Source organism: Seriola aureovittata, chromosome 12, assembly GCF_021018895.1.
Source record: "Seriola aureovittata isolate HTS-2021-v1 ecotype China chromosome 12, ASM2101889v1, whole genome shotgun sequence".
Lineage (NCBI taxonomy): Eukaryota > Metazoa > Chordata > Actinopteri > Carangiformes > Carangidae > Seriola > Seriola aureovittata.
Genome location: NC_079375.1, coordinates 1,681,794 through 1,753,882, shown reverse-complemented (window position 1 = coordinate 1,753,882; position 72,089 = coordinate 1,681,794). Strand labels below are relative to the sequence as shown.

At 41.0% G+C, this 72,089-nt stretch overlaps 2 protein-coding genes across 2 annotated transcripts; both read left to right on the top strand.

The window, feature by feature from the left end:
- Window positions 1-5,217: 5,217 nt before the first annotated feature.
- LOC130178324 (proenkephalin-A-like) lies at window positions 5,218-10,058 on the top strand. Its single transcript, XM_056390438.1, has 3 exons — window positions 5,218-5,500; window positions 6,235-6,381; window positions 9,179-10,058. The coding sequence occupies exons 2-3, from the start codon at window positions 6,238-6,240 to the stop codon at window positions 9,779-9,781; spliced, it is 747 nt and encodes a 248-aa protein (XP_056246413.1). The 5' UTR covers window positions 5,218-5,500; window positions 6,235-6,237; the 3' UTR covers window positions 9,782-10,058.
- Window positions 10,059-31,797: 21,739 nt separating this feature from the next.
- LOC130179244 (epidermal retinol dehydrogenase 2-like) lies at window positions 31,798-66,750 on the top strand. The gene is made up of 7 exons (XM_056392097.1): window positions 31,798-31,942; window positions 35,342-35,669; window positions 38,616-38,747; window positions 39,097-39,196; window positions 42,588-42,732; window positions 48,112-48,237; window positions 64,280-66,750. Exons 2-7 carry the CDS (start codon window positions 35,349-35,351, stop codon window positions 64,374-64,376), a joined length of 921 nt encoding a protein of 306 aa, XP_056248072.1. The 5' UTR covers window positions 31,798-31,942; window positions 35,342-35,348; the 3' UTR covers window positions 64,377-66,750.
- Window positions 66,751-72,089: the final 5,339 nt, after the last annotated feature.

The window sequence follows — 72,089 nt, the reverse complement described above, 5'->3', positions numbered from 1 at the left end:
AATGACTCATATCCAGGAAGAACTCTGATCTTGATCCACTCCCTGAAAAGAGAGAGGGAGATATTAAACAGTAAATATTTTTTTAATAAATTTCAAAGAAGATCAATGTTTGGATTTATTTCACCAGATACACACACAGTGAGAGGTTTCTGAGGTGACCGGTGAAAGGTTCCCTTCATTCAACGCTGATGTTTGTAAAATGTCAGGTCACCTCTAACTAACCACCCAGTGAAGACTTGTACTGGTTCAGATCAGTAGTGCTCTCTCTGCTTCCATTAGAGCCACAATTACAACACTTAACATTTGGACTTTTCATTCCTGACTGATCATTCCTCTCAGTGTTTTATATTTTTATTCTGAATGGAGAGGAAGCCAAGGCTTTTTTTGTAACAAGTGGAAACTGTGAAGGAGCAGAGGCCACCAATGAGCTCATTGTGGGTTCGGGGCTGTTTGAACTCTTACAGGATCCACTAGAAATCACAGGCCAGTGAGCAGCTTTTCGCAGTTGTGTCTATTTTAGGTCGAGTACTTTACTTACATGTACTGTTACTAGTCAATTTTAACTGCAGCATTTTCAATCTAATTTTTCATAGTCTTTGGTTTGTCTAATGGCTTGAACTGGATGTGACTGAGAGTGGATTGATTTGAATGTAATTTAATTATTAAATTTTTGTTTGTAGAGATGTTCCAAGCTAATCCAAATGGTATCAGGGCTGATCCAGGCAAATCTTAAAGATCCCATAAGTGGGAATTCCATATGTTTTTGATTATAAAATTATAAAGCAGGTCTAGCTTCTATATTAATACTGTGAAACTATCGGAACGCTCAGTCCACAGAGAAATGCACACAGCCTGTATTCAGAAACTGAGCCTTAAAACCAGCCGTCAGGACTTCTGGAACTTTGTGATGTCACAACAAAGCAGTCAACACTCTCAGCCCCGCGCCAAGCCCCGCCCACCTGGACCCACCATCCAACCTTGCAGGATTTGGTTTCTCTGAGTGTTTACCTGAACTCTGCTATATTTTTATTGGATCACTCAGAACACAGTCAGCCAGAGAGAGGCTCAGAGCCTCCTCTCTTCTGATTGGCTCACCTACCTGTTGTTACTAGAGCTCCAGAGAGAAGCCTGAGAGAGGAGATGTAAAACTACACTGAGATGGTTTTTGGTTCTTAAAACCACAAATATATCTTCTTATGGATCAACACTTTAAATAAAACACAGAAGAAGAGGAGAATATGGAGCTTTAATGGATCAGTATCCTGTAGTGTTTTCTTGTATACAAACAAAAGTTCTGTTCACACTCAGTGTTACTCACCAAAATGCACCATGAGTGCCATGAGTTCTAACAAATGTCTTGAAAGCATATTCTTCCAAGTAAAACATTTGCAACATTAATTTCTACATGCGGTTCGCCTATTATTATAGCAGTCATCTTAATGGCTGCCTTTGCATTTCTGCCTTTCTTGTCATATTAGCGCCACCTGTTGATCAGTGGAATAGTGTGACACCATTGGTAAAACTGTGTTATGACTCACCTGAAGGATGCCCATGCATGAGATAAACAAAACAGCTCCACAGTGCTACTAGAGGACAAAAACTCCACAGGGAACCTTTAAAGGTAAGGGTAGTCATTGGTAAAATGGTGAAAATAGTAAATGGATTGCACTTACATAGCACTTTTCTAGCTCAACAGATAAAGCACTTTGCAAATTTGCTTCTCATTGACCCATTCACACACTCACAAACCTATAGAGAAAAAGAAATCCATTTTCATGGTTATTTTAAGAAGGACCACTGTTACTGCTCTCTTGTTCCTCTAAACCTGCCATCTCTACTCTTGCTACGCCTGTCTCTGCCCTGTTTGGCCTCCATCTCCTGCCACTCTCCATCCGCCCACAAGATGTCCTCACACTTTCCTTCCTATATCAGTCACATGACTGCCAGATCCACCTGCTCACCTAGTCACAATCACCTGAGCCTCCCTGCCCACCTACACCCCTGTGCCCAGTTCCCTCGTCATCCCAGACAGTACTCAGATGGTGTGCTCATGTTCCTGTGTGTTTCCCTACCTGTGTGTAGTAACCTGTTGTCTGTACCAACCTCTCTTGGTCCTCCTGACCTGTGCTGCTATCACCAGCCGACACTCCGTCTTTCATGATCTATTACAAAATGTGCAAATTACTAATGTTAAGTATAAGTAAATTATTATTTGTCAATAACAATTACCTTCGGACACCACGCCACCTCACTCAAGTTCACTCATTCATCAGTAGCTCATAGTCACAACATTTTTCCACTATGTTTGTGGCTTAAGAAGTCGAGTAGAGTTTGTGTAGAGTATTCAACATTAATGGGGAAGGGTAAAACCATGTCAGCTATGGGACACGCCAGAAAACATCCGTAACCAAGGTTACAGAAAGCTGCTAAATAGCCCCTGGACCGTATCTGAACAGGCAGGTCAAAAATCTTTACCAAAACAGAACAAAAAATGTGTCAGTCCTGTCTGGTTCCCGTCCCACAATCCACATTTAAGATATTAGAAAAACTAATATCCAAATTCATATAGCAAAACAGGTAACTATGAATCCGGTTGAAAATATTGACGTCAACAAAAGCGAAAGGAGGTCTGGGTTTACCCAACCTAAGACTGGGCGGCCCAGCTTAGAGCTGTGCCTGCCGCAGAGTGACCTATTTAGATATTTGCAAATCATATATTATTTCACACAAAACGCAGACTGGGATATTATTAAGAGAGAACCAACCAATATAGAAGTTCACTTCATACATACGTTTGAACAACCTACATCAAGAAAAAAACAAATATCTCTTATGTACAAAAAGTTCATGCTTGAAAAATCTGAGAGTACTCTGCATATTAAAGGACAATGGGAACTGGAGCTGAATACAATAGTAGACGATGACACCTGGGAAAAGGTGTTTAAAATGCCACAATGGGGACTGGAAGCCAGATATGGAAAGAATTTGACTGGAAGGGTTAAATGATATTCTTCAGGACCCCGCTGATAGTTTGTGCCTTTAAAAACAATTATACCAACAAAATGCTGGAGAAACTGTGGTACAATTGGAGGCCATACCCATATATTCTGGAACTGCCTGAAAATACAGACATTTTGGAAAAACATCAAAGTATTGGAGAAAATTTTGGAGAAGGACATCCCCATGGACCAACTATTGTTTTTGACTGGAAATACTGCCTGAACATCTGTTTACTATGGATCAGTGTTATATACTGCATGTTCTGGTGATGGTTGAAAGAAAAATAATTACTATGAATTGGATAAGGCCTAACCCTCCTACAATCCTTCAGTGGCTGGAAAAAGTCACACATGTATATGATGGAACACATGACTGCCCAGCTACCGCTACAGTTACCTCATTTTAGAAGATGGGTACCAGTTATTGACTACCTTAGTTAGAAACTGTGTTCGCTTTATGAATGTGTACCTGTATATGTGTGTATGTATGTTTAGATATATTTGTATGTATGCATGTATATATGCACATGTATGCGTATTGTGTATTGATGTGTATACATTTGTATGCATATCCGAATACAGGTATTTGTGTGAATGTACTATTCAGGTGCTATTCAATCTACTTTATAGGTGCATATATGTAAGGTGAAGCCCAATCTCAAGGTGGCTCTGTTCTGTAATGTCAATTGCCTGCTTCTGTTTGAAAATGGCAATAAAGTAAAAAAAAAAAGAAAAACAGCACAAAACATGTAACATTAAACAATATCACCAACAATATTTCACAACTTAGTCCTTTAGAGCTTAATTTGCTCATCCTCGCTGGAAGGGAGATGTACCTCTATTGAGAAGCCACCACTACTAACAAAGCAGCAACCTCTGCAGCTGAAACATGAAGCCAACACTAGTGCCATAAGTGCCATAACCTGCAGTTCCTCTAATGACCACTAGAGTCTGGCTCCAACAGTGAGTCAGTCCCCATAGACTCCCATGTTAAAATGTCCAACTTTACAGCAGAAATAAACATGTTTACAGCCTGGTACAAAAACTGTTTTGGTCTCTAGAGCTAATTTCCTCCTTCATGACACCTGTTTATAAAACTCACCTGTTTACAGTTTATTAATGACTAAAGTTATGTATGACTGAGGGTATGGCTGCTTTGAGTGACAGGTGGGTGAGCCTATGCTTGCCACAACCCGAAGTCTCAGCTCCACACACGCCCCTCCTCTTTTTGGATTAGCTGTGAGTTATGGGCGGAGCCAGGCACTGCCAAAGATGGCGAAGGTGGAGCAGCTCACTCTGAGCTTCAAAACCGCAGACGTCACAGAGGCTACGGCCATCTTTGTTTACAGTCTAAGCTGCTAACAAACTAACTAATCAACCAACAATCTTTGCTATATTGTTAAAACTAATTCTAGGATGCAGTTTTTATTGGATGGTTTGTGATCCCACATTTTCATCAAAAGACAAAATGAACCCCATACAAAAACATTTACATACAAATTTGCACAATTTGAATTTCAGTGTCTTATTTATGCAATCAGTAAAAGGCAGCGGACCATATGATATAAATATTTCATATTATCAAGGCTCTATGTCACATTCATGTAAAAGCGCTGTCAGTAGATGTATATGCTGTAGAGAGCTGCAGGTCGGTTTATAGACTGTGGAGTGAAACGCTAAAGCACATGAATCATTTCCCATCTCTATATCAGACATCAAACAGATAAAAACATTATGACTGTGGTTATGAAACCAGTGACTGGAGCTTATCGGATTTTTAATAAAAGACCAATCCACGAAGCAAAATGTGGAACTCAACTCAAACCCACAGAGCAGCTGCTTCCTCCAGACCAATGACATGAGAAGTCTCCTATGTGTTAATTAATCTGTTAGGGATAATACAACCCCCACCCCAACACACACACACACACACACACACACACACACACACTTATAGTGCTAAATATTATTCACACACAGATGGTATGGTAGATTGCCATTTATTGTCTATATCAAAAGCTTCTAGAGAAGCAATAAAACAGATGACTTGAAATGTGTAACAGAAGAAAGGTGTGTGCGTGTTATAAGAGAGAGGGGGGTTGGGGGGGGCTGGGGGGGGGGTGCTGTCACGTCACCTCATCACGCCTATTAAACCCCCCCCCCATTACCTCCGGTGACGTCAGCCACACAAACTACTTAACTACAAGCCGCGTGGCCACCAGCCGCAGATCCACAACACCGAGCGACTCCGGTGTGTGTTTTGTCTCCTGTCCGGTCCGGTTCTTCACGACAGTCAGAGGGAGCGAGAGAGAGAGAGGAGAGCGTTTACTGATTGGCTGAATCGTGACCGCTCTGCCCACCGCGCGCCACACACGGAGCCGCGCGTACATATATTGGGGTCCACGGGCTAGAGCCACTCGACAGTTTCCGCCGGTTCCCCCGAGGGCGCGCGCGGACAAGGAAGACACAGAACGGCTTAAGTAAAATAAAAAATAACAGAGGTAAGATCATAACTTCTATATTTAACTAGTAGTTTTTACACCATGCATTTATATTTATATTGTATATTTTAACTATCACCTTTCTGTAGTAGTGGCACATATCCATACATATTTCCACTTGTTATTTATATATCATAGTATAAGGACATATTTTTATATTTTATGTTTATACTTGATCTTTAATCTTACTTCTTATTCTCTATTTGCTGTTACATTTCCATTCTTGAGGGAGCAACTGCAATGAACCTAATTTCCCCCTGGGGATCAATAAAGTATTCTGACCACTACTACTACTACTACTATTACTAGTCTACTACTGCGGTCAGGGCAACTAGTAATAACCATAGTAATTCACTGATGTTCATGCACAACATCCACTTAATAAACACACACTTTATGGCATATTCAACATACATATTTTAACATTTATTAAAATTATTTAATGTTTATTACTGTCTTTAGGAAACCTAATAATTATTATTAGGAATATTGTAGTAGGAGGCTGGTAGTAGTGGTTGAAGCAGACTTGGTAGTAATACTAATAGTGACTTTGGTAATAGAAATTGGTGAATGATTGATTACATCTCTATCCAGTTTAAAAATATTTTCATAAAAAATCAATTTTTTTTTTTATCATTCAATTTCATATTTTTTTTGAAATATTTAATGTTAACAATCTGACAAAGTAGATTTTTTTCTGTAATCGGTATGTTTTTGTGATTCCCCATCCTCAGTCCATGGCTGCCCCCACACACAGCAGCTGCATGTGGATGTTGGTTCTGGGCGCGTGTGTGTCGCTGGTGGCCGGATCAGACTGCGGGAAGGAGTGCGCACTATGTGTGTACCGTCTGCTGGGACAGCAGTCTGGTTTCTCCTCCCTGGTAATGTCACTTTATTTGATTATTACTGTAAGGTTCATTTGTATTTCTAACACACTTTGAGACAGAGTAATAATAGACCAGATGAAATCAGCGAGGTGACAGAGACCTGACTCCATCTCACTAAATATTTTATTATAAATTAAATTACTGAGACTAAAAACAAGACGAAGACGAAACAGCAGTCTGGTTTCTCCTCTGTACAAGGTCTTGTTAGTGTAATTTTATCAGCTATAATAGATTCAGGGAACAACTAATATTAGCATGGAGCAGCTCCTTTTTAAAGTCTAACATTAATAATACTAATAATATATATAATATATAATAATATATACTAATGTATCAAGCAATGGCCCCTTCAGTTTGTTTTTCCTCTATTCCTGTCATTCTTTGCTTTCTGCTCAGTTTATCCCATAATCTATTTTTCTTAATTTCCTTTTTTCCTCTCTTCTGTCTCCTTTCCTTCTGTACATTCCTCATTTCCTTTCCTCTCTCGTCTCCTCACCTCTACTCCTTTCCTGTTTTTCTCAGTTATTAGACGCCTGCAGTCACAATAATACTGTCCAGTTATAAAGCCTCAGAAATATACTGTACGTCACTGTTCTCCTTTCACTGGGACGGATTTTCCTTTTTCCTTTTTTATGTTTTTCTGTCCCCGTCTTCGTTATTGTATCATTCTGTACATTTCAAACAAATAAACACAAAAAATGATATTATATATTATATTGAGTACTTTCAGTGTTTTCTTGAAACTGAAACTGAAATAATATATAATATAATATATTTGATTTAATAAACCAGAGAAGTGGAAGAATGTTGTAATTACATTATTAATGGTGTTAATTAGCGCTTGATGCTCAATCATAATTCCATAACTTTAACAAAGGAAAGGGCTTCTATCCCCTATAAATATATTGAAGGGACTCTTCTGGGTTTTGAAGAACTACTGAACTTATTCCTGCCAGGAAGAGGGAAAGGAGAGACCCAGACTAATGTAACATCAATATTATAAATTTTCCTGAGGCTTGAATAATGAAAAATGGTGTTTAGCTTCTTTTCCCTCATTACGTAGTCATTACTTGTTGTGTACTTCCCATCATGGCCACCAGAGAGAGCTGCTGCCCTCTCTCTCTCTTTTGTGTGTTGTTCTCTCTCTGAACACAATCTTGGTCGCAGTGCACACCAGACAGATGTCAGAGCTTTTTCTCTGCGTGTTTGCCTCCATTTAAAATTCAGTAATTATTGATCAAACCCTATTGTCATGGTTTACTGTAACTAGGGTGGAAAAATGAAACAACAGTGATGCATTACATTGAAAAACAGCTCTCCATATTTTTCCATGATCTAGTTGACAGGTTGTTGGGAAAATTATTCTGAATCCATCAGACACAAAATTGATGTTATTTAATTTAACATTTAGCCTAATATACATTCAGTTCTCATGTTCTCAGTTAGTTAGTATCTCAAGTAATCATTTTAGTGAAATTTCATAGTGAATTGATCTATAAAATGTCAGAATGGTATCAAATTCAAAATCACCATTTCCTAAAGCCCAATGTCCGAAACCCAAAGATGGAACCAGAATTTATTTTGAAATGATGATTAGAAGACCAGTTTCTCTTTCAATGCCTAAAAGCTTTAAAATACCTCAGTCATCTCATGCAAATATACTTTCTTTGTTTCCTTCCAAGAAGAAGATAGATATCAGTCTGACGTTAAAGGTATTTTTCTGCTCAGTTTTGGACTTCCATAAAACTGAGAACATATAAGAAGCAGATTTTAAAGGTGCTATATGTGAGGTTTCTCTATTGCTACATGGCCTGAACAGCTGTACAGCATTAACAGCTGTTAACTTCCAGAAGAAACATTAAAGGTTCAGCATTAACACATTCGGTGGCAGAGAAAACTTACATATAGCACCTTTAAAAAAGAGTGGTACAAACTGAAGCAGAGGCAGCCAAACACATCCTGATTTTTTGATCAAGTAAAAGAAAATAGATCCTACATTTCCATAAGGCAACTGCATAGTGTTTCTCCATTGGACCCTTTTTTCACCTGGTAAATGCCCATGTTAAAACTCCACTGAAGTTGGGGCCTGAACGGAGACCAGCATGAAAACCTGTTCTCACCAAGTCCTGGACAGATGAATTCAACATGCAGAGCCAGTTAACTCATGTACAAATGAAAAACTGAACTGACTTCAGTATTCTTGAACAGTGGAGCTCCCCTCACTGGAGACTGAAAGAATCTGTTGTCAGCTTAGCCGTGATATAAAGCTAATTCTTCTTTATGGTTAAAAACTTACCAAAACCACAATCATGATCAACAATCAGTATGTTGCTGATTGATGAGGTGATGTTGACCTCCATCCTGATGTGTGTTTGAAGACGTAAGATTGCTCAGTATGCATTGCTTTACAAAGTACATTTAAATCCTGATACCTTAATTCATAATGTCTACCTCTGTGCAAAATATGTCCTGACTCCAGCGCCACACTCGTTCATTTATCCTCTCATCTCATTCTCGTAAAGACAGCAAATAAGTGTATTTTAAACTAGTCCTTTCATTTCTTCTTGTAGCCCTTAAAATAACTAAAGGGTCAGAAAATCAGGGCGTCAACTTTCTCAGATGATAAAACTCCTGAATGACCCAATGTTACTTCTGTAAAGTTTGAGGGATGAAACCGTAGTGATTCAGGTGCATTGATAACACGTGGCTGGAAAAACAGCTGTTTTAATTGGAAAACACTTTATTAATGACTGATTCTGAAAGTCACGATCATAATTTTTGATTTTCCCAGACATGCTCACTTGAGTGCGATGGTGGGTTGGACAGCCAGAAGCTCCGCCTGTGCCGGGACTTCTTGCTGGAGGAGGAAAACCACATTCCTCTGGACACTGACCCCCGTCAACAGCAGGAACAGGAAGCAGCAGGCGCCATGATGGCTGACAACGAGGATGCAACATCACCGGAACACCAGCTGGCCAAGAAGTACGGCGGCTTCATGAAGCGCTACGGTGGTTTCATGTCTCGCCGCTCCTCCTCCTCTCCAGAGGGGGCGCTAGAGGATCCTGGAAACCAGGACGAGGAAGAAAACGTTCGCCTGGAGATCCTTAAGATCCTTAATGCTGCGGCCGAGCACGGCGGCGAAGGAGATGGTCAGGGAGGGGAGGCGGTGAAGAGGTACGGCGGCTTCATGCGTCGGGCTGAAGGAGGGGTGGCGCAGAGCGACCTGCTGGAGGCAGTGTTAGGCCGCGGCCTCAAGAAGCGTTATGGAGGCTTCATGAGGCGCGTGGGGAGGCCTGAGTGGCTGGTGGACAGCAGCAAGAGTGGGGCGGTGTTGAAACGGGCCTGGGAGAACGGCAGCGAGCTACAGAAGAGGTACGGTGGGTTCATGGACTAGGATGCCTCAGTTCTGACCCTTCAACCCCCCCCATCCCTCTAACCCCTTCTCTTCAACCAATCACCTTGTAGTCTGGACTCGTTTGTGTCTGAATCGACTCCTTCTGCTATTCTCACTGCATCATCTGGCTTTGTATAACATTCTGCTGCCTACTCCACTGGTCCTGTAATGATAAAAAACGAGAAACATAAATCATTCACATGTACACAAATCATCTTTTTTTTGGTCTGTTTTTGGTTTTCATGATATTATTTATTAAAAGAATCTGTTGATTGAGGCGTGTTGGTCGAGTGTTCTGATTTTCACAATAAAGTCAAACATTAAAATATGCAAATATTTGCTGTATTTACATACAAGTATGATAACACATCATGATGAAACTGGATTTGGATTGAAATTGGATGAAATATAAATACAACAAGTAACACTTGACCTGATAGCAGACCTAATACTTAATGACAGATCGTGTTGTATTTGCATCTTGACAGATTCACATATCTTTAGATCCTTATCTGGGATCAATGTTTAGTTCTAATATGTTTTTACATTGTCACCTGTAAATCTAAATATTATATCTTTGAGCCTTGAGAAGTGTCTGCAGTTCATCCTCTCAGGCTACAGTGAGCCACAACACAGCAAACTCCACAACTCAGATGGTCAGAGTAGCAAGTAGAGTATGTAGCCTGAAAAGAAAACCCAGGCAAACTTCTGTCAGCCGTTGTAAGAACTGAAGCTGATGAGTGCGTCAACAATTTTATCAAATCAGATCTAAGTTACCGAAACTGAAACTGTAGAAGTAGATGTGACAAATACTGAGTTGTGTGGACAAATTTTGGTTGAAACCATCATCATGAGCCCTAACACCTTCACAGGGCTGTTTGAGGGTCAAGACCTGGGTTTAGGGTTCATATTAGAATAAGGTTTAGGTTAGGGTTTGGGAAATTATAATAGACCTCAAATTCCTGGATCAGCTGGTTTCAGGGGCCCATTTCCTTCCAACATGACATGTCCTTGAAGTAACCACAAACCAAAAATCACACATGCTGAGTATATGAAAACTCTTATCTAACCATTAAAAATACCACAATACCAATGTAAATGTTTGGATTATATCCTCAAGATATGGATGGATCCTTGGTTCAATCTGGTCAAATAAAAAATCATACACATATTATACACACACACAAATATGGAGCTGAAGGGGAAATCCTGTTGCTGGCCTTGTTAAGAGTCCTGTTCACAGCCGAACTTGTCCATGAGAGCCGACCAGAAGGAAAGTGCAATGAGAGAAATCACCCTCAAGGGGGTGTTTTGCTGAAAAAAATTTTTGTCAATTAACTAATTAAAATGCTGATAAGACATAGACATGATCACAGAAGGGTGATATGAACACCTTGTTCCCTAATGATTTATCTAACCTTTGGTCCTGCACGGGTTCATCTCCAGTCCCACAGTAGTGAGATTTTGTTCTCCATGTCAATTAAAATGTTCCACTAGCATGTTTTGTGACTTTTCTTTCATAATTAGCTGGATACTGCTGCTGTCTCGCCTATTTATTACATGTGTTACAGGAAATACTGTAAACAACAACTAGCATAAGGGTCAGGGTAAAGGTTGAGGTTGAGGCATTTATTTGTGTAGGCTAGTGAGTGCATTATGTCAGCATCCCACTTTTGGCAGATGAGGGAACCTTAAGATCAGGTGTAGCAGTACAGCTGTGGAGAATGATAATGTTGTGATATTTGTCAAGCTGTTTAAGATGTAGCATTTGAAATTACCTTCCACTTCCCCTTCTGCGGCTAGCTAGATGGTGACAGCAAGTACCAAGTATCAACCTCCGAGGCTGAAAAATGAAGTCAACACTGAAGAACCAAAAACTGCACCTCCTCTAATGACCACTAGAGTCTGGCTCCAACAGTGAGTCAGTCCCCATAGATTCCCATGTTAAAATGTCCAACTTTACAGCAGAAATAAACATGTTTACAGCCTGCTAACCCAAAAAACAGAGTTTTAGGTGAGGTCTGCAACCTTTTTTTTTACCAACCATTTCTGTATTTATGGCCTTTTAGTAGCTGGACACACAATACATTAAAAATTTTACAGGTACTACCTGAGTACATCCACTTCTCTTCAGTGTTAGATAATGATGAAATACATCCATTACCTATACCACTTATTTTGAATAGTCACCACTTAACCTAACCTGTGGGACTGTGCCAACTCCACACAAAAAAGGCTTCAGCCAAAGGGTTGGTTCAAACCCAGGATGTTCTTGCTGTAAGGACTACAACACACCACTGTGTCACCTACCATTATGATTACAGTGAGTTATATATTATATATTTAGGCTTTAGTTACAGCAGTACCTTGGTAACACTCACCATGCAGGAGCAGAACTTTAGCCCCTAGTCTCTAATATTACTATCCTTACTAGCTTTACATCAAATTGAAGGCATTTCTCCAGCCCCAGCCTCTGCCGAGCTGCACTGTACCTTTGAACATTGGTAGATTTTTGTACCTTCTTGTCTGTGCCGCTAAAGACACATTTCTTTAACCCTAGTGACAAAAATGTATGAGAGACAGGACAGTCAGGCAGAGAGAGAGGGAATGACATGTAGCAGGTTTGACTCAAACCCGCTGCAGTTAGGACTAAACCCATGTGGTACGTGCTGTACCAGGTGAGCCACTGTGACGCCCCCAGAATTGATACGTTATGAAGTACAGTTGGAGCGAAATGTCATTTTCTACTTTTATGAAAATTCCGAGACAAAATCAGTTTGCCAACAGTTGATCAAAAGTTAACTGTAAATGATTAAATTATATGTAAACTAATCCATATTCTGTGCGTTTCAATGTATTGTTCTGATAGAACTGATTTGTTCCAGCACATGAAAAAAGGCAGCTTTTCAACATTAAGCCAAAGCATAAGACCTAAGCAGCCATCCTCTAATCACTGAGTGCAAGCAACATTTCATTTGGTTTCAGACACAAAACAGGAACAAAGTTCAGCAAAAGTGCACTTACAAAATGCAAATTCATAACTCACATACTAAATAAGATTCAATTAATTCAGCGTTTTAACACTGGCTCTGTTAGCCTGCCTTATGACCCTACAACATTATTAAAATCCATTAGAGCAATGTAAAGACTAGCTGAAATCACTAGAATGCACAGCCAGTTGTGTTGTTAATGAAATTGAAAAAAATATTCCAAGACCAAGAGCTGAATGTAAATTGTTGCCTATTTTATTACTATTTATTATTATTTATATATATATATATATAACCCAACTCTCTATTTAAATCAAGATGTTCTAATCATTGAATTGCAGCATCATCTGCCCGAACCTTAATCTTGTTAAAAGTATAATTATGTACCCTTTGCTGTCAGCAATGATTTTGTACCTTTAGAATTAAACAAAGGTCCACAGTTATCACCCTAAGGACCATTTCAGCATCTTACAGGGTACTTTTCTGAAAAATGTACCTTTGGGTACAAAAACGATACTCCTATTACTCTGTAATGCCTCCATGTCTCAGTCCAGCTTTCTCCCTTGAACTGCTTACAGCAGGTTGAACATTTCACCCCAGTTCAGATCACAAATTCTACATTAGAAAGACATCAGCGCAGTCGGTCTAATTCCCCCCTCCCCATAATGTGATTGAATATATTTCCACCAGTGAGAACTTTACGGCTGTCTGTAAAAAGCCAACCTGGCTGGGGGGTTGTTGGTGGCTTTCAGAGATGTAATCTGTTATGTTTATCCAAAGAGGAGACTAGAACTAGATGCTTATCTAACTGATTGGCCATCTTAATCTCAGAAACGGGAGGAACATTTTATAGCAATAATATTTTTTCCAGCAAGGCAGCTCTCTACATTTCTCAGTCCAGCATCTGTCTAAATTGGTTTTGCACACAGGACTTCACATCATGCAGTTTCTTGTTCAGTCATTTAGGCCATTGTGACTCCCTCTGCCCTCAGCTGCTCAGAGAAACCAGCATCTCTGCATTTTGAAATTCTCCCTCTTGCTTGTACCGTGACTGTCAGTCAAACGAAAAGGGGAAGTTGTTCAGCAATATGCCCTTATGCAATAATTTTAATGAAAATGTCTGTAATTAACCAATCTGCACTTTGGATTTTACAATAAAGATGGGACAAACTAAATCAAAAAAGAATATGTGATCTGCAAAGCTGTCTTGTGAAAATAAGATACCCAGGAAACTCAACTTACATGCAGAGCCACCTTTTTCATCATAATCCTAATCAAAACAGCTGACGTTAGCACAACTAGTGGTGATTCTACAATGAATACAATGTTTAAGGCAAAGTTTCCTTTTATGTCCCCAAGTGCAACCAGTGTTTCAAAATCTATTACTGAGTTTATTTGTAAGGACCTTCACCTGTACAGTGTAGTCGAAAATGAAGGTTGGAATGAAAATATGAAAAACCAAAGTGAAAATATTTCACTGAAAAACTTATTCCAGTGTCGTATGCAGACACTACAACAAAAGTGGAAGATGCACTCTGCTGAAAGAGTTGCACTCAACTGCAATGGGTGGACCTTCCTCCACAGAAGCACCACATGCACTGAGGAGAAACCAGGGGACGCTGGACCTGGTACTCCTGGTTTATCGAGCAGGAGCCTGCCATCTGTGCTGTCCTCTAAACTCCTGAGGTAAGTTGTTTATTCATTCACGAACTGTTTTTTCCTCTCCTCCATGTGTCAGTAACTTCATGGCTCATAACGTTACATGTCTGTTTTCATTAGTGACGGCTATAGTAGACATGATAACTGCTGTTACCCTTATAATTAATGTGTTCGGTGAATGTTGCTACCACTAGCTGGCTAACTATCAGCATTGCTGTTGAGCAGTAATGCTAGTATGGGCTAATGGCTAGATTGTTTTTCGTTTGCTCTCATGTTCACAGAGTAACAATTCAGTCGGGTTTCTTGTTGGATGTTTAGTCGACAATTTCACTGGGCTTCAAAACACCTGGTTGGCTGAAGAAGCATTGTTATGGTCTGAAATACTGGTGGTCCAGTGCAACATCTAGTGGTAGTGATGATCCTCTACAGATCCTTTAAATGTATTTTGTATCATTCATAATAGAAAACAAACTAACTTTAGTTTTAATGCAAGAACAGAGTAATAATTAGAGTAATTAATAAATTAAAAATCAGGAATTCTTATTTTAGGCTACATCATTTAAAATGTATACATGAAATTAATGTTTTTTAATCCATTCCGACCTATTCTTTTATTAAAGGTGAGAAAGCACCATGGACTGGATCATCCTGACTGAGGCAGACATCGGAACAGGTTATACAAGCAGTCAAACCTCTGCTGGTGGCAACAAACATGTGTCATTGCTCCACTTCATGAACGACTGTTGAGTGACACAGTCTGCACCATTGAGGAGTCACTTCCTGTCGGAGAGATAAAGAGCACCATCCATTAAGACCTATCAAAGAGATATGACTCTACCTTTACATCTTATCAGCCTTAGAGCCCAGGTTTAAATCTCTGCACTTCCTATCAGACATGTGCCACAGTGATGCCAGAGGCTGCTGCTCCGAAGGTCATTACATCCTGTCAACAGCAGCATATCATCTAAATTCTTAGCTTCAGTTTTCTGTTGATGTACTGTTAAACTGAGACCACTGCTATGGATGCCATCCTCCATATATGTACACTACACCCAAGAACAAACTGATTTCAGATTTTTGTGGCCAAAGGTCAAAGGTCAAGGTCAGTGACCTCACAAAACATGATTTTGGCCTTTTGAACACAACATCTTTAGATCTCCGAGAGGGAATCCCTTCAAATTTTGCACAAATGTTCAATTGGACTCAAGCATGAACTGATTAGACTTTGGTGGTAAAAGGTCAAAGGTCACGGTCACGGTGACCTCAGAAAACACTTTTTAGCCATTATTCAAGACTTCACACAGAAATTATGACAAAATTTCTACACATAGTTAATATTTTTTTATGACTTTGGATAAATAGGGATGTAACCTGAAACTAGTCTGAGTAGCAGAGGCATACGACCGCAATGCAGTAATTGTAGTTTTCACCTTATGTTGTGTTCTGCTTTGTGAGTCCAGAATAAGAAAAAAAAACTTATATAAAGTCATATAATTTTGCTTGGATTGGTTTTGCAATGTTTTGTGTTTGATCTGATATTCCTGTGAAACCTGTTCTCATTGATACCATATGTTTGTGTTGATCCCTCTTTTCCAAGCCTTTTTTCCTAATCCAGCAATAAAATAGCTGCTAAAAGGAATTAATAAATGCTTCCCTTCTGTGCCTCATAATTGACGCCACATCAAGCTCTCTGTTTGACGTAATATAACTGTTCTTTGTGAAGGTTGTGCTGATTCACTTCTCATCAGTGTATTTTCATTAGCCTTCTATGGGTTTTTAAGAATTGGCAAATTCACTTATCCATCAAATGAATTGCATCCTGAGATATCTCATTTTCTGATTGTTCCACTCGAGCAACTACAGTTTATTCCTCAAACACACAAAGGTGAAGGAGGCTTGTTCCATTATTAAAACCAGCATTGATTCCCCCTTTTGTCATTTGAAGCCACATTTAAATTCATCATCTCCTCTTTTTTTTTTTAAACCCCAGGCAGTAATCCAATGTCAAATATCTGGTTTAGCCATCTCCTCAAAAAATTTCTCCTCAAGTGTAATTGATCCCCCTCAGCAGTTTCAGGTCATTCTGCATCAGCAGATGGGCCGCTGTTCTTCTTCTGCCTCTCTTCTCTTTTTCTGATCCTTCATTTCTATTTTCCATTGCGTCATCGTTAACTGATTTTCCTTACAACATTATTCGCTATTTCCTCTGTATCATTTTTGTCTATTTCCCCTGAATCTATGACCTACGTCCCCTACGTCATCACTGGTCATCTCTCCTTCATAACTGGTCTTATTCCCTGGCATCACGTCCTTATTCCCATGTATTATACTGATGTCTCTTCTCCTCCCACTGCTGATTTAGTGCTACATAGTAAGCTATGGTTTATCTTCTATTTTTCAGGGAAGTTTCCTTCCTATTTGGAGCACCTGATTCAATGGAAGCGTCCCATGGTGATCCACTTCCTGCTGGGGTCTAAGTGCTAAACTCTTTTACTCCTGTTCACAATTAATTAAATTTCCTCTTCTGATTGAAAATGACTTTACAAAGGAAAGTCATCACTAATTCAACAATGATCTGCAAGTCTCTCTCACCCCATTCACACCTGGTATTAAAACGTGATCTGCATTCAGACTCTTTATCAGGATAAAAAAAAAAAAACCACTTTATTAAATACGTCATGATCAGAATGTGATCAGATCTGCCTCACCACTTCCTGAAGGTGGTCTGGCTCGTATTGTGTTATTGTGTTGTTTGTTGGCACCTGAAATTGTTTACGTGCAGGTTTTCTCTCTGGAGGACAGAGATCAGAACTAAATGAAGACGAGGAGAACACATTAAAAATACCAGGTGTAATGACAACGCATGTATTCACGTGATCGTGCATCCTACCGCCAGACGCAGCTACAGCCGTGGTCAGTCAGGTTTGACGCACTCGGTGTAAATTCAAATCACAAAGTTGAGCGTAGCTAAGACCGGCGTAAGAGTTAAGACCTACTGCTGTCTGTCGTCTTCTACCATTGAGAATGTCTGGCCATCCTTAAAGGGGTTAGTTGGGGTTGTTTGACGTGGGCTTGTGTGAGGTGGTACCACTGGTGCACTAGCAGAGCGATGTGCTGCTGTGGGCGGGGCCAGTACAAAAAAACAGCACTTTCCTTTGGTACTATTTTTCTCAAATGCTGAACTTACCGTATTCCTACGCACAGTGGCACCCACAGCATGCACTGTATTACGCCATAGACGCAGGTCAGCTGAGTGAATCAGAAAACTAAACTTGACTTTGTTTAGACAGGAAGATAAAGCTACATTTGAATGGATATTGGAGTGTTTTGGTGGTCATCTCTTTAAAGTCTCTAAAACATGGAAACCACTGAGGCTGTTTTTGAGGGTGAACCTTACAACTACTTAATTTGAGATCAGTTGTTGTAGCAGCTGGATCAAACTGACATCTGAATAGAGAGGTTGATTGTCCCATCAAATGCAACAGGCCCATGACTTCATCAGTCAGAAATTGCTGTAATTCACAACAGCCTCTATTGAGTCTTAAATTACCCATCTCTGAGCAAGAGGAGCCACTTATGTATGAAATAACTGCATACATGAAATCCATATGCCGAGCAGTAGCAGCAGATTTCTATTCATGTGGAAAAGGTGACGAAAGTTAAATTAAAATGGAGAGTGCCTGCCAAATCAATACAACTATTAGTATCTGAATTATCTTCAGGCTGTTTTTACAGAGGCGACTGAAACTACATTTACTCAATCTGATGATAAAATATCTTTACTCAACCAAAAATCCATCTGCCTCTAACAGCAGTTTGACAAAGAGTACGTCTTTCAAGGCACATTCAAGGACTCCAGGTAAGAGATGACATCTTGAAGAATATCGATACTGAGGCTCGCTCTCTGGCCTCCGAGTGGTTCAGGCTGCTGTAGAAGTTGTTGAGTGTGCAGATTGTCCGGACTGCAGTACCTGCAGCATCAGCCTCTCTTCATAGAGCAGCACATGTCACCACCCGATGCTCCTGCTGCTGCAGTGCTGTCTGCTTCTTCACTAACTCCCCGAGGGGGCGGATTCAAAGAGGTTCCTGATTGCTGGTTGGTCCTTGCTGAATAAGGACGATAAGGCTGTTAATATTCTGTCATGGTTTGCCTCGATGGACACTTTATAATTGGACATTTGTTTTATTTTGAAACCGCTTCCCTTGTGTGTCTCATGTTACATTACTTCCTGTCTTTGTCCTGTTTCCCTCCTTGTTGATTGTCTGCCCCACCCTAATGTGTTACACCTGTGTTCAGTCACACTTGCCTCTCTGGTGTGTTTAGTCTCTGTGCTCTGTCTGTAATCTACCTTTTTTTTTCCAGTTTTGTTCCTGTTCTTGAGTGTTTTTGGATTTAATGGGTTTTATTCCGGGCTGGTTGTTTGGACAGATTATTTATTGAAGATAACTTTTCCACTTACACCTCTGTTGTCTGCATTTGGCTTCAGTATTTCCAACCATCGTGACACATTCAGTCTCATATTGAGGTAGCTGAACGGCTTTAAGCTCAAACCTTCCACCAGTGGGGTAATGTAACCTTCTCTTGGTCCACCATCACATATCTCTTCCTGTTCTGCCTCTGTAGCTGGCACACTGTCTGAGAAGTCTCCGTTCCACATTCAGCCTCTCTCCAGTCGTCAGCTGACGTTTAGCACCTGCCACGGTCAGACGACTTCTCCCTCCCAGATTCACACACACTCATTTCACTGAGTCGCTCAAATCTTTTTATAATGAAAACATTATGTAACATTGGTATGAGAGATTCAGTAAAAAAAAAAATCATTCTCAAATATTTATGAATTTTAATTTTTTTGAAAATCAAACCACAACCGCTGAAGATAATCTCACATCCCTGCCCCCCCAGGTTCAGAACTAGTGGTTTAGACTGTGACTGACTTTGGGATTATCAACCTGGGGGTGGTTAGCATGTTGTTTTGGTTCTCCCCCACCTCTCCAGATCTAGGTACCAGGGACAAGCAGCTTGATTGTTATTTTATTTATGTTATCTGTGTGTGTGTGTATATATGAGCAATGCTCATGGTCACACACACACTCGTACTCAGAGCTGAATATTATAGACTCACTTCAAGAAGTCAGTGAAGAACATGATTCATCTTATAAATGAATTATTTTAGTCCAATATCTATAAACTGTTTGTCTTTCACTTTCAACATGACTTCATCTTTTCCTCCTACATTATTGCAGCACAAAAAAAAAGTTTGTCCCCTGTGGTGCTAGAAAACAGATCATTTCCCAGCTCTGGTGGATTTGTGGATAAAGCAGTATTTTGATCTGAGTATCACCACCTGATAGTAAATTATAACAAATCAGATTATTTATTGAGCCATTTTATCTTTAATCAAACCAGGACTTCTCTTTCATTGGACAATATCAGTTTTCTTATGAATATGATCATATTCTTCATTTCTCTGATTGGGTTTAACTGATATAAATGAGATGAAACATGTCTGATCTGTGTCTGGAGAACACTGTCTCCGTCTCTCTGATCGTACCGCCGGTCTGATAGGAGAGAGAGTTAAGTTTCTTCTGCCATAGTTTCTGTCGGTTATTAAATTCAATCAGCACCCAGCTGGACCTCACAAGTGATGATCATTCAAACTTTAAAAGAAAGCTTGTCATGCCCCACTCTGTGTCTTAAGGTCATGTTTTCTTGTTTCATATATTTTCATTAATTCCTGTTATTGGCTTTGTGGAGTTTCCCCTGCACCTCGTGCTCCTGTGTCACCAGTGTTTGGATTTTTCTGTTTTGCTTCGATTCAGTTCCCCAGTGTCTCCTCGTGCTTCTCTTCCTGGTTGCTCCTTGTGTTTTAGTTCCTTTCTCTTTTTAGTTCCTGAATCTTGGATTCTGTTTGACGACTGTGGATTCCCTGCTACACCTGAGTGGATTTTTTTTTGTTCCTTTTCCAAAGTAAAACTGTGTTTTTTCTTCTTCCAGCCCAGTTTTTTTTCGGTCTGCACTTGGGTCCTAACAGTAAAATGTAATAAAAAATGTAAATTTTCCCATAGCTAAAGTTCATAGCATTTTGTTTTTCCTCGTTGAGAGTGATTTTTTTGTTTGTAAATTCTTGCCATAGTTTAGGTTCATAGCCCTTTTGTTTTTCCTCTTTAACAGTGAATTTTTGTTTGTATTTCTTGCCTTAGCCTATTTCCATAGATCTTAGTTTTTCCTCGGTATGAGTGATTTTTATTTCATGTTGCCTAATTATTATTTATTCTAGATCCTCCGCTTAGGAGCCCGAGTAGATTATTTTGGTTTATTCTTATGTAGTCAGGTTTTTCCTCCGTACGGAGCGTTTTGTGTTAATCGGTTTGTTTCTTTTGATTAGAGCCTTTTTCCTCCTCCTGGAGTGTTTTTCGTTCCTCAGGATTCAGAGTTAGTGTCTAGTCTTTTTTTATAGCCATTTTGTTTATCACTCTGTCTGAGGTCTGAGGTGAATTCAATAAAAGCCTATTGTTTTCTAAAATCTCTGCATCTGAGTCCTGCTTCGAGTCCCTGCCTGACAATCACCAGGAGTTTGAAACGTTTCAGTCATTATAGTACCCTTTCAAGTCAGAGGATAAGTTCACATTATTTCAAATCTTAAAATAATATTGACTCAGTTTGAACCAACAGCAATCACAGCATTGTTTGAGGCTCCGCCTCCCACTCAGGCAGACTTTGTAGCTTTTGTTACCTTATAAGCCAGACATCTGATTTTACTGAGGTGGAGATCACCTGTACCCTCCCCCTCTCATTCTTTATGGGTCAAAGGCATTGTTTACTTTGATGAAATGGAAAAGGTTAGATGAACTGTGAACAGTTCTCTTGCCCCATTTAATAAAACATGGAGATTTTTATGCCCCGACACCGGCGACAGCCAGAGCCCAAGTTGTATTGTCCTTCCCGTTCTCATGGACACGATATCTCAGTAACACCTTCATGGAACTTCTTCAAATTTGGTACAAACATTCGCTGGGACTCAAGGATGAACTGATTAGATTTAGGTGGTTAAAGGTCAAAGGTCAAGGTCAGTGTGACCTCACAAAACCCTTTTAAGCCATTACTTAAGACGTCACACAATTATGACAAAAATGTCACACAAACGCTTCATATTTTCTGTGTATGATGTAACCTGAAACTAGTCTGCGTGCAGGAGGGCGACAACCACCAGGAGGTGATTCTGGTTTATATAGCACCGAATCACATCTTGAGGCTCTTTTTCGTAGCAGGTTTTGACGGTACTCTTTATAATATTCCTCTATAGAGATGCAACTACTAACACCATGAGCAGCGCTTGGCGACAGAGGCAAGAAAAGAATTTCCTTTTAAGAGGCAGAAACCTCAAGCAGAACAATGCACATAGCTCTTTGGCAGGTCTTGGATGTTGTGCATCACAATGTCTCCCTCAGTGATGATCTTCAATGAGCCTGCACAGAGATGGAGGGAGGATGAGAATGGTGAAGTCATCAACAGAGTGCTAATGACATAAGAGCACAATCATGACATTTCTCATTAAATAACCACCAATAATGACGAGCAATATAATCTATTCAGGGGAGAGTCGGTTATGATTGAAGAAATTGATCACCTAAAGAGCTTGGAAGCACCTTCTGATACAACAGAAATGGGGGAACAACATCTTATTATTTAATTTAATAAAACTCACAGGTTTTATCAAAGACAGGACAATCAAATAATAGTGGAAATTCAAAATTACACCGTCACAGTCATTTTGAGAAAGAGGAAGTGTGTGGTGTTGTCACCAAGGAGACCAGGAAGTCGCTGGCACCAGTGTCTGGGCATCAGTTGGCTCATTAGTTTTTTGTGGAGTAAACAGACAACACAAGTTCCTCAGCTAGAATGACAACAAATGATTGGTCTAAAGGAAAGCTGAACCAAGCACAGTTTTGACTGTATTGCACAAACAATACAGGAGCACTCTCTGTGACATGTTGTTATGTAAGCTGTGAAAAATAATGCAATGTTTATGGATATGGAGCAACCGTGGGCTGTTGTGAAAGCTGTGTCAACAGCTGCTCAACGTTCCCTCTCTTCAATTGAAGTATCTCAATAAGACAAAGACTGTGCTGTTTGATGCAAATCCTGCTGAAGGTTCTCACCTGCGATCCCGTTGAACTCCAAGAATTCTGAAATCTTTCAAATACTTTGAATCTTAATTTCATTTAAATTTCTACACATTAAAATATCTAAAAACAAGAAGACCTATGGTCTATACGTCGTTGAGTTGTGTTATCTTAAATGTTTCCATCAATTCTCAAACCACATGCACTTTTTCCACCTTGGTGGTTTTCAGCTCTATATTTGAACCAGATGAAGGATTTTAGTCGTCGGACGTCTGGATCTGAAGTTATCAGAGAAACAAGCTGAGGAAATGTTAGACAGCTCAGCTCCCAGCTGCTGGAGACGTCCTGTCCTCTGTCACTGAATCTCTGAGTCTAAAAGTCAAACTGCTTTATTCAGTGTTTCTACTGGTTTTAATCCCCTGGTGTGTTAATTCAGCTGCTGGTAAAAACCTGCTGAACGTCTGGTTCATAAGTTATCAGAGAAACAATCAGAACAAAGGTTAGCATCAATCTCAGCTCCAACTCTTCCCTGAGTCTCTGTCCTCCGTACAGCGTCGCTCAAACTCTGACTTTAAATGTCAAACTGCTTCATTCAGTGTTTCATGACTTCTTCTCTACCTCAACTAGCACAAACTGAATTATACCACCATCTGCAGGCAGCGCTGGAAAAAAAACCCATGAATGTCCTTATTTGGATTTAAAAGGTTCAGTCTTTACTTCATTGATTAACCTCCTGGTTCCATCACCTACACATGACTGAGTACCCTCTCTGCCGTACAGTAACATATGGGCCATGAAGAATAAATGGGCAACGGAAATCATTAAGAAAGGATGACAAAGAGAATTCCAGAGACATCAATTCATGTTAGAACGATAAATAGACAAATAAAAACATTAGCTTCATATCTCTCTTCCACATACCTGATCTTGCTGTTAGTTGGTTCTCCCTCTGCTAGATGTCCTCCCCATTTACTACAACATCAAGCCTAATCTTCTCCACTTTGTTCTGTAATTAACCATTTTATTATTTCATATTTTTCCAGCTACTACAGTGACAGGACCTGGAGAAAGGTGCTCATCAGTGCTGCAAAGCTTTCAGACTGAGCATTATCTGGTTTGGCGTGTAGATATACCTGCTTTCTGCCCATCTGTCAAAGATCTGATGTGTCAGATGTGTCTCTCTGCTGCATAAGTCTTTACATCAACAGAAGTTGTGATATCAGATGGTTCTGGTCTCTGTGCCTGTCACTCCTCAGACCAATGTGAAAGGATTCTCCCTGCTGCTTTACAACCCTTAACAATTACAATTCATTTAATTTACCACAGCTGCTCGCTAGAGACAAACCTCCATTTCTATTTTCTCACATTTTGTTTATTTGATCCAGTGCATCTATTCTTCCCGTCTCAATACACTGACACTACGCTGATCAGAGTCCAGTTCAGTCCAATATAGGCCTGTATTGTTGTTTAGTGCTTGCTTGTGAAGTTACGTTAACAGTTTAATAACCTACATCATTAAGTTAGCAGAGAAACATCAAGCTACTTCTGCGAGACAAAGTTAGCTAGTTGAGCTGGTTGTTAGCTGGTTAGTGCTACATAAAGGTAACTTTGTCTCGCGCTAGCAGCTTGAAAAATGTGGATGCAGGTTCCCAGAAATGTATTGCCTGATCAGGACTGTGACTGTGACTTTAAAGCCAGTGAGACAAAACAGGAAATGGAACTAACTTGTTTTGTGAGCATTTCTTATCATTCATGTCTTCAGCAGGAACAGTGGCGGCTGGTGAAAAATATTCTAGGTGGGGCTGTATGTGCCAGAAGCTTTCAGTAACTATACCAATAAAAGAACCCAAACCAAAAGATACCATTGTTTTAGGGATAAACAATAATCATTTAATTGCCCTTTAGAAATCAACAGTTTGACAGATAATGACAATGATATGAGATGTATATTAGTGATTACTCTTAATACAAAATTAAAGTTCTTGAGAGACATTTACAGTTGGATGATGATTAAAAATAACTATATACAAAGAAAAACTGTGTCATAGGAACATAAAATGTAGCAATTGGATTAAATACATTAGTGAATACTCATAGTACAAAATTACAATATAATGGTATATTATAATGTTTACAGGTGGATGGTGATTAAAGTTAACTATACACAGAAAAAGTGTGTGTGTCTGTGTGAGTGTATGTGTGAGTGAGGGGGTGAGTGAGTGAGTGAGTGAGTGAGTGAGTGAGCGAATGAGTGCTCTTATTTGTACATGAACTTTGTCTCCTCTGTAGCACAAGCACCAGCTGACAATGAGTGGCAGTGTCTGTTGTTTCATCTGCCTGAATAGCCAGATAATCTGCCCTTTTTATATCCTCCAGAATGCAATCTGGAAGAACCGTCAGCATACAGTCCAAAAGTTGGTTTTGAACTGTCTTTGAGGTGCCTTTAAACACAGTGGCGGTCTTCAGGTGCTCCTCTACTACACCGTCCAGCGAGCCACAAGGTCGACTAATCCCCGAAAAATGCCGGGGTTGTCGGACGATGCTGTCTCATCGTGGCCTCGCAATGCCAACTCAAAAGCTCCACAGAACTTCACACACTCAATGATCCTCGATCCAGCTCTTCATTGTGTTTTCTGACCGCAATCCTGTGTCCTTCATCCAGCTGCGCAGCTATGCTAGTCCTGCCTAGCACGGCTAGCTTGACGGCGTTGTTCATGTGCACCTTCGAGCATTCATGTTTTTTAATCCGCTGATAAATGTTTTAGGTCTCTAACTCCTGTTACAGTCCATGTAATATCTGCCCCCGGCATTTTAAAAAGTAAACACGGGAAGCAGAATACTGCATTTGCAAAACTACATCCAGTTAGCCAAGCCTTCCTGTCATACCAGTTCAGAGAGAAGCTCCTCTGGTGAGTTTTACCTTTCTCCTGTGTCTGCTGTGTTAAATTCAGACCGGGCTTCTCAGGTCCAAGTTCTTTAACACGAAGTTTTTCCCTTAAAGTTCTCCTTTCGAAGTGGTTTAGCAAGAGCGATTTTACAGAATTTACGGGTAGCTGAAGCTCTGCGTGTTCTTGTTCTTGTTCTTGTCTACTTGACGACACCATCTCGATTTCCCACACTTGTTTCTGGTTGCTAGGATACTTATAGGCTTGGGGCGATATTTTCAGCACCCCAAGCTTAACAAATTTGATGACGCTAATTGGCTAAATTACCCGTTGCTATGTGTTTTTTTGTCTCAGCAACAGTCTACCATTGGCTGAGCTGCTGCAGTGCTGGGGCAACTTTTCTAGCGCCCCAGGAGAGAGGGGAAATGATCGTGGATACAAATTACCCCGTAAATAATGGTTTATATTATATATATGGCTCGTTCTTTATAATTCAAAACACATTTATTTGTAAAATAAGCAGTAATCATTTATTTTAAACGATTATTTTGGAAAAAATAAAAATAAATAAAAACATTTAAAAATCACTTTCCATCAGGGAGGGCGGCGCCCTAGCGCCCCCTATTGGCCAGCCGCCACTGAGCAGGAACCAATACCGAGAGACTGACTGTTGATCTTCTGACTGGATTGCCTGAACGTAAAAAAAAAAAATTTTAATTTGAAAGGCCTGGTGATTTTCATCCTGCAATGAAATAATACCAAAGATGTATATGTCTTCATAATGTATAAAATTAAAGAGTTAAAAAACTAAAACTTACTAAAAAAACTAAAAAAGTAACTACATAACTCAGACTCTTCCTGTGTCTGTCCCCCCCCCCCACACACACACACACACACACACACAACACACACACACACACACAAAACTCGTTATCTGAACTCATCCTATAAATCAGTCACCTCTCTCTTCATAACATCTGCAGGTTGAGATGAAGATTAATTATCATCATTATAAATGAATATTAATTCCCATCTTGTCATCAGGTCTGGATGTGGACAGATGATATCAGCCACCTCCACCAATATAACTAATTATTAACCATTCAATCAAAACAGAGGTAAGGTTCAGCTAAATTGATTTCATGATAAGTAACCATGCAGGAAGTCATTTTTCTTGGGATTCAAAGTTAATGTTAAAACTCTGATGAGAACATCTCCCACATGACTGTGGCTCCAGACAACATCATTTACTGTTGCAACTTTTCACTTTTATTGGACCTAATATAAAATTCTGATCAAAGCCTTGTTGTGGTTTTTTGTGAGGCTCAGATAAATCTGCTCATTGTTTAACAGGTGTCCCTTTTGTCATAATTGCCTTCATAGACCAGTGTGGATCAGACTGTAGCCACTGAGCCAACATTGCCTTCCCAGCCCAGCACTGTCCCTTGGGGATTGGTGGGCAGAGGTCATCGGGAGAATTCAGTTCACCCAGTCCATCCATCCATCCACCCATTTCCTGCTGTTTATCTGAGGTCAGGTCTCAGTGGCAGCAGGTCAAGCAAACTATTCCAGATCTCCGTCTCCCCGGCAACGTTTTCCAGCTCCTCCTGGGGGATCCTGAGGTGTTCCCAGACCAGATGGGATATGTAATCCCTCCAGCCGGTTCTGAGGCTACCACGGGGGCTCCTATCAGTTGGACATGCCTGAAACACCTCCAAGGTTTTGATCTTAACCACCAACAGAACCAACTCAACTGGCTCCTTTCAACATGAGGGTTTTTTCGTGTTGTCCGGCCGTCCTTCTCATTCTGGTGGGACAATATCTCAACGCTTTGACTTGAGTCACTAATTGACCTCAAGACACTGATACAAAGGCCCCATACCAATCTGGCCTCTGAAATTCTTTCGTCTCCAAGCACCACAGCTGGAGCAGGTGCTTATCTCACTGTGTAGCTTGGCCCATGGGCTTTCTTTCTCTGTTATGAGTTCTGAATCTGGGATTCTCAGAACCACAGTACACTGTATGATCCACAAAGTTAGCAGGGAGATAAAGTTACACACCCTGCTTTCACTGTTAACTCCGTATGAGTTGCCACAGATTGCAAAGGGTTTCTGTCAGCTTGCTCACAGTCCAGCCTTTGTCCATGCTGCTGGTGCCGTATCGGGATCAAACCTGCAGCCATGATCAGAGCTGCTCCACTTCTCTAGATGATGAGGAAAGGAGCCTCAGTGCTTCCTATCTTATCTCCTTCAGCAGAGGAAGCACTGGACCTTCCTTTATGAAAGGAAAGAAGAAGATGCCCTCCCACAATTCCTCGGCTGTAGTTTCACCTCAGCAGACCCACGTAAATGTAGAAACATCAGAGCAGCTGTTTTTTGTTTGTGACTCGATCCAGAACTGATGGAAATCCTTGTCTGATCCACTGAAGCCCAAATCCATAAATATAGATTTATTCTCTTCCATTCAGGAGTCATGAAGAACAAACAGGTTAATTTATAGTAATATCACCATAATAAAATAGTACACACATTAATGTCATTTCACTAAATCCCCCTCCCACTGTGTAAATCTCTGAAAATAATTCTGTATTTAACAATTTTATAGAAATGTAAAAAGTGTTGGGGCTGTTGTTTTGGACCCAGAAGCAGACACAGACACAGTAGGTATTTGTAGAGAGTACATTGGATTTATTGCGATAAAGGTGAAGTGGCAAAAGCACGAGGGGAAAAACCACAAGTTTCTCTCGTGGTTAAACTGAATGGCCGAGAGTTTACCACTGAACAATTTGCTGATGAGTGGCAGGAGAGCCGGGGTTCTTACACTGCTGAGCTGATGAAATGCCATGCCCACGCCCACGACACACACACACACACACAGACAGATGGGGGGGGGAGGGGGGTCACAGCCAGAGCCGTGACAAAAAGCTCCTATGCCAGGAAACTAAACTCTCTATAAATGTCAGAATAGAAGTTATTCTGATCTCTTGCTCAGTTCCTTATTTTTTTTGAACGGTGACTCAACTTTCTCTATTTGTATTTTTCTTTCATGTTATCTCATTTCAGCATCTCAGTCCTGTTGGTTTTGTTTCTGTGGTTAGGAAAGGAGGATTTTATCCTCCATTAGTTATAAGTTAACTCCTTCACATCTTTTCTTGACCTCATGATGTTTTCCATCGAGGTCAAGGAGAGGAGGTTAGAGAGATTATTTTGACGTTTCCACCACTTCTGTCTCTCCCCTGGCTTCCACTCTGTTTGGATTTGGTTGTGTCTCAGTTATGTAAAAATAAACTTGTTTTTAGTTATAACCTTGAGCGGGGCTGAGACACTGTCTTCTATCTTACCATCCGCATATCAGTGGAGGCACAGAACAAAGGTTAAGGTCTCCTTACCGTCTTTTCAGTGTAACAGGTTTGTCATGAGCATGACCCAACTGCCACACACACCATCGTCATAATATCCCTGTGAAGATTACTTCTCTTGCAGTTCTACCAAGAACATGCATAAGGATTTTCCTGCTGTATTATCTAAACCACACATTTCTCCTGGTATCAAATCCGTAGGAATCACACATGGAAAAACACTTCCACTCGTAGTGCTGCAGTTAGAAAGAAAACACTGAAGTCCTTAAGTTGATGTGGTATAATGTAGCAGTGGGCCTTACATTTGTGTACAAACATTGAATATGTATTGCTGTCATAACCTGTCTACCATGGAAAACATCCAGGACACTACTCAACAGATACTCCGGTTTATTAACTCCTGTATATTTCAAAATACATTACACCAAGTTTCTGTGTTTGAAACATGAACTGTCCTGTTCTAAATAAATGAAATACTTCAAAAGCTGCCTCATAAGAACAAATGCACGCACACAAACAAGAAAAAACTCATTTCTCACCACTTCAGCCATTTTTTTTCAAACAAGGTGAGACATTTCTCTTATTGCTGCATGATTTGCTGGTGATGTTGTTCCTCCAGCAGCTTGTCAGTGTTTAGCTGTTGTTCTTTGGCTGGTGGCAGCTGGGTGAGGTGATGTTGAGGGTGGTGAGTCTAGACTGGGAGGGAGGAACACGCTGAGGGATTTGGAGAAGAGCATGTGTGGTGGGGTTTGACATGCATGAGGACAAGAGGACGTATTGATGGCTTGGATCCCAGTGCCTCATGTTGCAGGAGTTTGCTGCCCCGGATCAGTTACAGACCCAGTGGGCGGCCTTCTTAGTTCTTATTGCAAACACCGGCATGTTAGATTTCTAAACATTAAGGTTTACATCATCATCATGTATGTTTATCATACATACAGGTGTAACATTAAGCCATTAACCTTGTATTTCTTTCTCAGGTTCATTTCTCTGTGGCCTGTTTCAGGGTCAGTTGATCCAGACCAGTTCCTTAATGATAAACCTGTTACCCAAAATATTTCAAAGGAGATATTGTAATAAAATAAATATTTATCTAAATGATAATCTTATACACAGCATTGACAAAGATGTAGGTGTATCAGCGATGACCTGGCTTTCATTACTACTACTTTTCATTACTGGATGTGGCAGGACTCAGAGTTGTATTTAAAGTCGGCCATATACAGGGTGAACAGGAACGGAGCCAGAACAGTCCCCTGTGGAGCCCCAGTGCTGCTCATCACTGTCCCTGAGACACAGTTACCCAGCCTGACGTACTGTGGTCGTCTTGTCAGTTAATCCACAATCCAGGACGTGAAGCAGAGATCCACCCCCATCCCTTCCAGCTTGTCTTGGATGGTTCTAAATGCACTTGAAAAATCAAAGAGCATACACAGGACGGCATCATCCACTCCAATATGTTCCTTGTAGCTGAACTATAGGGGGTCTAGTGCAAGTTCAACCTGAGGCCTCAGAAGGTGGAGAAGCAGCCGCTCCAGGGTCTTCATGATGTGTGATGTGAGGGCCACCGGTCTGTAGTCATTTATCTCAGCTGGTCGTCCTACTTTAGGTACCGGAAGAAGACATGATGTTTTCCACAGGACTGGGACCCTCCCTGTTTGTAGACTTAAATTAAAGATCCTCTGGAGAGGCTCAGCCAGCTGGGCTGCACAGTCCTTTAACAGCCTCGAACCGATGACAGGAGCAAAGGGAAAAGTGCGGTGACGTAGTATAAAGAGAGACAAAGTCCACGTCAGGAGGAGGTTGTGGTGGATGGATGAATATGACACAGGAGAGCGCTGTTCCATTCCCACATGAAAGTAGCAATTTATGTTTTTTGTATTATCCATGACCCTTCAACAAAGTTAACCATGTTGTTATTATTGTAACCATGACAACAAAGGTCGTCTAATGTTGAGGAAGTACTTATTTCAACCTAATTCACCATCTTTTCCTAAACTTAACCAAGCCATGACAGTTATTATAGTAACAATGGGGACGAAGGTAGGTACGCCGCTGTCAGTACTGTGAGCTCAGTACTGTTAGTACTGAGCATTTATTATCATAACCACGACAACCAAAGTCCGATACACCTGTCGCCTTAGGGGCACTATTTCAGGAGACACTCCTATGGTCTTGTATCAGAGGGTTGAAAAAAACGACCTGTGTGGTTGTTGACCATGAACTCATTAAGAAAATATTTACTGGGGTTATATATCAAGTGACAACCTTACAATCACTCCAGAAAGAAATAATGCAGGTTTAAGGCACTTCCAAAGTGGCTTCACTTTTCAGACCCAGGGTCTATGTCCATTTTTATACACAGTCTATGGTTCAGACCCAGAACCTTCTTTCATCATACAGCCTCCTTTTTTTTTTTTTTTTACAACTTGACCAAAGCATGTGTGGGACTGTTGTACCTTTGCATTATTGTTATATAGATTAGTAAATATCATTTATGTGTTTGTTTAATTTGTGTTTATTCATGTCTAATGTTTTGTCTTTACACTATCCACACAGTTTCTTTGGTTGCATGTGCAGCACATTGTGCCTCCACCTGGAATGAAGTGTGTGTATATAAATAAAGTTGTGCTTGCTTGAATAACATTGTTGTTGGTGTTTCAAAAGAAATTTGATCAGTACATTAAATTAAAGTAATTAAATCTAAAAATTTTAAGATTATTTGATCATATTTCTCACAATTGTAATTATAACGATTTTTACTCGTTTGCTCAGCCATTGTTGTGACTTATTTTCACTGTCATGTGCTGTGTGTTTTATTTATTTAGTTTGTTAGTTTCAGTGTTCTTTGTACATTCAATCTACTTTAAAAAAAAAAAAAAAAAAAAAAAAAAAATGTGGAAAAGCGCACACACTCCAAGTCCCACAACTCCTCCCGTGGCAGAGGAGACGCGCGGGGCTGGGAGTGGTTGACTCACGTCATGTGATGCAGCTGGCTCCTCCCCGTTGAGCGCAGCGTCGCTTCTGTTTGATTTGACATCTTTTCTTCCCCGGAGGATACAGAAACCGCCGAACCTCCGCCAAGCCAACAGTCCCAGCACAACCTGTGAGACACACGCTGCTCTCCCGCCTCAAAAACACCACGGTACGTTCCCCGGCTCCGGGAGCCATTAACACACTCTCTGTGTCGGTCTGTATCAGCATCGATGAGATAACACACGGCTGGTTAGAGAGCCTGTGTGTCGTAACGTTAGCCTGTGAGGGAGCAAAGGTCTCGGGTAGAGCTGATGGGAGCGGGAGGGACAGGCTGGTAGACAGTCGGTAGCTCAGCAGGACTCGCGGTAAGTTAGAAACTCATGTCGAATGTACAAAGAGTGCGTTAAATATCCGTCACTTATTGTTGCAAAAAAAGTCGCTATCTTTGTTTTGTTTAAATGTCACAGTGAGAACCGTTAAAGGTATCAGCGGTATGTGGTGGCTTTTAAAGTGACCTAACTTCCGGTAGGTTAATATCCCCCCCAAACTAGCAGTAGGTTACATACAGTGAGATTTTTTTACTTAAATAAACTTTACATCCCTCCCATTTTTCAAATCATGTACTAGTGGATAGAGCTGTGGTTTTGCTACTTTCCACTCAGGTATTGGTTTTATTGTCTCCTACAGTCATGGCCAAAAATATTTGCACCCCTGCACTTCTTTCAGACAATGCACCCTCACAGAAAATGGTTGCAATTAAAAATGCTTTGGTATTCACATGTTTATTTCTTTTGTTTGCATTGGAACAACACAGAAAGTCAGATCTGACATCATCTTACACAAAACTCCAAAAAGGGACCGGAAAAAATTATTGGCACCTTTTCAAAATTGTAAGAAATAATAGGATTTCAAGCATGTGATGCTCCTTTTAATTTATATCTAAACTCACCTGTGGCAAGTAACAGGTGCTGGCAATATAGAAATCAGACTTGCAGCCAGTTTAAATGGAGAAAAGTTGACTCAACTTTTGTGCTGTGTGTCTGTGTGTACCACACTGAGCATGGAGAAAAGAAAGAAGAGCAACGAATTGTCTGAGGATTTGAGAACCAAAATTGTGGAAAAGCATGGACAATCTCAAAGCTACAAGTCAATCTCCAGAGATCTTAATGTTCCTGTGTCCACTGTGCACACCGTCATCAAGAAGTTTACAGCCCATAGCACTGTAGCTAACCTCCCTGGGCGTGGACAGAAGAGGAAAGTCGATGAAGATTGCAACGAAGGATTGTTGGAATGGTGGATAAAGAACCTCGATCAACTTCCAAACAAATTCAAGCTGACCTGCAGGCACAGGGTACAACAGTGTCAGCTCGCACTGTCCGTCACCATCCCTACGGTCAAACATACCAAAGAATTTTGGAGCGCAATGTAGGGCCCAGTGTCAGAAAGCTGGGTCTCCGTCAGAGGTCATGGGTCTGCCAGCAGGACAATGACCCAGAGCACACTTCAAAAAGCACCCAGAAATGGTTTAAGACAAAGGGCTGGAGCGTTCAGAAGTGGCCAACAATGAGTCCAGATCTAAATCCCATAGAACACCTGTGGAGAGATCTCAAAACAGCAGTTGGGAGAAGGCACCCTTCAAATCTGAGAAACCTTGAGTAGTTGGCAAAATAAAGGGTGTGCTACCAAATATTAAGTTGAGGGTGTCAATAATTTTGTCTGGCCCATTTTTGGAGTTCTGTGTGGAATGATGTCAGATCTGGCTTTGTTTTCTCTACTTTTTTGTGTTGTTCCAATGCAAACAAATGAAATAAAAATGTGAATACCAAAGCATTTTTAATTACAACAATTTTTTGGGAGAAACGGTGCATTATATGAAAGAAGTGCAGGGGTGCCAATATTTTTGGCCCTGGCTGTACATGCTCACTGAGGTGTAAGATCTTACCAAGATGAGACTTGCTTTGAGTTTGTAATATTTCAAAATGATTTCATAATGGGTACTTAATGTACCTACCAGACACTTGCAGAAAGCCCTGCAAATAGTTAATCTAGTACTGTAAAGATAACTTAATGGATGAGATAATCAATAGAAATTGGTTGCCAGCAATTTAGATAATTATTTTGTAATTTTATTTATGACAAACATGCATTTTGTCACATGAACATTTAAGTTGATAGATGACACCCAAAACTCAGTAAATATGTTTATGAAGGTTTGATAGAGGTGTATTAAGATCTTGATTATTGAGTGAAAGTTTATATTTATTAACAGTCAAAAATTCAACTGCTCTGCTTGATCTGGAGGAGGGTCTGTGTAGGTGTGGTTTTATTACATTAGACTACATGAGGCCCGGCAGACCGACCAGATCAGTTGTCCTTTGATGTGCAGATTTACCTCCTGGACGATCAGTGATCTGGCTTTCAAACTATGGGTTGGATTTCTGGCGGGTGATACATTTTAGTCAGATGTCGGGTTGAGCAGTTACACAGGCTGAGCTCCAACATGGCTGATGTGAAAAGTTTCAAAATATACGTTTATAAACTGTAGAGAACTTGTTTTAAAGGTCCAGTGTGTAGGATATAGGAGGAACTATTGGCAGAGATGCAATATGATATTCATATTTATATTTTCATAAGTATATAATCACCTGAAACTAAAAACTTGTCTGAGTCCCCTATGAGACCTGGCTCATAGGGGGATAAAAGCTCAGAAAATCTGGTCTTAAATGTAATTTAAAATAATTTTAAAATCAATCCTACCATAAACAGGCAGCCAGTGTAGAGACAATGAGATCGGGGTGATGTGAACACACATTTCTTGGAGTGAGTTAGGGCAGCAGCATTCTGAACTAACTGTGGGCAGAGGGATGATTGCTGGTGAGACAGGTGTATAAGGAGTCACTGTAGAGGCATGAGGAAATAAAAGCATGAATAAGTTTCTGCAGATCTGTGGCTGAAATAAAAGAATTCATCTTGGCAATATTTCTCACGTGATAAAAACATGACTGCACAACTTTCTACACCTGAGGTTCAAAACACAAATCCTGATCAAAGATTACTCCAAGATTTTAAGCTGAGGACTTGGTTGGAGGATGTAATTTGTTAGATCAGCGAGGAGTTGAACCGGTCAGTAGCTCAGAATGGACAATCCAAACACTGACTCTAGAGAGGGGCTTTTGTGTTTTTTTAATGTTTCCTGAAGGCCACTGTAGGTTCTCCTACAAGCTTGGAAAAAGGGGGGAGAGGGTACAACATCAAGTCACAGCCACTAAATCCTACAAACGGTTCCTTTAATATTATTGGAGTGGTGTTTTCTAAAACTGTAGTCTGACACAGATGTGAATCACTGACTTTCACTGCAGTCTTCAAGCCAATCTACAGATCCATATTCTTTTCCATCTTTCTTTTTCTTTTTTCTTTTCTACCACGCTTTGTAAACAAAGGCATCCTGTTTGCAGTCAAAGGATTGGCTGCAGCGCTGAGCGATCGATTGAGAGTAGAATGACTTCAGTTCACTCTGCTCTCACATTACATTTCACTCCTACATATCCTTTTTCTTCCTCTTCATCAGATCCATCATGAATTTCTTCCTGGAAACTCTCCAAGTCCTCCTGTTGTCCATCTGGTACAACGTGGAATCTTTCATCTACTTCTTTGTGCCCATGAAGAAGAAGAACATAGCCGGCGAGGTGGTGCTGATCACGGGGTCAGGCAGCGGGATCGGTCGCCTCATGGCTCAGGAGTTTGCGGCTCTTGGCACTGTGCTGGTGTTGTGGGACATTAACCAGGAGGGGATGAAGGAAACGGCTAAACTAGCTAAACAGAGCGGAGCCAGCAGAGTCCACTCCTACCTGTGTGACTGCAGCGACAAGAACGAGGTTTACAGAGTGGCTGATCAGGTGAGCTTCCCACCGCACTATTTACACCTGTACTTTCTGACCAAGTAGCATAGCTAGTTAGCTTTAATAGCTTAAATTTAACCTATTGTTATTGGGTTATACTAGCTGTCAACAGGAGGTTCGGCCATCATTAGTATCAGTTACAACAACACTGTACTGAAAGTATTAGCAGAGATCTGGCAAAGTGGCAGCAGCATTAAAAAGACAATCAGACAGTTTTCAAACCAGCAGTTTAGTCAGTGTATCTAAACCAATACTGATATTATCAATACTACTAGGACACTGCGCAGGTCATTTTATGACTACAGTTTAAAGAGTGAAAATAATAACCTTCATGAAAGTCTGATTTTCTGTGGGTCTGTTGTGTTATACTGTCCGACCTAATGGACAGAGAACTGTGTGTGTATGTGTAATTGTATGTAAATGAGGGTGGTGCCTGCGTGATAAGGGCATGCACGATAGCACAACCCAGCCCTGGACACTGTGTGATTCTTCAGTATGACATTTTCTGGACTCCGTGTTTGATTACATTATAGGTCCATATTTTACACTTCCCATGTTTTATATGAAGTGTTGATTCGTAATAAGATATATTTGTGGTTTTAAGAACCAAAAGAGGCAATCAGAAAAGAGGCTCAGAGCCTGCTCTCTTCTGATTGGCTTACTGTTTTCTAACTGATCAAATAAAAATCCATCAGATTTCAGGTAAACACTCAGAAAAACCAAATCCTGCAAGGGTTTTGGATGATGGGTCCAGGTGGGCGGGGCTTGTAATTGCTTTGTTGTGACATCACAAAGTTCCAGAAGTTTCTGAATACAGGCTGTGTGCATTTCTCTGTGGACTGAGGCTTTGATACTTTCACAGTATTAATATAGAACTTAGACCTGATCTATAATCACACAACACATGGACATCTGCCTTTAGACTATATGGAGCTATTAATGCTAAAATCCAACAAATAATACAACTTTATGCTGCAAGGTTGAAAAGTCAGCTCAAGGAAGCACATTTCTGTATTTGAATGTTGAGCTTCGTGTGTGTGTGTGTGTGTGTGTGTGTGTGTGTGTGTGTGTGTGTGTGTGTGTGTGTGAGCACACACCCTGGAGGCAGGGGAGGGATGACTGTTGTGTAAACAAACTTTGTTGGCCTAATACCCAAATTATGGGAAGGTGCTGTAACAACTAGATCCAGGTGGATAAAGGGAGCAGGATCTGAACCAGTTGAAGGTCAACTCCCCAGAAACACACTGACTCTGTGACTGTTACATGGATCAACTTCATAACACACACTTGTGTTTGAGTTGGCAGCATCTTAAAAAAAATAAAAGCTGGGGTAGCTGAAGCTACACCAGCTGTAGCTACACCAGCAAGTGTGAGGTTGTTATCTTATATTAGATGATGTCTGCAGTGTTATGTGCTGAAGACTCTTAATCTGTGTTAATAAAAGAAACGAGTTTGCCTCTCCTGACATGTTTCAGTGGCTAACAGAGTCCTGATCCAGCAGACGCCTTCCAGCCAAACCACAACACGAACAACACGTCCTGTTAGAGAACAGTGTAAATCACCGTAAGCCTCGTCTCCACCCATGTTTAGTATTAGCTGACAGCTGTGAAGGGAGCTGTTGTTTTGATGCCTTGGGGTCAAGAGATATGATCATTTTAGATCCACGCTTTGTAGTGCAGCCTGTGGTGAAAAATACATTTCACCACTAACACAAAACAGACAAAAACTAGATGTGTCCTGTCTTTCTAATAAACAGATAGCAATGAAGAGAAGATTAGCAGCTTCTCAGTCACATTCACCAGTTGAAATGAGGAACAGGTCAGCTGCTGATTGATGTTTATTCTGTGACTCACTTGATGACAGGCCAAAATCTAACCTGTATGTTGTTTGGTTCATGTTCTCCCAACAGCCGGAGTCTGTTCTCTGCCAGAGATCATTAGTTGGTTTGAACCTGTAACACCACAGTTCAGTGTGTCAGCTGTCCTGGTTCTGGTCATTAGCAAAGAGGGGTTTCTGACCTGTGGAGTACATTAATAGGAACATGAACCTCTGATACGTTGCACACTACGTGTCATGGCAGCGGCATGGACTGATGTTCAGAAGGAACAAGGGGTTTCAAGAAAAGAGCAAGAAATTGGTGTTATGTTTATAAATTCAATTCATAGCCTGCTACTCTGTCTACACGTTACCTCAGGAGTGTGCTGAAGTATCCAGGCTTCTTCCTTCATCCTCTCCTGACGACCAGACATCATTTAATACAAATTTTCTTTCTGGAAATATTTTCATCTTTACAAAGTTTGTTACAATCGAAGACAGATAACGGCCGTTAACGTTATGCTGATTAATGTTAATAGAACACCTGTGAAGAGGAGTGATACGTGTGGTTAAAAGTCCCAGTGCTGTTGTCTATCAGCACTCATGGGATGCCTCTCATCCAATCAAATTACTTGGTCGGAACTAACTGCTGTATAATGATAAGATAATGATAGGGCAAGTAATAGGACTAATAAGACTAATAATAATAATGAACAGACTCATAATGAGACTATTAATAGTAATGATTGTAGCAGTGGGTGTTGAGCAGGAGGATGGAGGCAGCAGATGGAGAGAGAAGAAGCAGAGTTTGTAACATGTATCAGTGAGATTTGAATGTATAAAGGGCATGACGTCATGGAGACACATTGTGTTGTCTTTGGTGGCAATGCAGAAGATTATTGACTGGTCCAAACTAGAATGAGCAGATCAATCGCAGTCAGCTTCATCTGCTTCATTCATAACTTAGTTGGACAAAGAAATGACTTCTGTTCTTCTGGAACAGTAACTTTCTTCAGATTATTAACAGCTCCTGTAAACAGTCTCTCACAAGCTCCGTCTACCCACTGAATATTTTTACGGAACGATATTTCATCCTACATGATGGACGTTTTCCTCTGCTCTGTGCAGGTGAAGCGAGAGGTGGGTGACGTCAGTATTCTGGTCAACAACGCCGGGATTGTGACGGGAAAGAAGTTCATGGAGGCTCCTGATTCCCTGATTGAGAAGACGGTGGAGGTCAACACCATGTCCCACTTCTGGGTCAGTGAGTCAGCAGACATGGAGAGCTGTCAGCTGGAACATCAACACATGATATCAGCTGAAATGCAGATGGTTTCTCTAATCTGAGGAAATGTATATTTACAGGCAGATTATTGTAGTGTTGTTCAATTTAACATTTACATTCACATTTTTAATTTAAATTTTTTTTTGGTAAAATGTTGTGTATGGAAGACAAAGTGCTATTATTTTAATTTGAGCATTTAAATTCTTTTGATCAAGACAATTATAATGAATACAAGCAGTCTGCAGTATATTTAAATGATGTACAGTCTGTGTTTTGTCTTGTGGTTGATTTGCTCTCTGTCTCTCTTTGTCTCTCTCTGCTCAGACCTACAAGGCCTTCCTTCCTGCCATGATCGCCAACAATCACGGCCATCTGGTCAGCATCGCCAGCTCTGCAGGTCTCATAGGAGTCAATGGATTGGCAGGTGTGTGTTTCTCTTCCGCGTCATGTCACGCATGTCATTCATAGTGCGACTGATGAAAGCATGTCAGTGGTTTTCTATGGGAAAACGGCAGCTTCCTCATATGTCCGTGCTTCACATACACAATAATGGAAGCATTGGCGCCATCGTGTTGTAAGAAATTTAAAAAATAATTTGGCCAATATCTCGGCAACCGTGAGGCATTTAAGATTGTGCCTATAGATTGACTGGATGATGCTGATTATATTGATATAGGCCACGCCCATTTGCATCATAAAATTTTTTCACCATTTTGAATTTTTTGCTTGACATACTTTTGACTTGATCTTTCATCTTATCTTTAGCAAACCTGGTACAAATCGTGTTGGTTCGACCCTGAACCCTGTCCACATGTTTGATTTGAGATATGACGTGTGGTTTTCTGGGTGTGGATCAAATCAATTCAACCTGCTACAACTCTTCAATCCTTATCCAGTTTGGCTCATGCGTTCAGACCACAAATAAGAATGGAGCGTTTCCTGCTGTTTTGCCACTAGGGGCACGACAGAAAAAAACAAAAATTGCTCAAGTTGGGGTTGGAAGAAATCTAGAAAAGAAAAGAAAACACCAGAATTTGAAAACACAGCCGCCCTCCTGCAGCTCTCCCCCTCTGGCCCCAATGCACAAGCGTCATACACGCACACAACACAAGCAACACAAGCAGCACAGCTAGCAGAAGCCTAAAATATCAGCAACTTTCAACGTAGTGATTCATCAACTGCTTTCATACTAATCTACCTACACAACCAACCACTACAATACATTCAGATATAACATGATGTCAGCAGCCTGTTTCCTGCTCAGGAGAGGAACAGCAGCTTCTCCCGGTCTCTGAAATGCTTCAGAGATATTGACACACGTCCATCTGAAGGGATGTGCACACGCGTTTGGAGAACAGCCAATAGAAATGCTCTCTCTCTCTCTCTCTCTGTCTCTCTCTCTCTCTGTCTGGAAACAGAACCATAATGATTTGTGTTTCGAAACCACTGGACTCAGGCGGGACTCCATATACTATTTCTACACTGTAATATATCAGTAAACCTGTTCACTGAATGCAAAGCGTGAATACATTGAATATCTTGGGGAAATATTTTGACACGGGGAATTTGGCGCCTTCAACTATAAACATGTTTTCGCTTTGTGAGCGTGGATCATTGAGTGCAGGCTGATGAATAAACATGGTGATTTTACCCATTAATAATAAAATGTACCACATGAATGTGCAGAAAGTGAAGGGCTCTGATTACCTCCTGAAGCCACTGTGAATACACCTGCTCAGAACTGAAGGGCTGATGAGCGCAGAGTTTGGGACGTCCTGCATGATTTCTAGGTACATTTTTGAAGTGATTAGTTACAGCTTGAATAAATCTGATCAACTTCCAGTCCGGTGTTTATTGTAAGCTGTTGTGCACAGACTGTAGGAAACACTGTTGCGATCTGTAGAGCTGCTCTCTGACTCAGTGACTCAGTGCTGTGAGTGACTTGACCTCTCAGCACAAACTAAACAAAAAGCCTCACTGAAATATTCACACTGACATGAGTCAGCAGGTGTTGAAGCACAGCTGATTTGGGTGTTTTCTCTCTAAATTAGTGACATAGCCCAGGTCCCTGAAGTGCTGCTGTTATGGTTCAACACTGCTGTTGAAGTGCTGGGTTTGATCACGCTGGGTTTGAAGAGGGGGACGGACAAATCCTGTCCAACCCCGATTCTCCACAGATCTGAACTCTGCACGAAGCACATCATGAACACTAGGAGCTGCTTTCACAAAGACAGAGTCTGACTGTGGCTCAGATAGAACAAACAAACAGCCAGACTTCAGATAGACTCAGTCTAAATTCATCTGTTGCACAAAGCACTTTAGTTCTTGACTTTGGTACAATGAATTCTGGGTAAAAATAAATAAATAAAATAAAACAGTTATGAGGACGTTTTACTTGAACAGTTAAAACAATAAAAAAAAAAAAAAAAAAAAAACAATAACAATGTTATAACAATGTTAGCAAATTATGAGCCGTGTTTTCTTGTTTCTTGTTGTTGGGTGCTGCTGCTCAGCGTAGCATTTGGTGTGTTTGGTGTGATTGTTACCATGGTAACATTGGTCTTAGACCTGAGTTGGCCTGGGAGTAAGGTGTCTAATGTTTTTGGCTCAAAATAATTTCTGTGAAAAAGTCTGACTCGCATCAAACTGATCTATGAGCAGAATGAGGACTGGACCAACACTACAGAGCAGTCTGTGTGAAACCAGCCGCTGGTCTGAGCCTCAGCAAATCTACACACATCTATTGATTTTTTTTTTTTTTTTTTTTTTTTTTTTTTTTTTTTTTAAGCCAATTCTAACTTTAAAATGACTTTTGTTCAGAGGTTGTGTTTAAAGACTCAGCTCTGTTTGGATTTGATATTCAGTTCATTTTAGTTTTCAGACAGATCTAACTATCGTGAAGCAAGAAGGACATTGGACTGAGTTTTTATTGTTGTAGTTAATTAAAACCTTCTGTGATGTTTTATCTGCTCCTTATAACAGACCTCAGATCTGTTCAGTGGATGATTATCTTTGACAGTCACAGTTTATGCCTCAGTGGTGATGGTACAACATGTCGTCAGAGTTGCCCTCTCACCTATATTCATCATAAAGATCGTAGTGTCTTATCACCAGTAAGCCTGCGTTGCATCAGATCATATAACGCGTGTAGCTGCGGCACAAAATCATTGGTGTAACTAATTGTTGTGTTGTGATAAGCAAAAAAAACATGTGAGATGATGGTTATGTATGTGGAATATCAGTGTCTAGTTAAACTCAACTAAACAAGAGAAAGTGAGCAGACAAGAGTTTGTCCAGTGAAAGTTCCAACAGCAAAACCTACAAACAACCCTCAGGTTTCTCTGATTGTGACTCACTGAAGCAGCTGGTGATAAATTCATATCTTTGTCTTTGATCATGTCCTTGTGCAGCCGGGTAAATCTGTCTGTCTGTCAGTCCAACGTTCAGATCCTCACGGACAGATGATGAAATTTTAGACACAAAAAGAATAATACCTCAGGTGTGTGTGTTTGTGTGTGTGTGTGTGTGTGTGTGTGTGTGTGTGTGTGTAACAAAATACACCTATTGTTTCCTAATCATGTGTAAGTAAAAGGAATCAGGTGTCTGTCTTGTGGGTAAACTTGAATAAGCTCCTAGTTCACAGAAAAGTGAAGTTATTCAGGAATAATTTGAGGGTGTGAAGAGTAAAATCACAGCCGACTACAGCAGGTGAGAAATAACAAATATCCAAAGTAATTCATCTTTTCCTGTAACTAATGATCTTTTTCACTTTCCTCCACCTGTGACCCCCCCCCCCCCCCCCCCTCCCCCTGCAGACTACTGTGCCAGTAAGTTTGCAGCTGTAGGTTTTGCAGAGTCAGTGGGTCTGGAGCTGCTGGCAATTGGGAAAGATGGCGTGAAGACCACCATCGTGTGCCCGTACTTCATCAACACTGGGATGTTCGATGGATGTCAAACTAAGTAGGTCTCTTCACACGACTTCCCCGAGATGAATAACATGTAAACATTAAGTCCAGGAGCCCGTGTCATGACTCCAGGTGAAGTCTGACTCTGAGTGTCTTGTTGCCTCTGAGAGGAAGAGCTGCTCTGTGCCTGTGTTGGTTGATCAGTGGTTATGACTGATCAATGCGTGCTGGAACTTTGTTCAATCTATACCTGCTCCTGGTGGAGCGCGCATCATAGTCCTGCCCATGTGGCCCGGGTTCAGATCCGACTTGTGGCCTTCTACTGCATCTCTCTCTCTCTCTCTCTCTCTCTCTCTCTCTCTCTCTCTCTCTCTCTCTCTTCTCTCTCTCTGTCTCTCTCTGAATTTCCTGTCTCTGTCACTGTGGCTATCAGGAAAAAAAAAGACGAAGCTTATGTTATAGATTATAGATATGTTACATATACTGTACATGCATCCCAAACCCTGTCAGTATATGTTGATATTATTTATTATTATGAACATGTTTAGTGAGAAATGAATTAAACATATAGAATTTTTATATGTATGTTGTTTTAATAAACTTGCATATAGAAATTAAATATAGTTAACATATATGGCCACAACATGTTATATGATATAAAAATTCAACATATACTGTAGATATTTTTAATATATGTGCATATACAAATATCATTATGTGTTCGTATATGTTATAAACCTACATTGTCATATATCCAGAGGATGTTTATACAGTATGTGATAATAATATATCCCCTTATAGGTGACATATGTGGCAGCATCACTCTTGATATAGGGACCTACAGTATACATCATAGATTACATTTCTGGTAGTTGTGGTCAGGTGTGTTGACACTATAAATGTGTATTAACATGTAGTGGAGATGACGTCACCTCTGAGCAGAGCTGCAGCCGTGAGGTCACAGTGTTTCAGACGAGGCCATAAACTGTGATGTTGATGCGTCTTTGATCAGAGTCAGTAACACTCTCTGTATCACTCCAGTGGTTTTAAAGAATCAGCTGTTCTCATCTCAGCTGAAGCTCATCTTCTCGCTCAAATGAACCGCTCACACGTTATCTCCTCTTCATATAATATCCTCATTTTATTTCATTTATGTGTAAAAGTGTGACGAGCTGGTCACAGCAGAGGAGGAGAGGGAGGGGGTGAATGAGTGGAGAGGAGTAAAGAGGAACGGTGAGAATCGTAGTTTATGTAACTTGACAAGTCGATTTTAAGAATAAAGTCTTATTTGTAATGACGGCTCAAAGGCGGGGAGCTCCGGGGGAAGAGAATGGAGTGAGAATGAATCGAGGAAATGAAAGAATATAAAAAGAGAGGAAGATGAAGCGTGATGTTTTTATTGAGCATGAAATGGAGCAGTAGAGTTACAACACCCAGACAGTGACCGAGAGCCAAGGCGTTATTTACTGCATTAACGCAAGACGAGCCTCCATCTCTAATGCCCCCTGTTAAAGTTGATCAGATTGAGTGAGAAACCTGTTTTTGAATTGAACACTTCCTCCATCTGTTCACATTAAAATGATTCTGTTGGTTCATTATGTTCAAAACTCTGCAGCCGCTCCAAGACCTCCACTAGCCTCTGGTCAAAAGTTACAAACCCCACAGACTAAAAACTGATCCTGGAGCGACAGAACCCATTTTAGTTCAGGGGTCATGTGGTCAGGAAAGACCTGGGAAGGTCATGGAGTGAGTAGGGAAAGTGTGTTTTCCAGTCCTCAAAAAGTAAAATCATGAAAGATTTTTGAAAAGTTATGGAAACTGTATTAAAGTGTTGAACATCAGTTTTTAAACATGTGTGTGATCACTCAGGTCAGTGATGTTCTCAGGTGTAGCAGGACACAGTCATACTCTGTCCTGTCAGGAGTAACATTGATTTTACGATACAGGCTGAAAATACTGAAGATTGTAACTTATTTATAAAAAAACAAAACAAAACAAAAAAAAAAAAACCCTGAATGTGGAATGTGAGGAAAAACATTGGCTCTGTTGAAGCTGTGAGATTACTTGCACTACAGGTCGAATGTCCACTGAAAGTTATTAACTAATCTGTGCTTTAGCAGAAAGATAACGAGCAGCTTTACTCATCATTTCGTGGTTATCTCTTCAGGCACGTCTTATGAAATGTGTCTCTCTCTTTGGTCACATTTCTTTTCTCTTACATCACCTGGACACTTGAGAGATCCCTCCATCAAAAAGCCTGAGAGTGAGAATGATAAGATCATATTCATCGGTGTTGTTAACTGACTTGTAACAGATAAGTGATGTCACAACCAACAACTACACTATATAAATATCACCAAATTATATTAACTACTCGGCACGTCCAGCTTGAATGTGCACAGTGTCAGTTGGAGCAGTCCAGCAGCCGCTCTGCTGCCGTGTCCAGAGGACGTTCACACTCTGAGCAGACTGTGGCGGCTCTGGTAGCTGTGGTACCACCGCTGCACTGACACATCATGACACACACTCTCTCAACAGCCAAGCTGCTGGTGCGGTGTGCACCATCACAGCAAGGAAACCTGCTGCAGTGGACATCTCCACTGCCACTGAACAAATGTTCATTTTGTTTTTCTGCCAAAAAAGAATCAGGATTTCCTGTCATTTTATTTTGTAGTATGTGTGGTATCCTGTATACTCGGCCTGAGTGATGTGGCTGAGAAAAAATCTCCCAACAAGCCTGGCTCTGTGATTCAGTCATCAGGTACTTGATGTATGATGGACTTTCAGATATCTGTCAAACTGTATCAGGCTACAGTTTGATCCAATTCATATTTATTTTTATTTTGCCTCCGAGGCGGTGACAGTCAGAGCCAGAGGCGTTATGTTTTAGAGTCGTCCGCCGGTCTGTCCCATTCCCATGAACGTGATATTTCAGGGAACTTCTTCAAATTTGGCACGAAAGGATGAACTGATTAGAGTTTGGTGGTCAAAGGTCAACCTCACTGTGACGTCATAATGTTCTGCTAAAACACCTCTGGTCATTATTCAACCGTGTGACTCAGGAAGAGACTGTGACCATATTTCCTGTAACTTGGCTGGTTGGTGGAGGAAACGACCATGAGGCGGGAAATCTAGTTATAGAGAGCGACGGTCAGAGCCTGAAAGCAACATCTCACACCACAAACAATATTAAATCAGAAGGACTAAGCCTTTTTATTATTGTGTGAGATTTGTGGATAAATGGAGAAGAGAGAAGTAATACTAACTATTCAACAACAAAACAATATAATGCCAGAGGTCTGTGTGCTGGTGATTGACTGTACACATTAGACTGACAGTGTCTTTCAGTTTTATACCTCCTCATAAAAACACACACACTGCCTGGCCTCTGTCCTACACTCCCACATGTCCTGGGGTCAGGTTTTAAAAGTGTTTGGAGACTTGTGTCCATCTTTATTTCTGTCTTCCTGCTTTAATCCGTCCAACAGCCCCTGAAGCCACCAGGCCACATGGTCTACGCCAGCACCAAACACCTGGCCTGTCACTTCCTACTCCTCACATCTGCACACACACACACACACAGCTCCTCAAAATAACCACAAAACATCCAAAAATCTGTGACCTGCTTAAAAGTGATTAGAATGTCTGAGTTGTCTGTGTCCATGCTTAGATATATGTGTCACCAAAAACAAGTGAACCTGAGGGTCAGTTCTCGGACTGTATTTTGAACGCTGCTCTTTGGAGAGTGTTGGGCCTCCTTGTTAGTCTCATGTGATGTATAAACATCCTGAGCTTTTTCACATACTGTCTTTAACTCGCGTCGTTTATATGGACTCAAACATGTAGATTGCATCGTGTTAGTAAAATATGCATAAACAATTTGCCATCAGATTATCTGGTCGGCAGTAAAATATTACACAGTAAAAAAGGTATTAATTGTGAAGGAAGCCCAGAGGGCTCATACAATAAAAAATCTAAAATAAAATAATGTTAATAATAAGAATAAATCAAGACAGAAGTTTGAGAATTTTATATGTGCAGGAGATGTAATACATACCTAGTCACACAAAATTATATTTATATAAAAAAAAAAAACGGTATCACTGGAATACTTACTTACTTACTTACTTACTTAGAAGATTTATAGATGTTTATTGGCGGTGGTCTTCAGACATAATGATTTGTTCTTTAACACGGATTCAGAAGTTACAGAACTATGACTCCATGACAGTGAGATTTTTTTATACATATTGGAGAAATCGGGTGCTAAGTAGTACTTTACTTGCGTGGGTGGGTGTCACAGTATCTGCTTGTTTGGTAAACGGACCCAATCAGCAGCCAAACTACAGTAAATAACCTCCTGCTGTTTTTACAACCCTGACATCCATATGTCCACTCTAGCCCCTTTTACACAGCCTGTTCAAGGCGTGAATGTTGTGCCTTTATTCCACCTGGCTGTTCTGTATAAAGGGTGCGAACATGGACCGAAGGGGGCAGGGCATTGTTGTTCCACCTTTATACTCGCAGTGGAGGTAACCACAGAGCTGGATTGACATCTGTGTGAAATGGGGAGCTGGCGTGGTGGGACAGATGCAGACGCTGTTGTGTCACATGTCACACCTGTGACTACTGAATACTGGCCTGCTCTAAAATCACAGATGGAGGTGCTAATATGTCATTTGGTTCAGTGTCATCAATCAAATATGGCATAAGGAGGGGTCTTCTTAAGGAGCTCTGTATAACCCTCCCTGCTTCATTCTTTGAAAACCTCTGATCTGAGGCATTTTTGGCTCTAGGACATGACAGTTAAATGTTCATTGATTGGGCAACCCCACCATGGGCTTTATTTATTTTTCAGAAATGCCATTTTAAAGAGATCTACCAAGCCACAAGTCATCTCTTGCAGGGCAGATAGGGAACTTAGTGCTCGTTGGTAAACAGGGTTAGTAACTGAAACCTGGTTCTGAGTTAGAACCAGTTCCAAAATGCCAAGAACAAAAAAAAAAAAAAAGGATTAGCTTCAGCTTATCTCTTCCTGACAGTACCAACAGTTTAAAATTTACTCAATACAATTAACTCTCAAAACTAGCTAGCATTCACAGCAAATGTCATAACAGTGTGAAAGATGGACCACGGCAAACTGTGAAAAGTTTAAAGTGTGGCTTCACTTTAGAAAAGAAAACAAGAACAAGGCAAAGTACAGAGTGTGTGAGTAGCTAGTTAGCTGGAAGTCAAATCTGAGCAAACATTTAAATAATACAAAACTAAACACTATGCAGTGTTTGATGTCTTGCTGCTGCTGCTGCAGTCTCACATAAAGCTCAGCTACTGCTCATTGGCGGAGGCTCAGTTCCAACCCAACTTCACTAGTAGTTGGTTCCCTGCTGTTAGAGGTTGTATTTTATATCTTAATCCTTCTTCATCTCTTCATCAGGTGGCCAAGGTTGCTACCGATCCTGAAGCCAGACTATGTGGCCAAGAAGATCATCGATGCTGTGCTCACAGATCAGGTGTTCCTGCTGATGCCCAGGAGCATGTACCTCATCACTGCTCTCAAGAAGTAAGTGTCTGCCTTTCCTGTTCTCCACGAAACTGCACTGACGTTACACACATCTCTCTACATCCACAACTCCCTGTCCCTCACAACACACCTAAGTATTTATAAGTGTGCACCACCTCAGTGTCCTTCCCTCAAATGTTGACTGGCTGAAGGGTGGGCCTAGACCTCCAAAAGTGACCATCTCCTTGGTCTTGGAGGTGTTCAGAAGGAGGCAGTTCTTGTCGCTCCATTCACTGAAGGCCATCGTCAGATCCCTGTTCTCCTCTTCCTGACCGTTCCTGATATGTGCCACAATAGCTGCGTCATCCGAGTATTTCTGGATGTGGCAGGACTGTATTTAAAGTCCGCCATATACAGGGTGAACAGGAATGGAGCCACAACAGTCCCCTGTGGAGCCTGAGTGCTGCTCATCACTGTCCCTGAGACACAGTTACCCAGCCTGGTCGTCTTGTCAGGTAATCCACAATCCAGGACGTGAAGCAGGGATCCACCCCCATCCCTTCCAGCTTGTCTTTAAGAATGGGGGGGTTGGATGGTGTTAAATGCACTTGAGAAATCATAGAACATAATCCTCATGTAACCACCTGGCTCATCCAATTAAGAATGGGCCGGTGGAGCATGTAAAGGACGGCATCATCCGCTCCAATATGTTCTTTGTAGGTGAACTGTAGGGGGTCAAGTGCATGTTCAACCTGTGGCCTCAGAAGGTGGAGAAGCAGCCGCTCCAGGGTCTTCATGATGTGTGATGTGAGGGCCACCCGTCTGTAGTCATTTATCTCAGCCGGTCGTCCTACTTTAGGAACCAGAACAAGACATGATGTTGTCCACAGGACTGGGACCCTCCCTGTTTGTAGACTTAAGTTAAAGATCCTCTGGAGAGGCTCAGCCAGCTGGGCTGCACAGTCCTTTAACAGCCTCGGACACACACCATCCGTTCCTGCTGCTTTTCCAGGACGTAGCCTCTTGAGTTCCGCCCTCACCTCCTCAGCTGTAAAGGACAGCAGACTTGACTTCAGTGTGGAGGGAGTTGCAGCTGCAGTGTTTGTGGACACCTCTCTGGTGTTGTTGTGCTGCAGCTTCCTCTCTACTTTCTTTTTGTAGTCCTCCTTCTCCTGCTTTAATCTCCTCTTCAGCTCATGTTGCAGACACCTGAGCTTCTCCCTGTCTCCATCCCTGAAGGCCTCCTCTTTCTGCTTGAGGAGGGTCTTGATGTTCCTGGTGATCCAGGGTTTGTTGTTTGGAAAGCAGTGTACAGTCCTTGCTGGTGTTACAGTGTCCATACGGAAGTTAATGTAGTCCGTGGTACATTCAACCATTTTATCAAGGTCAGGGTCCTTGCTGTTATCATTTCCCTGTGACTCCAACAGGACATTCCAATCTGTGCAAAACCAAGGTGCAGTTCCTGAATGAGCAGGTGGTTGCAGCCTGCCTCAGTACACAGGACTTGTAGGAAGGCTGAAGAAAAAACAGATTATGATCTGATCTGCCAAGTGGTGGTAGAGCTGAAGCAGTGTAGGCCTCCTTGATGTTTGCATACAACAGATCCAGTGTCTTATTTTCCCTTGTGGGACAGTCAACATACTGAGTGAAGCCAGTCAGGTGAGAGGTGAGAGTCACATGGTTAAAATCCCCCGATATTGCAATGAATGCATCAGGGTGCTGGGTCTGTACTCTCGCAACAGTCGACTGCAGGCTCTGCTCCTGGTTGAATGTAAACTACAATGGCACCGATGTGTGAGAACTCCCTCTGTACATTGTACAGTCTCAGACCAACTGCCAACAGTTCAATATCCCGACAGCAGATCTTCTCCTTCACTGTGATGTGACCGGGGTTGCACCATCTATTGTTCACAAGCAGAACCAGACCTCCATCTTTATTCTTCCCACTTGCTCTGGCGTCTCTGTCCGCTCGTACTGCAGTGAAGTCGGGTAAATCCACACAACTGTCGAGGGTGTTGTTGTTTAACCAGTTCTCCGTGAAACACATGAGACTACACTCACGATATGCGCTCTGGTTCTTCACAAGTGCCTCCAGTTCATCACACTTGTTAGCCAGGGAGTTGACATTTCCCATGGGGATTGATGGTAGGAAATTCTCCATCTCCTAGCCTTTAGCTTAGCCCCGGCTCTGCATCCACGGTGCGGCTTCTTCAGCTCAGCCGTTACGGGATGTTTAACTCCATAACTGGTACACTTTAAAGCCAGGTGTTCTGCCTTTGTGTGTTTTGCCTCTCTCTCACCAACACATACCTGTCAATTTGCATATAAAACAGGAAGTGAGATCAAGCTGATCTTGTCAGCTGTTATCATGACTGCTGCTGTTGTAATTGTGGCTCATTCAGTGCCACTAAATTATATCTGAGTTCATGGTGTGATGGTGAAGACATCCAGCTGTAGTCTGGTGCGACTGGCTTTTATACTCAGATGAGTTTTATCATAACATGTCGTCTGTTGTTATAGTAGAAATATGGAATAAACAACAGTTGGTACGTAATTCATAAAGCTGCTGATTGTAGCATAGTGTCATTTTAGTACTTGGAGTGCTGAGTAATGAATATGACTCCCCCACCCCCTGCACCCTGACATGACCGTCAAGCTTGAGGACAAATGTGGGTCGGAGAGGTCAGCCTAAATAAAACAGGAGGTCTAAAAGTGAGATATAAAGGAAAAGATCTCTGAGGACTCATTATGACACCAGTTTAAAGAAATACTTGGCAAATGTTTTTACCAAACTACTGCCTAAACTCAAGTCTCTGTTTTATGAGTCACATTTAAGGAACTGGGCCTCAGCGTGTTTGTTGACCTTTGACCACTCTTGGTGGTGAGCTCAAATAATTCATGGCTTGTCTGCCTATTTTTGCCATGGTCTGATTTAGTCGCACTGTTATGGTCAGTGACTTAATGTACTAAACAACTAATAAAGATACGTAACTATAGCTGTTCATTTCCCAATTAAATTCTAAGCGCGTGTTCTAACAGCATGTGAATAATCATATATTCCAAATAGTTATAGCTCGAGTTTTAATGAGAATGAAGTGAGAATAGGGATGTTCTGTTGGTTGGGATTTGTGAAATGTGTCTGCATCTAAAACCACACCAGGAAATGGTTTGGTGCATTGGCCTCAGTTGCTGTGGAGACCACAGAGGGCATCTGACAACAACAACCTTCTGTTTGTTACCAGTGTTTGTGTAGCCTGTGCAGTTAGTCCAGTATATTAGTCTAAAGTATAATTAGACCTATTCTATAACTGATGCTCACTTTTCTACCAACCATCCTGACAACATCTGTAGCTGAATTTCCAGTTGTGTTTTTGTCGCTTTAAAATTTAAACTTATATCTCTCTATCTTTGTATCTTCAAATCTCTCCATTCCAGTCAAATGTTTTCAATCATCACTCGTATGTGTGAAAATTTGACAAGTCACCTGCAGTCGCTTCATCCAGTTAAAGCTCCATATAGTATAAAGGTAGATGTCCATGTGTTGTTTGATTATAGATCAGGTCTAGGTTCAATATTAATACTGTGAAAGTATCAAAGCCTCAGTCCAAAGAGAAATGCACACAGCCTGTATTCAGAAACTGAGCCTTAAAACCAGCTGTCAGGACTTCTGGAACTTTGTGATGTCACAAAAGAGCAGTCACCGCTCTCAGCCGCACCCCAAGCCCCACCCACCTGGACCCACCATCCAACATTGCGAGATTTGGTTTCTTGTGTTTACCTGAAATCTGCTATATTTTTATTGGACCACTCTGAACACAGTCAGCCAATCAGAAAAGAGGCTCAGTGCCTCCTCTCTTCTGATTGGCTCATTGACCTTTTGTTACTAGAGCTCCAGAGAGAAGCCTGAGAGAGGAGATGTAAAACTACATTGAGATGGTTTTTTGGTTCTTAAAACCACAAATATATCTTCTTATGGATCAACACTTTAAATTAAACACAGAAGAAGAGGAAAATATGGAGCTTTAAATTCACATATAATGATCCTCTCAGTATCACTGCTGCTTTGAATGGGGACCTGGGTACAGTACATAGACTAGGTTTAGAATCTATAGCTATGCTAGTGGATCAGTGAGGTTGTATTGCTCATTGTAAAGACCAAACTGTTTTTTTTTTTGTTTTTTTTATCGTTAATCATGAAATGAGAAGAAATGAGACAGGATTGACAGGAACTAACACCTTCTAGCTGGTGTATGAGAAGATTTGATCGTAGCTCAAGTAAAATCAGTGGCAGACATGGAAGGTGCCAGGTGTCTTCACTGTCATCAGTCCATTTGACAGAGATACTGTATCTTGATTCATTAAAATGTTGAATTTACTTTCTGCAACTACAACAGCAACAAAGTCAGATTTGACTTTTATATATATTTGTTCTCTGTCCTCATCCTGTCCCTCCATCAATCTCTTCAGTGTCCTACAGTGGAAGCAGACCTCCCTCCTTGGCTCTTACCTGGGACTGTCAGGTTGTCGAAGCAGACTGACCAGACACTAACCTCAGTCAAACATTCACCGTTTACTACCATGTTTCCTTCAGACATTCATTAGTGTACATGTTCTCGGACAGAATGTTGCTAGACTTCCATACATTCTGTGACTTCTGGGCTCTTTGTTTTATACATCCATGTCAGATGGACAGAGTTGACATTGAGATTTACAGGAAATAAAAGTAATACAACAGCCGGAGGTAAAGCAGAAATACTGTATTTAGTGGTTATAAATGAGGCATCAGAATGTTGGCCATACACCACAGTTAAATGTGTAATCCGTATTCTTTGTTACATAGACGTAATTTTCCACACTGCATGCAAAACCTCAGTTTGTTTTGAGTATGCTTAAAGGGGAATTTTAATTTATAACAGTTTGGGCCTCATTTTAGTGGGCGTGGCCATGGTATCTATCAGTTGTGATAATTTTGTACTCAACAACGTCATTACTGAGATCTGGAGAACACAGCAACACCCCAGTACTCATGAGATGGACCAGCAAAGCAAGCTGGTTATCATGCTAACGAATTTCGGTAGAAGAAACGAAGTGATAGAAATAAAAGTAAAACAGGAGGGTTTGTTTCTACCTCTGGAGACAGATGTTGGTGAGTAAAGGAATCAGGTCTGATGCTGAACTCACAATGTTTCTTCTAGACTGATATATAAAAGGCTGTTAATGCTAACGTTAGCTATGTAGCATTATCAGAACTTACAAATAGCTCCTTTAAAATTTTACAGCACAGAGGTGCAGCACACCAGTGGGTGTCATTCATAGCATCCATTCTGATCAGTTACATAACCTGTCGTCCTATCAGTGAACCGGTGAGCTGTGCTGAACAGATAATTGTGACTCCGGACCATCTAATGTCTGGACAATGACTGTGAGAGCAATTCTGTGGTTAAATGTTAGCTCACCAGTGTCCAAGTTATAACTGATAGAAATGAACCACAAATTGTAAAAAAAAAAAAAAAAAAAAAAACAAAAAAAAACATTATCCTGTAAAGAGCAAATCTCCAGCACTAGCACTTTGTATAAACCTTGTATTTAGTACAGAGAACACTGTTATTGTGCAGGTCGTTGCTTTAGCTTGCAGCAGTCTCTCAGCCTGAGGACAAAGTTTTCAAATAGAACTTTTCAGCTGGATTATTGTTGTATGTTGAGCGATGGGACAATGAGCTGACGGCGTGTTTTATTTTGACCTCAGACAGTTAAGTTTGCATTTAGACAAACAGCCTTCACTGTCACCCAGAGACAAATGGTGCAGAGAACCAGGCTTTTGCAGGTTTATGACTGCGAGGAGCATGAGGGTGTTTTATTGTTTGTTTGTACTCAGGCAGGTTTGTGTACAATGGACTGATGATGTTCTTCAGGGCTTAAATGCTCAAACACTCCGAGTACCTGTCAGGCCAGTTGTCATTGTCTGTAGAGGAGCTCCAGGTGATGTGTCATCCTCTCTCTCAGACAAATTATCTGGTTTTCCAAAATCTTGTACAGATTTTGATTGAATGTAAATGTCGGTTGAATAAATGGTCTGTTATTTTTCATGCTGCTTTTTCCTGTATGACTTGAGTAACTTCCAGTCAATATTGAAGCACTAAATTTGCTCTAATTGTGTCTTAAGTAACTGCCTCTAAAAATGCTGAAAGTGTTTAATAAAGATTGTGTATTTTGTCATGAATTTGAAAAATGTATGTTTTATAATAAAAACATCAGCCCCAGTGAGGGTCTCACTCTCCTATCACTGAGGCACAGGCGTATTCAACATTTGAATCATTTTAAGTGACCATTGTCAGGCCACACCCTCTATTATGTATAACTTTAATCCTTAATAAAATGTAAACAGGTGAGTTATATAAACAGTTGTCATGAAGGAGGAAATTAGCTGTAGTCACCAAAACTGTTTTTGTACCAGGCTGTAAACATGTTTATTTCTGCTGTAAAGTTGGACATTTTAACATGAGAGTCTGTGGGGATTGACTCACTGTTGGAGCCAGTGGTCATTAGAGGAACTGCAGGTTTTTGTACTTCCATTCTTTTTTCAGACCAGATCTTGATAGGTCTGTTATGTAATGTGTTAGTGAAATACCATTGGTTACTTCAACAGTTTTGTAAAATCTTTGCAGGGTGAGTGAAAGAGCCCTCCTATGTGTTATATTGAAAGTGAAAACAAATCTAACTGATAATTTAAATGGATTTTCTGTAATCTATGAATTCACTCACTGCAGCAAAGTACACATGTTGACAGCAGTAAACACTGTGCAGTGGTGATCACAGTGTCAGACAAAGTTTCAAACTCTACTTGTCTGGTAAAATAACTATTGAATTCATAGTGATAAAGAACAAAAATGGTCCAGTTTTTGTTCATGTGGATGTGCACAGTGTATCATATTAAGTAAAACACACCACTGTGCTTTTCATTTGGTTGTGGTTGCCATTTTGTCCATTTTGCAACGTCCTCAGACTACATATTATATGTCATTTATAGTCTTTTATATTATTTATTTAGGATAAAGTGTATTTGTCACCATTGATGATTGCCCCATGATCCTGTAAGTGTGCTGGGTACAAAACATTGATATCCTTTGTTTACAATTATGTCTAATGACAATGTCTCTGGATAGTATGGATGGGGTCACAGTCTGTTGTCCAAAGTCCATATAAACTGTGAGCAGCTGGGAGGCTGATCTTCAGGGTGGAGGAGACAACCTCCTCTGAAAGTGAAGGAAAACAGTTGGAGGTTTGGATCCTTGGAGCACACTGAAACTATCAGTGATAAACGATGGAGGTTAGCCTCACCTTTAAAGGCAACATGTGTTTGTACAGTGGCTTCAGAAAGAAGCAGAGACTACAGCAGTAATATTACATGGAAAGAAAGACGAGTAGGGGAGAGTAGTGTGAGTTTGATAATGACGACGTGGCGCAGATTTGGTGAAAGGGAAGCGATGTGCAGCAGTCTGATTTCAACTGCAACCACAACACGCTGACAAACAGAAGTTATCGTGTATGTAAATAGATATTTCTTTTACTATTATATGTCGTTCTACACTCCTCATATTAAGACATTTCCTAAATCATTAAGTGAGAAAATATTTAAAATGGTACTGAATATAACTCATGTTTGTAGAAATTTTAGTAAACTTATTAAAAACAAAGACTGAAATCTCTCATGTACAAATGTCTTCAGACCCTTTGCTGTGGCTCCAAACTGTGGTCATCTGCTTCCAATTTACTTCCAATGATCCTTGAGATAAGTCTAGAACTTTACTGGAGTTCACCTGTGGTGAACTGAACTGATTGCACCTAGTTTAGAAAGGCACATATCTGTGTATATAAGGTCCCACAGTTCACACTGCAGGTCAGGACAAAGGCCGAACCATGAAGACCAAGAACGCTCATAAATGTCCACAATATATTCATGGTGAGGTATAGATCAGGGCAAAGGTATAGAGCCATCCAATCTGGATCTGCCAGGAAGACTGATAAAGTACCCTAATCTAGGTGTGCAAAGGTTGTAAAGATTTAATCTAGAAGCTTTGACTGCTGCCAAATGGGCTTCCACTAATGTACAGTGGGGTCCAAAAGTCTGAGACCACATTGAAGAAGAAATATTTAAGATTCTGCAATGTTTCTAGATCAGTAATCAAATTTAATCAAATCTGGGGCATTGACCAACTTAACTCCTCAACTTAACTCTTTACTAAAGGTCAGATTTGTTGAGTTTTATCCCCGCAATTGAAGCATGTATACTGATGACAGGTGGATTTGATCTATTCTTGTTCAAGTAACTCAATTTACAGCCACCTGGAGTAAATAAGATTGTCCACACTAATACTTTTTCATCATTTTAAAACAAAATATATCTGTACTGAACAGCATTTTACTCCATATCACAAACAATCTCTGTCCACACTCTGCAGTTGGTTGCTAAATTGCAACAAACACTAATGAGGAAAAGCAACAATGAAAAATCAGACCAGAGACATTTTTGCTTGAACCGGTCACAAGGTGGAACTGTTACTGAAAGTAACATATGAGCAGCAGAAAACAAAGTTTGGTAGTTGTGGAAAAGGGTCACGTGATGGATGCATGACGAATCAGGGAAGGATACATGGTGACTGATAAGACCCAATCAGGAGGCGAACATGGAAGTCAACACCCCAGGGTTTTCAAACTCAAACAGGGTCAGCAGCATTTCTAAGTGTCTTGGTTTCAGGGTGTTAAACTCCCGGAGTTGTGTAAGGCATGAATGTTGCAAAAGCACTGAGTTTTAAAACTAAAACATATTGCTGTGGATGTAGCCTGAGGCCGTGTCTCAAGTTTCCAGCAGATTATTGTTCACTAAGCAGCATTATGAAAAATGGCTTCAGAACTAAGTGAAAGTATCAGAAGGCAAATAGATCTAAGCAAAGAGCTGCTTTCTCAGCATCAGATCATGGCCAGACTCAATGTTTCTAAGGGGCCAGTGCATGGAGCTCTAAACCACTTTACAGAACCTACATCAGTTGTATCTAAAGCACGATCAGGCAGACCAGAACTGACCATACCATCAGAAGATCAGTACGTCAAGTTTAGTTTCCTGAGGAATAGAAAAGTAACTTCATCACAGTTACAGAATTCACTAAGTAAAGAACACAAGGTCTCAGAGGACCAGTAGCAGTTTCTAAACAAGGCCAAACTCTCAGGATGGACTCAGAGATACCAGCATTTCAGGGCGCCTGGGTGGCTAACCTGGTAAACCGAGTACCACATGGGTTTAATCCTAACTGCAACCATGCCTGTTGCTGCATGTCATCCCCTCTCTCTCTCTCTCTCTACCTGACTTTCATTTCTATCTCTCACTGTCCTGTTGGAATAAAGTCAAGTATTGCCAAAAAGAAAAGAAAAAGACAAGCATTTCACAGTAGATGACTGGAAGAGATATCTAAGTGAGAGATTTATGACAGTTGGAGAAGGGTGGATGTGAGGAGAAAAATAGAAGAGAATGATACCACAGTGAAACATGGTGGTGGGAATGTTCAAGTCTGGGGTGTTTTGGCTGCTCTGAAGTAGGGAACCACTTCCAATTGAGAGCCGGTTCTCGATTACTACTCCATCCTTCAGAGTCATGCTCCACCCTCTGCTTTCCGTCTTTGTGGAGAAGGATTCATACTGCAGCAGGATCATGACCCTAACACACATCAGAGCTTTGTGAGAACTACTTGAAGGCCAGTGAAGGAATCCTGACTTTAATGGACCTGACCTCAACCCCATTGAACCTTGATGGGGGCACTCGAAAACCGAGAATGCTGAGCATTCTGGGACGTTACAAGAAGGTCTGTGCAACATTGTCAGGTTAATGGTGGGAGGACATGGGTCATCAGGTTTGGAGTCCATGCAGCTGGAGTTCATTAAGCCAAACCAACCCAAAAAACTGATGAAGAAAAACTGCATTAGATTCAAAACAGGCAAAGTGTGTGTGTGTGTGTGTGTGTGTGTGTGTGTGTGTGTGTGTGTGTGTGTGTGTGTGTGTGTGTGTGTGTTTTATTGGACTGGCAAGTCTTTCTCTCGTTCCATTGTCTTGCTGTTTTCCCTCCACTCAGCACAGTGAATAAGCGCGGTTGACACCGGGCCTGCTAACATTGACTCACATTCTCAAGCATCACAACAAACTGATAAATCCCACATTGTGCTTTTAAATGGTCATGAGCACAGTTATGACACAGCAGTGTGTAGGCAGTGTTGATAAATGAGGAAACCTAACCTGAGGCCTTTTTTCCTAACTGGATCAGAGAGCAGTGACTCACAGAGCAGTGTCTGGACCTTTTTCAATTTTCACTTCACTTCTAAAAGCACTTCCCTGTAGTCTGTTTATCTTCCCTAAATACCCTCCATTTGTTTACCTCATTACCTTTATACACATTTAGTAAAGTGTGCTGGTGTAATCGAGTTCAGGTCCAGGTTCATTTATTTATACAACCTTTTATCACAAGTAGAGGCTTTAAAGAGCGGAAATAAACAAAAGAGGAGACAAGAACAGGAAATTAAAACCAACCTACCCAAATCAAATGAATCACACAACTACAGGAGAAAATTAAAATAACAATCCAATCTGGGTACACATGAAAAGGCAGAACATTAGAGTCCACATTAAGGGGACAGTAGCAATCAGTGAAAGCACAGAGGACTGGAAACTTGATGTGGAACTTTGTCTGGGACCAGTGGCTGTAAAGCAGCAGCATGGTGTCATTAAGAAGAGAGAGCTTTTGTGTTCATGAATTTACAGATTTACTTCCTGGTTTCTCCTCATTATATTGATGGAACAGAATGTCGGCTGTGATCCCAGTGAACGTGGGATTGCTGGCCTTGGTTGTCAATACATACACCAGCCCACAAAAACCTGGAATCAACTTCAAGTCAACTTTATTTCTAGAGCACATTTAAACAGGACAAACTCAAACTCAAAGGACAATTAAAATACATAAATGCAAGTAAAACAAATATATAGAAAAAGTAGAGGACAATGAAAGCATAGTAAATATACTATATACAGAAATGTAACCATACTAACAAAAACAAGAAAATAACAAAGAGCAAACACACAATTATGTACATGAAAACAGACTAAAAGGTTTGAGCTAAAAAGGCCAGTGAATAAAAATATCTCTTTAGCTGAGATTTAAAAATCGAGATGAAGGTAGCACGTCTGATTTCTAATGGCAACTGGTTCCATAATGTCGGAGCAGCACCTGCAGAAGCTCTGTCTTTAGTGTGTGTGGTGAGACATTCAGGAGGATGCTGGAGTTGAGTGTCAGTGAATGAGGTCAGTGATGTGAAGTACGGCCTGGACATTAAGAGCTTTAAAAGTAATCAGCAGGGTCTTAAAGTGAATTCTAAAGTGAACAGGAAGCCAGTGAAGAGAGGCTGAGACTGAGGTGATGTGCTCAGGCTGGTTAGTGAGTCAACATCCGAGGAATTACAATAGTCCAGTCGTGTTGCGATAAAGGCGAGTCTCTCTGCGTTATAGCAGCCCATGTTCTCCCACATCTCATAAAGTGACGACACCATTCGGTCGTCCAGCGTCTTACACAGGCATCATCTCACCTTCATTTTGAATCTTCAAATGCTCTTCAGGATATTTAAAACATTACCTGTCAGCAGATTGCTTTAGGTGTGGGGCTAATTGATACTCAGTACGCCAGTGAGTATAAGTATGTATACGGTGTACTACATGTGAGTGTGCTTAATGAAGTATCTGATTTGACACACAACATCAGTTTTTAATAAAAGGTTGTCTGACATCAGTAAAAGATTTTCAGCATTGATCTTTAATGTTGTTGCACAGTTTAGAAAAAGGGTCAAAATCAATGCAGCAGTTTCTTTACTTCCATGCAGGCTTGTTTCATTTCAAATACTCAGTCAGTAATGGTGGCTCTCCTTGGTGCTAGCATTGTTGTGGAGAGGGTCTCCTCCAACACTGGGGTCATTCCATTAGTAGCACCACAGAGACTCCCACACTTAGCTGTGGCCTTGCCTTTAAACACTTGGTCTACATAGCAGCAGAGGCCGGGGTCAGGGTGGTGCCGCGCTGGCAGCTGCGACTTTGACAGCATCTGATCTCTGATCTCTCTGACAGCTGCTCTGATGTTTTCATTCATGCAAGAATAAAGAAGGAAAACATTTTCCTCACATCGATGGAAGTGTGGATGAATGGATCAATAAAACAAATGTTGGATAAAAAAAGGACATGGATGGATTCATGGATCTGGGAACAGAACTGCTGCACAAAATGTCTGTGAATGCACAGCTGAGTGGGCGCAAACTGGATAAACACCCAGCAGAAAAACAGCAACAGAGACATAATGTAAGAAGTAAATCAGCTGGCTGGTGTTTATGACCTGCAGTGGAACCAAACTCAGGCCTCAAGCTGCCACGGCAGGTGGACCTATCAAAGACCACAGGTTTTATGGAGACACCGGGAGTCTTTATGGCAGTGGGCACAACTATCTGTCTGGATACAACTTATGAAGCACGATAATGTTGCTGTCAGGAGCTGCTTTTTAGCTGATGTAGAACAAATCAGTCTGTTTGAAAGAGGCTATAAAGCTGCTCCCTCACCCACCTCTCTGTGAGAGGAGCCTCAGAGCAGCTTATCTCACTGTGTTTCATATCAAACAGGGGCTGCACTGGATACATAATCATCACCTGTTGACATTTAGTCAAAGATTAATCACAACACAGTGTCAAAGCCATGGAAATATTGAACACACTCATTTTAAATGTCAGTACAGCTGCGGTCATCTATGTTGCGCCGATGTCTTGAAATTCACAAGGGGGGGCGGAGAAGTGCAACGATTTAAATCATTAATGAGGGTGTCCACGCTGCTTGATGTGTGTGGAGGTCTGAGGTCTGTGATCCCCTGAGCCGGAGGAAACACAGGTGAACGTGATCCAAACAGAGGCTGCTCCTGTTAAGACGTGTACCGACATATCCACATGGATGAAGGAACACCATTCAGCTAAACCCAACTCAAAGAAACCTGGGTGTCATGTTTGAAGACCAGTTCTCCTTCTCTGACCATGCTGCATCTGTCTCCTGGTCATGTCTCTTTGCTCTATACAATATGATTCAATCAGGCCTTACCTGACTCAGTACTCCACCCAGCTCTTTGTCCAGGTCATGGTTCTCTCACCTTGACTACTGCAATCCTCCTCTGGCTGACCTCCCTTCATGCACAGTGAAACCCTTACACATGGTCCAGAATGCAGCAGCCCGTCTGGTCTTGGATCAGCCTAAAAGTTCACGTCACTCATTGACCTCCACTGTTGACCCATGACCGCCTGAATCATTTCAGTCACTGATGCTGCCTTCAGAGAGACTTCTGGCTCTGCTCCATCCACTTGAACCCTGATGCTCCTTCTCTGTGTTCCACCAATGAATGTGGTCTGTCATCACCATCCCTGCACAGAAGACAGTCTCAGTCCAGACTGTTCTGGTCTGTGGTTCCCTGATGGTGGAACAAGCTACTGAACACTATCAGAGCAGGAGCGTCTCTCTCTCTTCAAGAATCTGTTGAAGACTCCTCTCTTCAGAGAGACCTCCTCTCCTAACACCTCTAACACCCTAACATGTCTAACGAGCTCTTACTGTAACTCTACCTGCACTTCTTCACCTGATCTCCTTCACTTATTAAATAGATGTAGTACTTACTACTTACACCAAGCTCTCCCACTGCACTGAAGTTTTAGTGATGTTGCTCACTGGTGAGTCACTTTGGATAAGAGAGTCTGACAGAAGAGTAAATGTAAGAAGACAACCTGGCATCGTCTCTAACCTGATCTGGGATCACTGATTCCAGATGTCAGTGTAGCTGATCACACAGCTGTTGTCATTAAACCTGTATCTGCATACTTTTTTTGCTAACTTTACCACTAGTGATTGCTGTGTAGCTATGTATTTCATTTTACACTTTTTCATTTCTCAGGCGTCTATTTTATAAATAAAATGCTTAAAATGTGTCTTTATATCTTCAGCATCAGTTCAGGTTTGAAGTGTGGGGGCCTGTGCTGTGGGGGCTGGGTGTCCCTGCTGCCTGTGAGGATCACTTAGTGGAACAATGGGAAATGTCCTCACAGTGTGATGGGTTGGGTACCACTGCCTCTACATCCACATAAACTGGATAAATCTACATTTTAAAAAGGTTCAGTGTCAAAATACAGCTGCAGCATTGTGTACAGTAACAATCACAGCAGCAGAGTGTCAGTGAAAGTCAACTAAGTTTACTTTTTGCATGTAGACTGAACGTTTTAATGGTCTCTGGCATTGTTTGACAAGCCGAGTGTAAGACTCAAGACCTTTATTTGAAAATCAGCTCAATTAGAAAGTTTCCACATTGTCCTTGAAGTTCAGGTCAACTTCTTTTAGAGTATCTTGGAGTTGGGGATGGGTTCTTATAGCTGAAGCTATGTTAGTATATAGCTAGTATGTAAGATAATACATACAGAATCAAGTCCGATGACCTTTGGTCTGAATGTCAAAATGTTTTTGGCTGTGGAGTTATGTTAAAGAGAAGTCACCTGACCCAGCTGAGCTGCTGCTGTTATCGCAAAGTGAGTGTACTGCGTCCTGCCTCTGGTTCTGTGTTCAACTTGCAATGTTCATACTCTGCAAAATACAAGTCAGACTCAGCCCACTCTGCACTGGAAAGACCTGTTGCCTGTTTTGCTTTCTATCAGCTTTAAGGACACAGTAAATGTTACGTAGTTTTATCACATTGACTGAAGCTCAATATAAACGGACTCAGCGTTTTTAAGAGTCAGGTAGGCTTAGTCGTGTTGCCTACATTTCCCATAAAGCAACATATCAGACTCTGCTTTGGTAGAGGGCAGTGTGGATCACTGACAGAAGGTCCATCACTTGACCCTCATGAATAAAAGGTGTGATATGTTTGCAGTGAGACTGATAATAGAAATGAAAATGTTTGCGATAACCTCAGAGAGATAAACCCTCAGAGCTTGAGCTGACTTCTTCTGCCCTTTAATTACGTCTGATAAGAACAATCTGGAGTTGTTTTCTCTCCTTATTCTTTCTTCTCTCCTTGGTCCATTTGTCTGAGGACAGAGCCATTATTCTCTGTTAGAAAGCTTCTCGTCTGTGGAACGCAGCTCACACAAATGGAGCTGGTGCCTCGCCTGTCACCTCTGTTCATTTTACATAAAAGCCATTGTGTTCAAGCTTTTAATAATCTGTTGTTGTATTATCTCGCCTTGTCTCTGCTCTCTCTTTGAAGACAGTCATTGTTAGTCAGGGGATTGTTAGTCATCCAAAAGCTGCTACCACGGGCTGATTGAGGACGAGATGCAGGAAGGCATCAGTCTAAAAACTCAAACTAATTATTTTACATTAGCGTTTAACATTAGCGGACAAATGCATCGACCCCCGGAATGCTTGACTAGTTTTAAAGAGGTATTTAGCATCGCACTTCCTTAACATTGGGGGAAGGGCCAGATTCCTTGTTGTCCTGGGTCTCAGGCTGTGGAACAGTCTTCCCTGGTCCTCAGGTCCGTAAACTCTCTCAGATGTTTTAAGTCAAAACTGAAGATCTACCTTTTCTCTAAGTGTTATTGTGTAGACTTTTTGTGTGTTGGGTGTGGTGTGTCTCCAGTTGTGCTGTTGCTTTTATTCTCTTCTATTAACCTTTTATTCTTTTTAGCAAAGCACTTTGTAACCTGGGTTTTACTTATTTAAATGTGGTTGTCATCTGCATAATACCAATGTCTGATTTCATTGTTTTGAATAATTAGGCACAACGGAGCCACATTACATTTACATACAAAAAGCTCAAGAACTGAGGCCTGGAGGACGCCTCACATATTGTTGGTTCACTAAGACACAGTTGCGGAAATGAGATAAAGTAGTCCCCATCTTGGAGACGCAGTACAGGCCTGATCTTGTTGTACTATAATTAATAGATTCAAAACTCTAGCCTAAGACTCAATCTTCTCTCACTGCATCTAAACCTGTTTTTAATTCTGAAAACATGGGGAGCAGCCCACCTGACGTCTCTGTCGTTCGTCTCCACAGCATTCTCCCCATGAAGCAGGGCCTCCTGCTGGGCCAGTACCTGGGAGCCTTCAACCTCATGGACACGTTCAAGGGACGCTCCAAAAAACAGGAGTGAGAGAGGAGAAAAAGAAGTAAAGGATGACTGGAACGGAAGGACACATGAGAGGAGTATTAAAGCCATTAATATCAACTCTTTTAATCTTCCTAGTGTAGAGGTGTAATGATAGAGAGAAGGACAGAACAGTAGTGGATTTAATACGATTTGAATATAAATATCGAATGTCTATTAGTTTCTTTATATGTTGCACTGTATAATTCAATAATGATAATAATCTTTTAAGCCTAAATATCCTTTATGTACTTGTTTTTAAATTACACAAGTGTAATTAAAATATGATATAATTCATATGTTTTCAAAGATGAACAGGTTCGATTCCCTAACTCAATGTGAATGTCCTTCCTGTGCATTACACTGATCTGTGCTTTGTGGTGCTTTCCTGCACAGCTCATACCAAACCAAAGAAACTAGCGCTGCTTCACAACAGGTTTATAGACAGACATTCAGGAGGAGACACATTATGATTCAAATGAACTGAAGAGAGGGGTCAATATATGAATTTGTCTCATGAAGTCAAGAGCACTGAATGAATTTATGACCACTTTCACACATCTATGACATCAACACAGAAACTTAAAGATTTCCATCATCCATCAGAACGTTTCATTCTACCACTGGTTCTTCTTTGAAAACATATATTTTATATATTTTGTTCGTAACTATGGTAACATAACAGTGACAGTCAATTTATTCTGGCAACAGGACTGGTTACTTTTGTTTTTATGACTTTAAAAAAGTATATGTAATCCAAATGGAGTTTACTTAAATAATGCAAACAAGAGAACACACACATTTATGACAGTGGAGCATCAAATGTAGCGTTAGGTGTATCTATCAATTGGGTTTCACGATCTCATCCGTAGTCTGATAGTCCTGTCGTCACCCTGTCAACTTGCCAATGGTTGAATTAATATTAATTTATTACAACAAATAATGATAATAATAAGTTGACACATTGATGTGAAAACAAACAAAATGTCACCTTGACATTGATGAAGCTAAAAGCTATCAGCCACCATTCTGATGATCATCAGTCACAGAGATCATTGTCCAGAAGAACAGCCCTGTCTATCAATATACAGTTATTATACAAGCTGAATATTTTAATGTCATATTAACAATGTTATGGAACCATAGTTATCATTTATGTTGTTATTAATCTATGTCAGTGTCATTTCACATTAAATACTCAGGCACAGTGAACCCTGCTGAAGGGGTCTCGTAGATCTGTGAAACCTTGTGAACGGTCCAGACCACTCACAGCTCCTCAAGTGACTTCAGACTGAACATGATGCTAATCTTCACCTTTTGTTTTTTGACGTCTGCCTTTATTTGCAAATAGCACACGTACTGACGTTAGCTCTTATTAGCTAGCACTGTGCTAGCTAGAAGTGCTTTTCTTCTCGTCTCTGTATATTCATGAAGACTGGAGACGAGCACAAACGTGGATGTGTGTTCACAGGAACTCAGGTTGTGCTTTGACTTTGCATGAAGTCAGTCTTAACACAGGTTTATACTTTCCTGTGAATCTTTAGGACACTTTATGAAACAGGCTTGTGTCACCTTCACATTTGAGGCACAGACACATGCCTGTCTAAAAACTCATGAGTCATGTGCTAAATGTCAGAAAGAATAGTGATGAATTAAGGATGTCTGGATGGAAGTAAGAAGCATCCTCAGTTTCCTAGAGAGTACAGGTAAACTTCTGCTACATCCATTAACTTTTCATTTCCTACAGTGTTATTCCTCTTGTTGACTCAGGTACTCAAGATAATCCTAATTTGAAAAGCTTCAAAACTGATCATTAGCAACACTCACAGCTGTGCTTTGAAATTACAGCGATGCCTGGTCTTGATCCAGATGTCACTGTTACAGTATATTTATCTGACATCTTTGGTGAATGAAAAAAAAAAACCTGAAGTAACACTTTTTTGTTGTAGTTTGTTTGAAGTAATTTTGCACTCAGATCATCTTCATTTCAGATTTGAATGGACCTGTCTAGACTCTTATTAAGCACATGTAACACTCTGTAATGGAAATATTATAAAGACTATAATGTGTGTGTCTGGGTTTATATCTACCACAGATCATTTTAAGTTCATGTGTCACTGACAGCATCATATAAGTGTATGTGAGTTCTCATCTTCAACTCAAATTCTTTTAATGAGTTATAGTGTATAATTAATAGAATGCATCTGTTGCCTTAATCACAGACTGTTAAAGAACTGAAAGATAAAATACCGGGGGTCAGTGAACAGAATGTCAGGACTGTAGAGACTGAAGTGTGTATCCAATGATGCATGTTAATGCTTATCCTCTGTTTTCTCAGTGTTGAAAAGTCTCATCATTAAAGATTCCCGTTTCAAAAGTTTTTTTTTCTGTTTTGTTCAGGATCATGACTGAAGTCCTCATGTTGCACATAAGACAACAAAAAATCACAGTCCCATCACAATATCAATCAACCTGTGTGTGTGTGTGTGTGTGTGTGTGCGTGTGTGTGTGTGTAAATAGCAAATAGAGAAATGAGGCTCAGATTCAGACTGTACAAAACTGTAGCACTGGATTTTCAATCAGCCCCAGACAAATATTACGCTCCTCTCTCCACATTTAACATGCAGCTCACATTCATCAAAGAACCTTCATGTGTTCGCTGGTACAAGTGCTGTAAAAGACATTACAGCTGGGCAGATAGACAAACCAACTGCATTTTATGCCAAAGTCTTAAAGTCCCAGCATAATCTACATATCTGTAGGTGTTATTTTATTATATTGATTTCATTTTTTCTTCGAATAGAGATGCTTAGTGTAGCATGAATGTAGAAAACCGACATGAGTCACAAAACAGACCTGGTAGTTGACTCCACAAGTGAGTGAGGTGCTCAATCACCACAAGCCTCGAGTCAGTGGGTGATTCCAGTGTGTCTCAGTGAGCTCTGACAAACATCATCACATGACATCAGTCTTCACAGGTACTGAACACACGCAGTGACAACGTACTGTCAGCAGCCAGGCCAACACATCATCAGTGCCATCATCTCATCTGAACTCAGCCAATGAAATGAGTGGTTTCAACTCTCTGTTTATGTCACCTTTATTTCAAAATAAGGACAAATCCTGCTTTTGAAGAAGCACATTAGCTGGATGAGAATAACAGGATGAGTTCAGCTGAATAACTTCATGTGAACAAGCTAAAAACCTTTGATTAAAAAAGCTTCACTTTTTCTCCCAGTGTTTTTAATTGGTCAAGCTGAGTGTGCGAGACACGAAGAGTGTGACTGCAGCCACAGTCTCTGATAGAGTTTCCTCCGTGATCTGCAGCCATGTTCAGTTGGCACAGCAACCAGGAACAGTAACAGTCTGAGGAGACCGTGACAGAAGCTCAGCAGCAGCAACCACAAGGTTTCTGTTCCACACACACACACACACACACACACACACACACCCTCTGTTGCACCACGGCTCCACAGGATCTCTGTGACTGACACATAACACAACATCACATCAAGGAGAATAGAGAAACACCAGTTGTTTGATCAGCTGGAAGTGAGAGACTGATCCACTGAGCCCCTCCCTCTGTGATGCTAATCTCTCTACAACACTCATGTATTTCTGTTCTGAACTGTGCAATAAACATGGTTTCTTGGTTGTTAATGTTGTATTCATTCACCTGTGATATATTTGTGCTTTAAGCAGCCCAGGACTGTTGTTCACTGGTCACCTCCAGCTTTAATGTTGTGGCTGATCATTGTGTGTTACCGATGGTATTTTGCTCTTCTTTGTGCTCTGGTCATGTTCCGGCTGACAGTCAATAAGCTGCAAGTCTGTTGCTCTGACAACAGTTCCAGAAGAAGCTTAAAAAACCAGTCTCATGTCAAATCATCAACATGTTAATCTCAGTTATCCACGTACAGAGTTCTAGTTCAAAACAATAATAGTGTAAGACATGTTTTTGGATGTCTTAACTATTGCCTTACATATTGCTTAATTAAACTATCGAAGGGCTGTGGGTAAAGCAAGAGCACGGGGACAACTTCTCTGTACAGGTCAATCCATCTTTTATTCCTTTCCCGGAGAACCCCCAACCTAGGAAGACCGAACACTGACTACCCAAGTGACATCTCACCTCTTACATATCACTCCGCCACTCCTAATCATAACTCACATTACCTGCCACTAAAGTGCGCCATATTATATAGTTCCAGATTAAACTTAAACAGCAGAATACAATATTTATAAATGTAGTTACAAATAATTAAATTATGTGGACTCAAAATAATGTACAATGCAAAATAAGGCAATCTGTTGAATATGTCCTCACAAGAATAAATCTCATCTTACATTAACACTAATAACACTAATCATAATATAATCTCAGCATCAGAGAACCTTTCAGATCCAACAACCACCAGCTGACTGTACTCACCACAGAGTGTCACCGTCTCTGTCGCGCCACAATCATTTATTCGAGTTTGCATGTGTTACACAGAGCAGGAGAAATCACTGCCTGCTAGACTGAGTTCAGGGCAAAACAGATTAGAAACAAACATAAGATGTGTCACAAATCAGGGGCCACATCCTTCCGGGGGACGTAGTCTACGACGGTGTGGCCGAAAGGAAAATGAGACGTTCTAGTCTGTGGCGGATTTTCTCTTTGAGTCACCAGCAGTTCCTGTCCTTACTGTTGTGTCACAAAGCATGGCTCCTGTCGCTCAGCAACCTTGACAACACGTAACTTTTTATTACAAAAACTTGAGGTTTTAAGGCCCTTAAAAAAAGTATCTATTTATCTATCTTAGTTTGTACAGCTGTACTGTTAGCTGTTGAACTGAGCTGATACCCAGTAATCCTCAGGCTCTCTGTGTTAATGCTGCCATATTATTTTCATTACCTGTGCGCAATGAATCTTGGGATATGCCACGAAGGATCCACCTGTTGGAGCCTTTGTTTCCCAGGAAAAGAAAGACACGTTTGAAGGAGCCTTTGAAACGGGACAGTGTAGCTGTGTCTTTGGATGCAGCCAGATTCCTTCATTAAACTGCGCTCGCTGTTACCACGGTAACCATGTTTTCTTTTGAATTCAGACACAACTCTTTGATGAAGGAAAGAATGGAACCGTGTGATGTCACCTTCATGTGATGTCATTGCCTTTGATTTTTTGATATTCGTGATGACATCATCAGAACATTGGAACATATATCAATGTCATAAATCAGTCACAGCTCCACACGTACACAAGCAGATTAATGTACAACCAATCAAAATGGTGAACGTGTTTAGTGAGCGCGGCGACTATGAGGACGACGACGACTTTCCATACCAACTTCCAGATCCACCGTTCCCCTACGAGGTTCTGGACTGGATCGATGAGCAACTGTCTCGGGTCATTAGACACAATATGAACCTGTGGGGCGACCCAGACCGAGAGGAGGAAGAGGATGATGATAATTCATTACAAGATGAAGATTCAGAGGCTGGGTGTGAGGAGGCTGGCACTGGTGATTGCTGGTGCTCAACAATTCACCAGAGAGAAGAAGAGAAAGAGGCGCTCCCTGGATCCAAGAAGAGGGCCAGGGAGGATGATGATGATGAAGAGGAAGAGAAAAGACGCACTAAACGCCTCATTCAGGACTTCAACTGGTTCTTCATCAACTACAACTACAGCGCCACACAGAACCAACCAGGCTCTGCTGCTGAGGCCGACAGCCGCCATGATGCAGACGTGGTGGACGGCGCTCAGCCTACAGGATCCAGGAGGAGGGACCGTGAAGATGATGACGACGAAGATGAAGAGAGCAGCAAGAGATTTAAATGGGACTGGCATGACTTCCCAGAGAGTGACGCGGACAGTGACGAGGACAGTGATGAGTAATGTGTATATTATAAAAAATGATGGTAAATGTATTAAAAATCTGGTTTGAGTGAAGCAGCCTCATCAGACATGATGAAGGTCACTTCACTGAAACCTGTTTAATACATTTACCACACACCAACACACTGCACTGATCCATCTACACATCTCATGGGTGGACCATGTCCTCAGTGTGATGATGGACCCATGAGATGTTGACAGCAACTACATCCACACCTTTCACTGTTCACCTCATCGCTTCGTCTCTCGTCCACTTTTCACCTGAATGGCGCAACAGCAGAAACAACCAGTCTCACACCCACTATCCTGGAGGGGGGGGGGGCCCTCACCCTGAGTGTTTCCTCCCCTTGTCTTCAGATGGAGGCTTCGTCCTCAGTGGGTATCTAAGATCCAGGTGGGTGTCATCTTCATCTAAAGGCCCGCAGAGCATCACGGCGGTGCAGTGGTTAGCACTGTCACCTCACAGACTCTTGCGTGGGTTTCCTGCAGGTGCTCCGGTTTCCTCCCACGGTCCAAAAACATGTCAGGAACATTAAGAGACCTAAATGTTTAAGATAAAAACTCATCTGACTTGTTGACTCATTATGTATGACAACATGTTGCTGACACCTCTCAGATACCATCACCGTGAACTGTTTGTCATGACTTGTCAGTGTGTTATTTATTAGTGGCAGCAGTCTGGATAATGTATGATCACATGTAGGGTCTGACGTAGTCCAATTAGAAGACAATGGGCCTCATTCACCAACCGTTCTTAAGAAGAAATTTCTTCTCAAAACCCACTTACGCACTTTTTACGAAGATTCTGACATTCATCGATGTTTTCTTATCAGAATCTACGCAGAGTCAAGAGTTCTCTTACACACATTTCTCATACCTTTGAGCAAAATAAGTGATTACTGTGTTTTCTTCTGTTCAGCAGTTATACAATATTATATTATTTAAATTACAATAATATTTTTGTCATTTATAATATTTAAAAATATGTCTTTTTCTATTATACAGTAAGTATTATGGTCTTTTAAAGTAAATGAACATTACTTCAACACTTCCTGCAGCAGTACCTCCGCTTCAGAACTACTAAAGTTCCTCTTGCGTCTTGATTCCGGCGCTCCGTCTTTAGATTTTCGTTTTGGCATTTACTAAACATTTACTTACGGTATCTCTTTGTGACTTCTGTCTGTGTTTGCACACGACCCTTCGGTCTCGCGCCCTTTTAAGGTCATTTTCAGGCGTTACCTATGCTAATTAGGATTTACAAGGTGCGCACAATTCTGTGGTTTAAGAACACGTTCATGAATCTGACGTAGAGTTTTCTTAAGAACTTTCTTAATAACAACTTAAGAAAGAATTTAAGATAATACTTAAAAAGATATTGGTGAATGAGGCCCAATGTCTTTATAGGATGTATAACAACACAGGACTATTGCTACGTAGAAATACAAGTCTGCTGAAACAGCTTATAAAGCAGCTATCTACATTTGTATAAACCCCCCAACACACACTTTCCAAAACAAAACAAACAAGATAATTACCTGTCTAACAGAAATACAGCCACCATCGCATCACGTTTTAACTCCTCTGTTCCCTCAGTCTTCACCCTCGTTGAAAAGCGACCTCCTCTCTTCTTATTGGCTGATCGACCTGCTGTCACTAGAGATCGCCCTGTTGTTACCAGAGCTCCAGAGAGAAGCCTGAGAGAGGAGATGTAAAACTACACTGAGATGGTTTTTTGGTTCTTAAAACCACAAAAATATCTTCTTATGGATCAACACTTCAAATAAAACACAGGAAATATATGGGACCTTTAAAAATAGAGCATCAATGTAGCTATTTACACC

Excerpts from the sequence above, each read along its gene's own strand:
- LOC130178324 (XM_056390438.1), top strand. The coding sequence starts at position 6,238 with ATGGCTGCCCCCACACACAGCAGCTGCATGTGGATGTTGGTTCTGGGC. Across the intron at positions 6,382-9,178 it reads AGTCTGGTTTCTCCTCCCTG|ACATGCTCACTTGAGTGCGA; the intron begins GTAATGTCACTT and ends TGATTTTCCCAG.
- LOC130179244 (XM_056392097.1), top strand. The coding sequence starts at position 35,349 with ATGAATTTCTTCCTGGAAACTCTCCAAGTCCTCCTGTTGTCCATCTGG. Across the intron at positions 38,748-39,096 it reads ACACCATGTCCCACTTCTGG|ACCTACAAGGCCTTCCTTCC; the intron begins GTCAGTGAGTCA and ends CTCTCTGCTCAG. Across the intron at positions 39,197-42,587 it reads AGGAGTCAATGGATTGGCAG|ACTACTGTGCCAGTAAGTTT; the intron begins GTGTGTGTTTCT and ends CTCCCCCTGCAG.